We start from the raw sequence: 72,089 nt of genomic DNA on the forward strand, positions 1-72,089 counted from the left end.
GGGAAAATAACTTACAACCAGGAACACTCTACCTGGCAAGATTATCACTCAGAATTGAAAGAGAGATAAAGAGTTTCTCAGACAAACAAAAATTAAAAGATCATCACCAATAAACTGGCATTACAAGAAATATTAAAGGGACTTCTTTAAGTGGAAAAGATCATAATTAGAAGAAAAACATGAAATGAAAAAATTTTGTGAGTAAAAAAGCAAACATACAATAAGAGTAGTAGATCAATCACTAATATAGCTTGTGTATAGGTTAAAACACAGAAGTAGTAAAATCGATTATATCTAAAAAATTAGTTACAGGAGTCACAAAATAAAAAGATGCAAAATATGACATCATGCACATAAAACATGGAGGAGGTGAGAAAAATGTAATGCTAGAATGGGTTCAAACTTATTAAGGAGCCATCAACTTAATATAGACTGCTATATATTTAGGATGTCATATATGAACCTAATGGTAACCACAAACCAAAAACCTATAACAGACAATAAATAAATAAACAAATAGGAAAGAATCAAAGCATAGCAATAAAGAAAGTCATCAATCACAAGGGAAAAGAGCAAAGGAATAAAAAATGGAACTACAAAAACAACCAGAAAGCAATGAACAAAACAGCAATAAGTACATGCTTATCAATAATCAACTTTAAATGTAAATTATATAATTGCTTCAATCAAAAGACATGGGGTGACTAGATTAAAAAAACAAGACCCATCTATTGCTGCCTACCCTGAGGCTCACTTCATACCTAAAGACATATACGGACTGAAAAGTGAAGGGACAGAAAAAGTTATTTCATTCAAATGGAAGTGAAAAAGAAAGCTGGGAGAAGTACTTATAACAAACAAAATAGACTTTAAAACAAAGACTATAAGGAGAGACAAAGAAGGGCATTACATAATGACAAAGGGATCCATGCAACAAGAGAATATAACAATTGTAAATATCTATGTACCCTAAACAGGAGCATCTAAATACATTAAGCAAATTACCAATGGACATAAAGGGGGATACCAACGGTAATACAATAATAGTAGGATGACCACTTATAGTAGCACCCCACTTACATCAATGGATAGATCACCCAGACCCCCCCCCCAAATCAATAAGGAAACAGTGGTTTTAAATGACACATTAGAATAAATGGGCTTAACAGGTAGATACAGAACAATCCATTCAAAAACAACAGACTATACATTCTTTTCAAGTGCCCAAGGAACATTCTCCAGGATAGATCATATGCTAGACCATGAAACAAGCCTCAATAAACTTAAGAACACCAAAATCATATCAAGCATCTTTTCTAACCATGACGGTATGAAACTAGAAATCGATTAAAAAAAAAACTGGAAAAAGTACAAACACATGGAGGCTAAACCACATGTTACTTAAATAACCAATGGGCCAATGAAGAAATAAAAAATACCTGCAGGAAAATGGAAACAGAATGGTCTAAAATCTTTGGGACACAGCAAAAGCAGTTCTAAGAGAGAGGTTTATAGCACTACAGGCCTACCTCAAGAAACAAGAAAAATCTCAAATAACCCAACCTTCCACCTGAAGGATCCAGAAAAAGAACAAACAAAGCCCAAAGTTAGGAGGAGGAAGAGCAGAAATAAATGAGCACTGGGTCTTATATGCAAACAATGAATCATGGAACACTACATCAAAAACTAATGAAGTACTGTATGGTGACTAACATAATAAAAGAAAAAAAAAGGAAAAAAATAAATAAAAGCTATGACCATCAAAAAAAATGAAATAGAGATTTAAATTAATAGAATATATCAATGAAACCAGGTGCTGGTTCTTTTGAAAGATAAAACTTTTGTTAAACTACGCTCATCAAGAAAAAAGATAGAAGACTCAAATAAATCAGAAATGAAAGAAGAGAAATAACAACTGACAACTGTAGAAATAACAACTGTAGAAATACAAAGCATTCTAAGAGACTACTAAAAAAAAATTATATGCCAACAAGTTGGACAACTTAAAAGAAATGGATAAATTCCTAGAAACATATAATCTTCCAAGATTGAATCAGAAAGAAACAGAAAATTTGAATAGACTGGTTACTAGTAACAAAGTTCAATCAGTAATCAAAACCACCCAACAAATAAAAGCCCAGGACCAGATGGCTTCACAGGTGAATTTTACCAAACATTTAAAGAAGAGTTAATACCTATTCTTTTCAATTTATTCCAAAAAACAGAAGAGGAAGGAGAATTTGTAAATTCATTCAAAAAGGCCAGTATTACTGATACAGAACCAGACAGACACTACAAAAAAAGAAAACTACAGGCCAATACCCCTAATGAACACAGTTGCAAAGAAAAATCCAGAACAAAACATTAGCAAACCAATTCAACAACACATTAAAAGGATCATTCACCACTATCAAGTGGGATCTACTCCAGGGATGCAAGGAAGGATAAATATCTACAAATCGATCAACATAATACATCCCATTCAAAAATGAAGGATAAAAACCATATGATCACCTCAATAGAGGGACAAAAAGCATTTGTCAAAATACAACATCCATTCATGAAAAAAGCTCTCAACAAAGTGGGCACAGAGAAAACATACCTCAAAATGATAAAGGCCATATATGACAAAGCCAAAGCTAACATTATACTCATTGGTGAAAATTGAAAGCTTTTCCCCTAAGATCAGGAACAAGACAAGGATATCCACTCTCACCCTTTTATTCAACATAGTACTGGAAATTTTAGCCATAGCAATCAGACAAGAAAAAGAAATCAAAGGTATCCAAATTGGTTAAGGAAAAAGTAAAACTGTCACTATTTGCAGATGACATGATACTATATATCCCTAAAGACTCTACCAAAAAACTATTAAACTTAATAAATGAATGCAATAAAGTTTCAGGGTACAAAATTAATACACAGAAATCTGCATTTCTATACAGTAATAATAAAGTAGGGAAAAAAGAAATTAACAAAATAATCCCATTTACAATCGCACTAAAAAGAATAAAATACCTAGGGATAAACTTAACCAAGGAGGTGAAAGACCTATACTCTGAAAACTATAAGACACTAATGAAAGAAACTGAGGAGAACACAACCAAATGGAAAGATATACCATGCTCATAGACTAGATGAATTAATATTGTTAAAATGTCCGTACTACCCAAAGCAATCTACAGATTCAGTACAATTCCTATCAAAATACCAAATACCAATATACCAATAATATTTTCCACACAACTAGAACAAATTTGTATGGAACCATAAAAGACCCCTCAAACAGCCAAAGCAATCTTGAGAAAGGACAAAACTGGAGGTATCACAATCCCAAATTTCAAGCTATCCTACAAAGCTGTAGTAATCAAAACAGTATAGTACTGGCACAAAAACAGATACATAGATCAATATATCAGGATGGGGAGCCCAAATATAAACCCATGATTATATGGCCAATTAATCTATGACAAAGGTGGCAAGAATACACAATGGGGAGAACACAGTCTGATCAATAAAAGATGTTGGGAGAACTGGACAAGTATGTGCAAAAGAGTACAACTGGGGATGGGATGCCTGGGTGACTCAGTTGGTTAAGCGTCTGCCTTTGGCTCAGGTCATGATCCCAGGGTCTTGGGATCAAGTCCCACATCAGGCTCCTTGCTCAGCAGGGAGCCTGCTTCTCCCTCTGCCTGACACTCTCCCCCTGTTTGTGCTCACTTGCTCTCTCTCTCTCTCTCTCTCAACCCAACAAATGAATAAAAAAAAAAAAAAAAGATTACAACTGGGGGTGCCTGGGTGGCTCAGTTGGTTAAGCACTGGAGTCTTGATTTTGGCTCAGGTCATAATCTCAGGGTCATGAGATGGAGCCCCGCAGTCAGGCTCTGTGCTCAGTGTGGAGTCTGCTTAAGACTCTTTCTCCCTCTCTCTCTGTCCCCTCCCCTGCTCTCTCTGTCTCTCTCCTGCTAAAATAAATAAATAAATAAATCTTAAAAAAAAAAAAAAAGACTAAAACTGGACCACTTCCTCAGAACACACATAAAAATCAACTCAAAATGAATTAAAGACCTAAATATGATACCTGGAACCATAAAACTCCTAGGACAAAATAGGCAGTAATCTCCTGGACATCACCCTTGGCAACATATTTATATATTCAGGCAAAAGAAATGAAAAGCAGAGTTAAACTTTTAGGACTACAACAAAATAACAAGCTTTTATAGTAAAGGAAACCATCAACAAAATGAAAGAATGGGAGAAGATATTTGCAAATGACATACCCAGTAAGGGTTTAGTATCTAAAATATATAAAAAACTTATATAATTCAACACCCAAAATACAAAAAAAAATTAAAAAATGAGAAGACCTAAACATTTTTCCAAAGAAGACACAGATGACCAACAGGTACATAAGAAGATGCTCACTATGATTAATCATCAGGGAAATGCAAATCAAACCACAAGATATCACCTCATACCAGTCAGACTGACTAGTAACAAAAAGACTAGCAATAACAAGTGTTGGTGAGGATGTGGAAAACAGAGAACCCTCATGCACTGTTGGTAGGTATATTGGTGCAACTACTGTGGAAACAGTATGGAGATTTGTGAAAATTTTTGAAATATAAATACCATATGATCCAGCAATTCCACTACTGGGTATTTACCCAAAGAAAGCAAAAACACTAATTTGATAAGATATATTCATCCCTATGCTTATTGTAGCATTATTTACAATGGCCAAGATACGGATGAAACCTAAGTGTTCATCAATAAATGAATAAAGAAGATGTGGCATATATATACCCAATGGAATATTAATCAGCCATAAAAAGTGAATGAGATCTTGCCTTTGTGACAACATGGATGGACCTAGAAGGCATTATGATAAATGAAATAAGTCAGACAAAGAAATACCATATGATTTACTTATATGTGGGATATAAAAAACAAAACAAATGGACAAACAAAAACAAAACAGATACTACTCATAAATACAGAGAACAAACTCTTGGTTGCCAGATGAGACAGGGGTTGCAGGAAGGGCAAAATAGGTAAAAGGGATTAAGAGGTACAGACTGCTGGGCGCCTGGGTGGCTCAGTTGGTTAAGTGTCTGTCTTCAGCTCAGGTCATGATCCCAGGGTCCTGGGATGGAGCCCCGCATGGGGCTCCCTGCTCAGCAGGGGGGCGGGTCTGCTTCTCCCTCTCCTTCTGCCCCTCCCCTCTGCTCGTCGTGTTCTCTCTCTCTCACAGTAAATAAATAAAATCTTTTTTTTTAAAAAAAGATAGAAACTTCTGGTTATAAAATAAGTCACTGAGATGAAAGTACAGAATAGGAAATATAGTCAACAATATTCTAATAACGTGATGATGTATGGTAACTACACTCATTGTAGTGAGCATTGCATAATGTATGGAACTGCTGATTTGCTATGTTGTACACCTGAAACTAATAATACTGTATGTCAACTATACTTCAATAATAAAAAAAAATTTTTTTAAAGATTTTATTTACTTATTTGACAGAGACAGCAAGAGAGGGAACACAAGCAGGGGGAGTGGGAGTGGGAGAAGCAGGCTTCCTGCTGAGCAGGGAGCCCAATGCGGGGCTTGATCCCAGGACCCTGGGATCATGACCTGAGCTGAAGGCAGATGCTTAATGACTGAGTCACCCAGGCGCCCCACTAATAAAAAAATTTTAAAAATTGTACTCAGTTGAATTTTTGTTCTCCTTAAGGAGGTAAACGTATGTAAGAAAAAAAAAATTATGTTCCAGGGGAATACAAAGAACTCCTTACAGCATGACTTTCTAAGGCGTCCGATTTTGATTCATTCTCTTTGAGCTATAACTCTGTAAATTGTAGATAAATGATAATGCAAATAATTCTTGCCTATATCCATGAAAACAAACAGTCAGATGGAGGGTTTTTGACTCCTTAGGGGAAAAAAACCCAATTTTGATGCCCTATGCTAATTCACTTCTTTTTTCCTATTTTTTTTTAGTTTTCCTCTGAACTGGTTGTAACATCTTTTCTGTTTCCCTCAATTAATTAATGTGTTAATTAAATTTTTGGCATATTCACTTTTTTCAGCTTTACTGAAGTAAAACAGACAAAACTGTAAGATATTTAAAGTATACAATGTGATAATCACATGTTCATTTTATAGCTACTTTCAAAGCCATGATTTTACTTTTTTCAAAAATTACCTTTCTGATGTATCAGTCAGGGTTGTGGGGCAGGAAATTATAGCACACTCAAAGAGGAAACTGAAGAGTGCTTGAAGGGAGTATTAATAGAGGTGTTGACAGAGTTAAGTAGCCAGGATGCTGAAGCGTCCCAATTAACAACAGAGGGAAACTGGTACCACCTCTCGGGCCCACTGGGCATGGGGAGAGAGCTGTGGCCACACCTAAGACAGACACAAATCACTGCCTGGCAGGAAGGGACAGGAGAATAAATATGATTTTTCTCTCCTTGTCCTCTGAGCTCCATGAAGCAAGAGAGCCCCATGATAGAGTCTAGCTTGTTTCATTGCTATTTCCGCTTTTTTCAGTCAAACCAGCCAACGTGAACCATAAATTCTCAGTGAATTGAGAAGATCTGGTCCAAGTATGTGATACATAAAGACTTTTACAGAACCTTAGAATATAACTATGCTTTATATCTACATAGTTAAATAATATAGCTCTTTGGTAAAGCTCATATAAAAGAGGTACTGTGTTTTGATCACCTTCTCTACATCTCATGGTCTTATGTTCATGCTGTATAGGGGCCCAGGGCAGTCCACCCCAAAATGTGCCACAATGGCATATTCGTTATTTTGAATTGAAGTTACTTGGGAAACAGCCAGGGCAAGAACATTCAGACCCTCTTCACCCCTGCTGAAGGTAGGAAATAAATCTCCCATATGAAAGATAACTTCTCTGTACTAAGAAGTAAAAAGACATCCTTGTCACCAGAGTAGAGACTTTAAAGTTGAGAAAGCTGTAGAAACAAACCTGTTACTTTTTACTAATCTACAACCTCAGCCCAAATTCTGCTTAGAATTCCCTACTAATTAAAGCTCCCAAACATCTGCTTTATCTCTTCAATTCCTCACTAATTTACTGTCTCTTTCTAAAATGCATAAAAACTGCCTGCCTTGGTCATTTCTTTGGGTCTCAATTTCATTATCAGGCCTCCATGCACACATAATAAAACTTTAGTTTTTTTTTTTTTCTTTTTAATCTGTCTCACGTCAATTTAATTCCTAAAGCAGCTGGAAGAATCTTGGAGAGAAAAAAGGAAATTTTTTCCTTCCCTACAGTTGGCGTAGCAAGCAGGATACTCTAACTTGCTGGAGACTGCTCACCTTGCCTCAGCTGAGAGACTGTGGGACATCTGACATATAGCCAGAGGAAAGTAAGATTTCTTACCATGTCAGCCTACTGGAATCTCTATCTGCAGGGTCCAGTGGTGTGAGAGTAGCTTTCTTGCTTGTCAGAGCTGGAGAAATCCCATTCCAGTAGTGCTTGCTTGGTGTCACAGATTAGTGGGCCTGTGACTAGTTATGTCTCACATTTGCGGGAGACCAGAGACATCATACACACCATATCATTCTTACCACCTGTGCAACAAAGTTTTTTCTTTCTTGGATTATTTTTGGGAGTGAACTTTGGATCATGGGGGGTTGCAACATCTAGGCCCTCTCCAGGGTCACCTCTTACATCCATGGTAAAGATTTATTCTAAGCCTGTAAAGTTGCCTCCAGGTTCTTCTATATATTTACTATTGGAATAAATATATTAAGGTGATCCCACATGTCAATGGACAAACGACAGATCTTTTGAACTGGAAAAACTTCTATATTTGAAATTTTTTTCGGAAAGCTCCGATTCCAAGCAGCTGCCTTATTGGTATTTGTGGGAGTATCGAATTGAAAGGAAAACATGAAAAGTATAGCGGATAACCTTAGAGAATCCCTTAATAAAATTAAAGAACCAAAGTTAGATTTAAAACAAGAATTAGAAACCGTATCTGACATAAATCTTCCTTCTTATACCCTTCTTTTATTCCCCAATCCCTATCACTGACCTTCTAGAAGATCTTTTGAATCTCTGGGCCCATGATCTAGACACTTCCCTTTAAAACCCAGTGCCATCTCCTCGACCAATTTCCTTAAATCCTAGAACTCCAACTTCCCCAAGAAGAACCCTTAAACAACCAGCTGCCTACCTTAACTACCCTTTCTTTGCAAGATTTACAGAGAGCATGTTGGCCTTATCTCTAGGCCCTGGGAAAACAGGTTACTTGAGTAAATGCTGAACCTCAGGGAGTAAATCTAGCAGGAACACCTGGGAAGTCCAACAAAGCTCATTTTGCTGTTCCTTATAATTCCTCATATTTCCCAGGGCTTTGTAATCAAGCTCTGCCAGTTTCAAGCATTCCTATGCAATGTCTATGGATATACCCTGGACATTCACTGCAAAGAATTCATGTCCCCTGGACAGTAACAGACCTTTTAAATTGTAAAGCTGCTTTACCTCTATTCTTAGAGAATCCTACCAAATTTAGAGAGGAATTGCAAAGACTAGTAACCTTCCACAACCTCCCCTCACACCCAGAGCCCTTGCCTGGCTACTAAGGGGAGTTCTTCCAGCCTGTGATTATCGGGTGGTTTTCAGACAGGCCAACTTTTCTCCCTGGAGAAAAGTTCCCTGACAAGGGTAATAGATGGACAGAGTCTCACCCCAGCCCTCCTATGAATGACCAGGAGATGGCTCAGCTACAGGCTGGTATTCAAGGGTCAATAGAGTGATACTGGAAGACTTTCCTTCCCAAACAAATTGGTCTAAGGTTGAAATATGGACTCAGAAAGGAGGAGAACACTGAAAAGCCTTTGTTGAACATTTTACACAACCTTTTCAAAGGCACACTGCATTCATTCCAGAAGCCTCAGAACATAGACATCTTCTAATCTCTGCTGTAACGGGAAATTTCCTCCTAATTTGAAAAAACAAATCCACAAGAATGTGGTCAGTTGGGTGGGGAAACTGCAAAGTCTAAGAATGGAGGCACCCACCCAGTTCTTTGAAAATAGTTTGTAGGAAAGCAGGGAAAACAAGGAACCAAAAGCAGTAATTCTTGCCTTGAAACTTCAATCTTTGGAAAGGTGAAGCATGACGCTGAGAATAACTCAGAGCCCACTCAGAAATCTCCCTATTTGCCTCTAAACAATTGCTGATATTGCAAGAAACAAAAGCAGATGTTGGAAAAGAAACTGTCCTGCACTTAAGAAAAAGGAGGGCTTAACAAGCAATTACCCTAAACCCCACAACCCTCAGAAAATTCTTCTCTCTCCTGAGGGACAACTCTCCCTTAAGTGACAGCCGATCCTCAGTAGCACCCCAGATCTACCATGAAACATAAAGTAGAGGCTCAGTCGCACCCCGGATCTACCATAAAACATAAAGTAGAGGCTCAGGACTGGATCCCTGAATTGACACTGGTGTGCCCTTCTCTACCATCTGCTGGGAAGATCTATCTCTATTTATTACCTCTGATTCTCTTCAGGCTCTCAGAGTCTCAGGGCAACCTATTTCATTGCCTGTATCTCAGCCCAGCCCAAGACCCTTAGGCCCTTTTCACACTTATCACGCCTATCTTGTTTCCAGCTGTTCACCAGCAAACCTTCTTGGTAGAGAACTCTGTTAAGTTAATGCCACTATACATCGCAGTGAGAAAGGCATTTTTGTTTCTTTACCATTAGACCAAATCCCAAGTTTCCTACTTTCTTTCGTGGGAACTCATCTTTTTTTTTTTTTTTTTTAATGATTTTTTATTATATTATGTTAGTCACCATACAGTACATCCCCGGTTTCCGATGTAAGGCTCAATGATTCATTAGTTGTGTATAACACCCAGTGCACCATGCAATACGTGCCCTCCTTACTACCCATCACCGGTCTATCCCATTCCCCCACCCCCCTCCCCTCTGAAGTCCTCAGTTTGTTTCTCATAGTCCATAGTCTCTCATGTTTCATTCCCCCTTCTGATTACCCCCCTCCTTTCTTTATCCCTTTCTTCCCCTACTGATCATCCTAGTTCTTATGTTCCATAGATGAGAGAAATCATATGATAGTTGTCTTTCTCTGCTTGACTTATTTCACTTAGCATTATCTCCTCCAGTGCTGTCCATGTTGTAGCAAATGTTGAGAACTCGTTCTTTCTGATAGCTGAGTAATATTCCATTGTATATATGGACCACAACTTCTTAATCCAGTCATCTGTTGAAGGGCATCTCGGCTCCTTCCACGATTTAGCTATTGTGGACATTGCTGCTATGAACATTGGGGTGCATATGGCCCTTCTCTTCACTACGTCTGTATCTTTGGGGTAAATACCCAGTAGTGCAATGGCTGGATCATAGGGTAGCTCAATATTTAACTTTTTAAGGGACCTCCACACTGTTTTCCAGAGTGGCTGTACCAACTTGCATTCCCACCAACAATGTAGGAGGGATCCCCTTTCTCCACATCCTCTCCAACAATTGTTGTTTCTTGCCTTGTCTATTTTTGCCATTCTAACTGGCGTAAGGTGGTATCTCAGTGTGGTTTTGATTTGAATTTCCTTGATGGCTAATGATTTTGAACATTTTTTCATGTGTCTGTTAGCCATTTGTATGTCTTCATTGGAAAAGTGTCTGTTCATATCTTCTGCCCATTTTTTGATTTGTTTATTTGTTTCTCGTGTATTGAGTTTGAGAAGTTCTTTGTAGATCTTGGATACCAGTCCTTTATCTGTAGTGTCATTTGCAAATATATTCTCCCATTCCGTGGGCTGCCTCTTAGTTTTTCTGACTGTTTCCTTGGCTGTGCAGAAACTTTTAATCTTGATGAAGTCCCATAAATTCATTTTATCTTTTGTTTCTCTTGCCTTTGGGGATGTGTCATGAAAAAGGTTGCTTTGGCCGATGTCGTAGAGGTTGTTGCCTATGTTCTCCTCTAGAATTTTGATAGATTCCTGTCTCACATTGAGGTCTTTCATCCATTTGGAGTTTATTTTTGTGTATGGTGTGAGATAGTGGTCAAGTTTCATTCTTTTGCATGTAGCTGTCCAATTTTCTCAGCACCATTTATTGAAGAGACTGTCTTTTTCCCACCGGATGTTTTTTCCTGCTTTATCAAATACTAGTTGCGTGGGAACTCATCTTAATCTAAATTCCTCAGAAGAGGATCAGTCTTTAAAAGGTGTCCAATTTGCCTTTGGGCTACACATGCAAATGAAGTTGAACTGTCTTGAACGAGCCCGGGTTTATTTCTTGGAAAAGGAATAAACCATTTCAATCAGTAGCTCAAAACCCTCTCTCCAGAAACCACAGCAAGGAATTAACCCTATGATAGGCCCTCCTTTTTTTTTTTTTTTTTAAGATTTTATTTACATGACAGAGAGCACAAGCAGGGGGAACGGCAGGCAGAGGCAGTGGGAGAAGCAGACTCCCTGCTGAGCAGAGAGCCCAACACGGGGCTCGATCCCAGCACTCTGGGATCAAGACCTGAGCCGAAGGCAGGCGCTTAACTGACTGAGCCACCCAGGTGCCCCAGGCCCTCTTTTTTTTAAGATTTATTTATTAGAGAAAGAGAGAGAGAGAGAGTGAGCATGCTTGCAAACGCAGGAGCATGAGGTGGGGGGTGCAGAGGGAGAGAGAATCTCAGAGTCAGTGCTGAGCATGGAGCCTGACGTGCAGTTTGATCCCACAACCCTGAAATCATGACCTGAGTTGAAATCAAGAGCCACGCAGGCGTAACAGGTGCTCTCTTAAAACGGGACGTCCTTGTCTTTATTACCTCACCTGTACACTTCAATCTTGCCAGTGGAGAAAGAAGGCAAAGGTTGACTCAGAGGGAAACCAAATTTATTGATTTGTAAAGGACCTAAGGGACATAAACAAACTTTTTTGTGATTCCTTGGCACCTTCCTCAGCTTTCTTTTCAATCCCACCCAGACTCACAATTTCTTTTTCTATTTCCATTTAACGGGAGACAGCTGCCACGGACTCACAGTCCACATGGCTACCAATGAGTCTCTCTCAATATTTCCCCAAGTCCTTCAAGCCAAACTGGACTCTATAACCCTTACCCAAGCTTCCACCCTAGTGCAATATGTTGATGACCTTTTGCTCTGTAATCAAACCGAGTAGGGAGCTTTTATAACTCTCTAATTCACTTAAAGGCAGTAGCTGAACAAAGCCATAAAACCTCCAAATCTAAACATCAGTGAGTACATGCAACTGTTATCTATTTAGAGCATGAGGTATCTCAGGGCATTCAAAAGCTCACTCCAAGATGCCTTAAGTCTCTTTTGTCTAGCCCTCTCCCCAAAATAGTTAAGTCAATTTTTAGGGGCAGCTGGCTACTGCCACCAATGGATTTCTAACTCTGCAGTTTTTGTTAAACCTTTGTATGCTCTTTTCTCAGATATATCACCCCATAGCCTATTTTCTGGTCTTCAGAGGCATTAACCTCTTTTGAAGTCTTAAAATGACCTCTGTCCATACTCCTTGCTTACCTAATTTTGACAAGCCCTTCCATTCATACTGCCATGAAAATAACAGCTTTGCGGCAGGCATTCCAGGACATTTGCCTCTCTTGTGTGCATATTTCTTATGCCAATTAGACTGTGTGGCATCAGGTGTGCCCCCATACTTACATGCAGCCACCACCTTGATGGACACAGCCGGTACTCTTACATTAGGCTCCTCTGTTCACTCGTGTGTTCCCATGCTGTGCCCGTGCCCTTACAGCATCTCTCTACACAATGCCAGACCACTTACGAATAAGCTCTTGTAACTAACCCGTCATCTTACATCGTTGAAAAACTTTAAATCCAGCTACCTGACTCCCCCTCTGATAATGGAGAGCCCCACCGTTCCCCACAATTGCCTTACAACTGTAAGTATGATTTCAAAACCATGAGAGGATCTCTTAGACATCCCTCCAGACAATCCAGACTTACTTCTATTTTGTGATGGCTCCTGTAAACAAAATTTCCAGGGAAACATAATCACTGATTGTGCCATAATTTCCCCACACAAAACAATGGAGGCATATTCTTTGCTCACTGTAAACAAGCCCAAATGGAAATCTCATGGATTCTTACCTTTGGCAGATACTCCCATTGCTAATGGGCTCATAATCGCTGACCTATTAAAAGTTATTCACCTCCTTTCTAAAATTACCATTATTCACTACAGTTCATACTAAGGAAATTGATATATCTTTAGGAAACCATAGGGCTAACAGAGCTGCTAAACAGGCAGCCCAAAACAGACCACCCCCCCTTGTCCTCAGTCCACCCAATTTTTAACCCTACCTTTATCCCAGTCTGATATTATTAATTATCAGACAAATGCCCTCCAACCTGAAAAAGATAACTGGATACAAAAGGGTGCACGTGATTACCAGATGGATTCTACTGTAGCCCCTTTTCTTTTAACCTTTTGGCTAGCACTTATCTCCCACCAAATGGGACAGGTGTGTGAAAATTAATGAAGGGAAAGCTCACTAGAATGGAGTTGGGAGGTTCAGCAGGGGGAGCTCTCCGACTCTCCCACTCATTTTCAATTGCAGACCCAACCAGAAGAGACTACCTTGCAAGTAAAAACTACTTTACTATCCCAGGAGCTCAGCTAATGAGAGACAGTCACAAATCAGCCAATGAAAAGCCACTATACTTCAAACACCCCATTTACTCCAATGGACTTTTTGTTTGTAACAGCCATCCCAACTTCCCCTCCCTCTATAAAAGAGCACTGCTTTCCTTTGTTCTGCAGACTTGCCTACAATTTTGCCATAAACTGCTTGTGCCAAACTGCAATTCTCTGCTATTCCCACATAAACCCATTTTTGCTGGTAAAATAAACTGGCAATTTATTTTTTAGGTTAACATGTGCAAAAAACAGAGTAATTAAGGAACTAAAAGACAATTGGTCTGCCCTGGCATCCACAAAATTTCTGACCAAATTATTTCGCAGTGCACTCCTTGTAAATCTTCCCGAATCAGCATACCCCAAGCTGTTCTTCTAAGCCCACGTTGCCCTTTGTGGCACTTCAAATGGATTTTATAGACTTGCCCCCAGCCTTGAGCTCTTCTCCCTGTTTGGCTACTGTCTGCCTGTTTAGTGAATGGACTGAATGCTATTCGACCAGAAGTGCCAATGTCACAACAGCGGTAAAGAAATTAATAACTGAGATTATTCCTCATTTTGACATTCATTTAAGGATTGAGTTAGACCAAGGGACTCATCACAGCAGAGATAAACAACCTGCTTACAAAAACTCGGGCATTCATTAAAATTTCACACCCCATATCAACTTCAATCATCAGGGCAAATGGAACATAAAAATCTAGACTTAAAAAGGACTTTAGAAAAGATTTGTGAAGAAACTGTACTTCAATGGCCAGAAGCACTGCACTTGGCCCATATTCCAAATGGGAGACATGGATTGATCACTTTTTTAAAAACCAGTGTTTGGTAACCCAAGGCCTACTGGCATCTCTGACATCTCTAAACCTTTCATTTGTGGATTAAGTGAAGAAAATTTGATGCTATCACTAACTATATACAAGAACTAACTACTATACTTGAAGCATATTACCAAAGGTAAAAGAGACATGGCCTCCACCAACTGAGGAGCCTTGCCCCCCCTTTCGACCCGGAGGCTGGACGTACATCAAAGTCTTTAGAAGAGAACATGCACTGTTGCCTTGCTGAAAAGGAGCTTACGAGGTGCTGCTGACCACCTACACTGCCATCAAAATAGAAAAGAAATCCTCCTGGGATTCAAGCAAGCCACACTAAAATAGACCCAGATCATCACTCACAAGACAACTGGGAGATGACCCTTACAGGTGACCTGAAAATAAGGATTTGTAGGGCCCAGTCCCAGGCCTCAGAAGCAGATGGCACCATGACACAGACAGCTTTTCCCAAGACCATGGATCAAGAAACTTCTCTTGCACCTACCCCTCCTTTTTAAAAAGACCCCATGATATTAAAACAAAACACCTTTCTAATACTTTTTCCACATTTATAAATCATTTAATAAAAGGCAGACTTCTAGAGAATGGTTGTCTCTATCTGTCCTACTTCCCTGCTCTTAAGTTTCCACCGTGGGCTCTTCTCCAACCCATGTCGTCTTCTTACCAACTCTTTTTCAACAAGTTGGTCGCAGACCAAACAGCCACTTATGCCAGTTTACCAAACATTAATCAGTCTGACTGTTGACTATGTCAACAGCTAGATAATGCAAAAAACACCCCGAACTGGTCTATGTCCCTGCCAAGGGAAACACCTGAGGGACTGAGCATGGGCAAAGGGTAAACAACAAGGTGTGATATCCATGATCAGAAGAAAGTCACTCTGCCTTTTTCCCTGGTGAGTTACGTGGGCCCCAGAAAATCTCTACAGAAGCTCAAGGACTATTCCTTGTCAAGGTTGAAACAATAGCTGAAGGTTCTTCCCTTTACACTGCACACAGACATGCCACTGGACTTCTCCTGGGTGATAAACCAAGCTTGTATTACAACCAAACTCTCTGGTTTGATGCTGAAAATGGCATTTTCAAACTTGGCAAGGAGATTAAAAATAACTAGCATAAAAGTTTGCCAAATCACCCAGTGGTTTACGTATCAGCCTTGTACAAGAGGAGGTAGCTCAGCTGCCTCTCTTGTTAGACTGCCCAATACCACGAACTATATTTGGGTGGACGGAAATTGCAGATTTCCTTGGCTGGGTGACAGAAGTAAGCTTCAAAGCCGCCAGAACCAAACTATAGACCTACATCAGCTACCCGTTCTGCTCTCACAGACTGATAGGAGCACATGAAAAACAGAGATGTATGGAAGTTAACATTATCAACAGCAAAGGTCATGGAATGCTCCAGCCTTTTAAAATTACAGGTTTTGGGGCGCCTGGGTGGCACAGCGGTTGGGCGTCTGCCTTCGGCTCAGGGTGTGATCCCGGCATTGTGGGATCGAGCCCCACATCAGGCTCCTCCGCTATGAGCCTGCTTCTTCCTCTCCCACTCCCCCTGCTTGTGTTCCCTCTCTCGCTGGCTGTCTCTATCTCTGTCAAATAAATAAATAAAATCTTTTAAAAATAAAAAATAAAAATAAAATTACAGGTTTCAACCTAACCTTGTCTGTAAATCATATCCCTCTTTTTATGTGGCAACAAAGTATATAAACGGTTCCCACCTAAATATTCAGGACAATGTAGACTCATACCTGGCTCCTTCTGTCACTAAACACTCCAGCTTAAATGCCAACGTGCAAACTTGGGTCCTTTGTTCGTAAAATTATGCCACATAAATATGATCGTTGAAAAATCATAGAAATTCTGCTTGTACATCACAAGTCCGCCTTCTTTTCAGCATTTAGGGTTTTTATTCCCAAATCTTGGAGATTATGAATTAGAAAAGGCAATCCTAAGTCTCTCTATGTAGTGGAATAAGAGTTCAATACCACTACACAAACTTTGAAACTACTCCAGTCAGAAGTTAACAGCTTAGCCCCTATGATACTCCGAAATCATCATGCCCGATAACACACTGGCAGTGCAGCAAGGGGGAACTTAAGCAGTAACTGGTGAAAAAATGTTCCTTCCGTGTAAACCAAATGGGACAAGTAATACCTAACTTCAATCTGTTACAAGAAAGGATTAATATTTTCAGCAGGTAAATGAAGCACGGACATTTTTTTGGACTGATCTATCTCTAGGGCTGGCGGGCTAGTTTAATGGGGTGTGGGAAATGGGCTCTGACTTGTTCTTCTCTGTTTGCCCATCCTCACTCTAATCTATGTGCCTTTTTCTCTTTGCAGATCCCTTACCACTCATTTACTCAGTTTCTCTCTCCATAGTCACCAGCTCAGCTTTTCCTATGTCAGACTTCCAGGGAAGTTTCAGAGGGAACTGGAGAGGCCCGGGGCAGGCCACCCTAAAATATGCCACAATGGCATATTGATTATTTTGAATTAAAGCTACTTGGGAAACAGCCAGGACAAGGAAAGACCTTCCCCTGTACCCCCTAAAGGCAGGAAGTAAATCTTCCATGTGAAAGGTACCTTCCCTTGCGCCTGGGTGGCACAGCGGTTAAGCGTCTGCCTTCGGCTCAGGCCATGATCCTGGCGTTATGGGATCGAGCCCCACATCAGGCTCCTCCGCTATGAGCCTGCTTCTTCCTCTCTCGCTCCCCCTGCTTGTGTTCCCTCTCTCGCTGGCTGTCTCTATCCTGTCGAATAAATAAATAAAATCTTTAAAAAAAAAAAAAAAAAGAAAGAAAGAAAGAAAGAAAGGTACCTTCCCTGTACTAAGAAGTAAAAAGACATCATATCACCAGAGACTTTAAAGCTGTAGAAACAAACCTTATTCCTTTTTACTAATCTACAGCCTCAGCCCAAATTCTTAGAATTCCTTATTAATTAAACCTCCCAAACATCTGTTTTCTTTATCCTGTCAATTCCTCTTAAATTTATTGTCTCCCTAAAATGTATAAAACCTGCCTGCCTTGGCCATTTATTTCAGTGTCAATTTCACTATTGGGTCTCCATGTGCACATAATAAATCTTGGGTTTTTCTTCTGTTAATCTGTCTCATGTCAATTTAATTCCTAAAACAGCTGGAGAAACCTGACAGGGAAGGGCATTTTTTTCCTTCCCTACAATCGCTTCCTCTAAGGTATTTTTATCATAGTCTTAACAACCATCATGATAACAGATACCTGAAAAAAAAAATCTAATGTTCTCTCCAGCTTCTAGACACTAAGCCTTTGACCAAAAAGCAAAACTTGATACCGTTCAGCTGAGTACCTTGACATGCTCAGGTGGAAAGCAGCAGAGTTGCAAACAAGGTCAAGGGAGCTGAATAATACTGTGCTTACTAGTTAAGATTTTGGAGCTCAGGGAGTGGTCTAAAAGGAAAAGGGGGAAGGCAACCAAACAGGAGGGTGCAGCGGAGTAGCAGAAATGGTTGAGAGACTATTTTAAGGATGACTAATATTTAATTTTAAATTGTTTTATCCCAAACCTTTGGTAAAGTTTTAGGCAAAACATGTGTATGAGTGGTTCTGATAAAATCCTAATAAAGAAATAATAATTTAAAAAAAAAACAGCAACAATGATTTAAAAAAAAAGATGCCATTTACTGAGGGTCTAGTACATCCTGGACATTGTGCTAACATAAACAGCTACACTATGTATATCACAGTCACTGAGGGAGATAGTATTACTCCCCCTTTATAGGTAAGGAGGCTGAAGCTCAGAGAGTTTAAGTAACTCACTCAAGGCTACAGAGCTAGTATATGGCAGAGCCAGGATTTGAAACCAGACGCTACGCTCTTTTCATTATACCATGCTGCTTTCCTATAATTCTCCCTGTAGTGTCATTACAAAACTGCTCTAGACGCTAATGGTAACTGACAAGAACCCCGGGTATGCTAAGGCTGCCAGTTCATAGTCAAATGGCAATAACCATCCAAAGTTTTTCCATGTGTGAGTCAGATCTGTTTCCCTATAGTTTCTACCCCTAAGTCTCCCATCAGCTGTCTCAGCCACTCAGAAAAAATCTAATCCTTCTTTCATGGAGCAGGCGCTCTAGTATTTTGAAGATACGGTATAAAATTCTTCTACCATGTTGGACTCTATAGTATGTGCTTTCTAAGAGCAGGCATACCTGAATATGGGATCCTATCTGAATTGCATGTGGCTTTATTCCCAGCCACCAAGAACATTACCAGGTACCTAGAGTAGGCATTCAAGAAGCATTCAGGGAATGGATGAAGGAAGACCAAATTTGGAGGGTACAGAGTATTCCTGGTGGAACAGCAAACATATAAAAGAGATACCACCCTTACTTTCTCTACATATCTCATGGTCTTATGTTCATACTGCTTCTGCTAAGATATTTTCACCAAAGTTTTAACAACGACCATGTTAACAGATACCTGAAAAAACTGTTAAAAGGCACCATTTTCAGAGACTATGTTCAGGTGCTGTTTCCACCCCATCCTCTCAACTACCGACACCTGTTTCCAGGTGGGCACTGCTCTCCTTCAAGCTAAACTTGTGGGACTAATACACCCTAAAAAGAGATTGCCATCTCATTCTTTATACACATCATATTTTTATACAACCCAAGACCTGACCACCATGGAGAAATGAATTGCTATTCTATACCAGTAACTGCTGGAGATATACATGTATACATGTTTTATTGATAAACTACCCATGAAAAATTGTGTTGCACCTAATGACATATGAAAGCCCTAGGGATGGATATATGGGAAAGTAGCCATGGAAAGGACAACAGTGGTGATTTTCAGCATAGATTGCTGGCTTTGCGGCTCTATGGGGTTAAACCAATATGAGAAACTGTCTAGGCTTGTATTCACTACAGGCAGTTCCCGATTTTCAGTTGAACTTATAATTTTTCTACTTTACAGTGGAGCAAAAGCGATACCCATTCAGTGGAAATCATACCTTGAATTTTGATCTTTCCCCAAGCAAGGTAAAAAGTGGTACAGTATTCTTTTGTGATGCTTGCAGCAGCAGCTGCAACTCCAACTCAGCCCTACAATCACCAGGGTAAACAACCCATGTACAAACATTCCGTTTTTCACTTACGATGCTGGATAAGTGTATTAAATGCATTTTCAACTTACCAGATCCAGAGGTACCCCATCATTAGTCGAGGAAATTGGAGAAGAGGAAGGGATGGAACGGCCAAACTGTGAGGCTGAGAAGACAGTTAAAGAGAAAGTCAGTCAAGGGGAGGGACCCTTTCAGTACGTTGCTGACCGTGCCTAGAAAGCCTGCACGTAAAGCTTCAAGTTGGGCTGCCAGTCATCTTCTGGGTCTGCAGTAGCTGATAATATTTAGGGATACATTCCACCGTGTCCATTCGCATTTTTGTACCACTGCTTGGCAAAGGTCAGATCTTTAAGCAATCTGGGTCTTGGCTTCTTCACCTGTAAAATGTGGGGCTTGCATCACAGTGGAGAGTTTCTGGAACGCACTCGGTCTCGCAGCAGCACACCGTTGTGGGAAGCGGAGCGCGGCCCAGTCCTTGAGCGTTTTGGCTGAGGCTGGGGAGGCACAGAAAGCAGGAAGGTGTGGTTGTCTCCGAAAGAGCGTGGGAAGGGGGTGCGCCACAAGGCGAGCGCGGCTTAGCAGCCCCGGCGCCGCCGCCACCTGCGGGCTTCCCAGCTGCGCCGCGGGGCGGGGCGGGCCCGGGACTGCGGAGACTTGGCGAGCTCCGGCTCCCGCGGCTTCTCGCCGGCGGACCTGCGCACACACTACCCGCCCCCTCGCTCGCCGGCCCCGCCCCCGCGCGCGGAGGCTGGACTTTGGCACAGGGGCGGACCCCGCGCACGCTCCCGCCTCTCTCCCCGCCTCCCTCTCTGGGTCCCGCCCAGCGGCGCAGGGGGCCGGGCTCCGGCGAGGGGGGCGGTGGCCGCGGCGGTGACAGCCGCTCCCCGCCCCTGAGGGTCGCCACGTCCCTCACGTACAGCCGGGCCGAGGCGCGGAGCAGCGACCTGGCGGCCGCGGCTCCGGCTCCTCCGGCGGGGCTCGGCATGAGGCTGGCGCGGCTGCTGCGCGGAGCCGCCTCGGCCGGCCGGGGCTCCCGGCTGCTGACGGCTAGCGCCGGCGCCAGCCGCAGCCTTACCTCCGACTCGGGCTCCGGGCCGGCGCCTGAGAGCGGCGTTCCGGGCCAGGTGGACTTCTACGCGCGCTTCTCGCCGTCCCCGCTTTCCATGAAGCAGTTCCTGGACTTCGGTGAGTGCGGCCCGGGCCTCGGGCCTTTGTGCGCGGCCCTGCGCGGGGAAATGCGGCCCCTGACCCGGGCCGGGCCCGGCTGGCGCTGATCCCCCTCTCACCGCCCGCGCACCCCTTCTCCTTAACGTCTCCTTCCCCAGCGCTTAGGTGCTTCCTTCCTCCCTTGCGGACAGATCCTCTAGCTCAGGTGCTGGCGGGGGCGGGCCGGATGAATAACTGGGGGCGTGTGCCTTTTTACTGTGTATTGTTGAAAAACAAACAGGGAGGGCCGCGGGCGGAATGACCTCCCGCCTTTCAGCGCACGTGTGCAGACCCGCGCTCTCTGCCAGTTCCCTTCCGAAGAGCAGAGCTGCGGCTAGAGACAAGTGTGTGCACACCTCTGGGAGTCGTGTTCGGATTCTTAAGAGTGATGATAAATACTCAAGTTTTGTACATGACGATTGCATAAAATTGACGTGATGATAGGAGAAGCAGGTTATAACTGGCCCAAGTGTTTCAGAGAATGTTTTCCTTGCCGCTTGCTTAATAGTGTTTCCACCAACAGTACCTTCATTTCATCATCAGCAAATAAGTCTTGAGCACGTGTAAAGTGCGTGAACACAAGTGCTGTGGGGATTGCCACATTTCACCCTGCAGAAGGGACTATCCACTTTCCTCTTCCTCTGGTGGACGCTTCCTGATTTTCTCTAGAAAGGATGCAACAGATTGCAGATAAATTGCAAAGTTAGACTTTTAACTTTGACTTCTCGTATGAGGGTGGTGAGGAGGAAAACTAATAAACTAATAAAGTCGTAAAATTTCAGTAGAAAACGTTATCTTCTGCTTTGTGAGTACTGACTGTTAAGTCAGTAATGGCTCTTTAGTGGGCTCAAAAGATATAAGCATGCTGGCAGCTTTATCTTAAAATCGTGGTGTACAATGGCAAATTTTTTTTTGGCACAAAGCCCTCGGTTTTTTGTTTTTACCTTAAGATGACTGCAGTGTGATTAAGGGGTGAATTTGAGCTTGGTCACAGTATCCTATTAAACTTTAGCAAGAAAATGCTCTCCTTTAATTTGATAGTTCCTGCTATGGACAATCTAGTTTTTGCTAAGGGTGCCTCTTGCTAAAACAGCAAGATTAAAAAAATTCGTGAGTTTAAAATGCATTGCTGAAATAACATGACTTTTTAGTTTAACTTTAAATGGCGCTGCTTGCCAAAGGCCATTCTATAACCGTTCTGCTTAGCATCTTGATAGGAGTGGAAGGAGAGCAGGCTGCTTTCCAAGCATCAGACAATTGAATAAAACCAGGGGGTGGGGGTGCAGGGATTCAAACCTTGAAGATGGTTGCTGAACAGGCATTGGTATTTTTTGCTTTCTGTTGCCTGAAAGCCCTCCTCTACATTGAGTATTGCTTATCGTGGTTCCCACGCATATGATAACATTTCTCTGTTTATCTTAGGTATTCATTTCTTATAAACCTGGAGTTAGGAGACAGATTTTTCTAAATAATAGCAGCACCTGGTTATAAAGGATAGGCTTTGGCAGGTCCTCCTGTGAATTAGACTCCACACCTTGCTCAGACTGGCTCAGATTGCCTTGGTTCTAAAATGGTCCCAGTAAGGATGCAAGTGATGGAGACAGGAAAGTATCTTCATCTCTCTACAATTAAAATGTCAGGAATTAGCAGGTTATTTAGAATGTCGCACAACTCTACCGACTGGGTTATCTTGTCCCTTGCCTCCTCTTCCTTTCCCTGTCATTATGGTGATGCTACCACTTTGACGTTGCCCCATCACTCCCTCTGTGTTTCTTCCTGCCTCTTGGCTTCTACTGCCTTGTGGCCTCTACTTATTGCTGTTCCCACTGTGTTTGGTTTTAGGATCTATGAATGCTTGTGAAAAAACCTCATTTATGTTTCTGCGGCAAGAACTGCCTGTTAGATTGGCAAACATAATGAAAGAAATCAGTCTTCTCCCAGATAATCTTCTCAGGACTCCATCAGTTCAATTGGTACAAAGCTGGTAAGATTCCCATCTTGTGTTTGCAATTTCAGTGGATTTGTAGACTCTACTTAAGGTGAAAGCAAGTACCTTTTTTTTTTTTTTTTTTTACTCTTCAGTGGAATCTTCTGGTAGTAAGAGCATTCCTCCTCCTTTTATGGGTATGTCTGGGCTTGTCCCCTGAATCCTGGACTCTACCATTCCTTGGCTTTGAAAAAAAAAACAAACCAATCAGAACTACACAGAAATACACTAAATTTATGATTTGTGTTATTGAATCTGCAGGATGTTATATTATAATAAAAAATATCTACCATGTGTTGATGGCTATATATATATATATATATATATTACCTTTAATCCCTTCAACAACTCTGCCCTTTTGGCATTATTATCGCCATTTTACAGATGAGGAAACTGAGGCGCCTAAGGTCTTTTGTCAAAGGCAGTACCACTCATAGTGGAGCAGGGATTCAAGCCCGGATTTGTTTCTTTCTACTATATCATGCTATAGTCAGAATGACGAAATGTATTAAAGGGTGTATATTTTTTTAATAAACTGAATTTATTTTATTGAAATATATCTTTATCAAACAACAAAGTTAAAATCTTTTTTCTACCATTTAAAAATAATTAGAAATTAGTGGAATCATATAAGAAACTATGATCTCTCTTTCGAAATATGACAGTGGAGGTGCATACATATGTGGCCTTAAATACAGCCTTTCTTGTTAATATTATTAATTTAAAAGTATTATTCTCTTAAGCACTGTACATTTCAGACAGAAGAGTTTACCAGAGTTCAGTCTTAAATGGAAAAAAAATTAGCTGCAAGATTTTCTCCAGTTATGATTCATGGAGATCTTAGCTTTTTTTGTAGGTATCATAGTTTATAGGAGAAACTGATAGTACTTCAATTTTAAAAACCAAGCGAAAGAAGTATGATTGCTATAATATGTGGTAATGAGATGCTATCTAGTTCAAATACAGGACAATTATAAATGTGGTTTAAAGAAGAGGCATTTGTTTAGGAACTATGATGGAATATAAATGAGAATATATAATTTTCTATGGAAGCTTACTCCTGTTTTTAAAAGTCTTCATTAAAAATATAATATGCTGCATTTTGAATTCTGATCTGTGCCTAAAACATTGTCTGTGCTCAACTGTCTCTTGAATAAAGAGCATAGTTTTTCTTGCCAGTGAAAAGTAAGGGTTAAAAGCAAATATCAAAATCACTTGACTTGGAATGCTTTGAACTGCAGAGAGGCACATTGCTTGTCAAGAACAGCTTTCCAAACCAACATATGGATTTACAGATTTTTAAAACACTTTCATTGCCCCTGAATGCCTACTAAAGACAGTTGTAAATAAAGTGCCAACAGAGCAGCCAAAGCAGACGCTATATTACTGAAGGTCATTGAATAGTAGTGAAGTGTTTTCAGCTCTGGCCCTGTACTGCCATTGTGCTTGGCAGCATGACCTTGACAAAGTCATTTGACTTTCCTCATTTTGCTCCATCCTTAACAGGTGATTTGCCACCTTGAATTGTTAGATAAATTTAAAACCGACATTTTCATGACTTGCTTTTGTTCAGCTCTGTTTAAAAGAACTGTGTGGTAAGTTATAGGCTTTTAACAAGTATTTGTTGACTGGACATAAGCTATTAACCTGGAGAGTGCATGCTTCTAAAGGATAACCACCTTCAGCTCCAGCTGATCATTGCCCATGCAGAAACACCATCCAGATCATCTGATTTTTGTGTATTTAAAGAAAAGCCACAGATCTAGATTTTTAACATAAAATCTCCCAATTTTGAAAGATTGCAACTAATTAAAAATTTTTTAAAACACTGAAGGCCTATAAGGCATATAAGGTTTTAAAGCTCAGGTTTTAAGTTAGACTCATAAACTGAAGGAGGCAGGCCTCCACATTTTACTGAGACTAAGACAAGTTAAGTCATTTGCCCCAGATCACATAGTTAATGGTAACAGACTCAGTGTTCATGACAATCAGCATTTATACTGTATAGTGGTAAATTTAAGAAACTGAAAAGCTATCTTAGAGTATAGAACTTAAAAAAAAAGTAGGAAATCCTAAAATTATTATTATAAAAGATTTTATTTATTTGAGAGAGAACGTGCTCAGGTACCTGTGTGCCCCCAAGCAGGGGGTGGGGCAAAAGGAGAGGGAGAAGCCGACTCCCTGCTGAACAGGGAGGCCAGTGGGGGGGGGGGAGTCCGGCTCCCCCCCAGGACCCTGAGATCATGACCTGAGCCAACGGCAGCCGCTTAACCAACTGAGCCACCCAGGCACCCCAAAACGTTGAAATTCTTAAATCAAATTTAACCTGTGTTTAGGAGAAAATGCACCTTCTACTACTTTGTGCCAGGCACTTTGCTTAGATGTGAATGGGTCTAAAAATCCTACTTCAACCATAATTTGTAGCACTATTCTAAATTAAAAATTAAAAGATATTAAAATTAAAAATACCTTTTTAGTATTTTTACAATATTGAGCTTTCAAAACGTAAAAGAACAAATTTACCTTACTGATTTGCATTTTAGGTATATCCAGAGTCTTCAGGAGCTTCTTGAATTTAAAGACAAAAGTGCTGAAGATGCTAAAACTATTTATGAGTAAGTGCACTATTTTGACCCTATTCTGACTATAATTTTTGTACTCTTTGAATGTCATATAAAAAACATAAAGGTATTAAGCTTAAACCTACTATTGGATCACTTTAGGGAAATTAACTTTTAGTTTCTCTCCACTCCAGAACGTATAATAGTGTATGTGTCTATAGCAGCTGATACAGGTACGGCAAATACCGTGAATCAGTAAATATAAGAAAAGACAAAGTTCAAGTGTGATGATCAGTGGAAATCTAAATGTGGGCTCGGTGCCATGTGGGCGATAGGGGACTGGTGAACACTCTTCACCTGGAGAGGGCATGCCACCTTCAGCTCCAGCTGATCATTGCCAATGTAGAAACACTATCCGGATTGTCTTGATTTGTGTGTGTGTGTTTAAAGAAAAGCAGTAAGTTTAGGTTTTTAATGTAAAATCTCACAATTTTGAAGATTGCAACTAATTAAAAAAATTTTTTTAAATACTGAAGGCCTATAAAAACATGTCTGTGGGTCTCACTTTATGACCTGTGGTCTGTAAGATAATGGAAGTAATATAACCAATTTAATAACCAGCATACCAGAATTGATAAGCCCAGGTAGTCCTCTCAGGCAGTTATCTGCTTATTCCCATGAATGTTGCTTAGAGCTTAAAGACCACTTCTTTTGTTGTCCTCAGAATTTATTACACTTTTTTTTTTTTTTTACTGTCTTTAAAGATGATGGCAACATTTCACTTTTTCAACATGTTTTGGTCTGAAAATAATATCTGCCTAGGTATGAAGCACGTTGTGTGTTTAATCTTTAAAACAATGCTATTAAGTTAATGCTGTCTGTGCACAAAGAAGTTAAGAAACTTAAGTTAGCATTAAAATCAAATAGCCAACTAGTGGTGGGATCAGGATTTGAACCCAAGCCCTCTTACTTAAAAATAAATGTTACGCTACAGAACCTTCTGAAAATGGTTAGTCAGAGCTGAATCTAAAAAATAAGGAGAGCAAGCCGAATGGAAGAGGTATAATAAAGAGTGACTAGAAATGATGAGGAGTTTGTTGTTTTGAGTTTTGTTGCTTGTATTTTGGATTAACAGTTTGGTTTTGAAGCAGATTACAAACTAAGCATTCCCAAAATATTTTGAGCCATGAGAGCATCATTGGAATAAGTTAATAGTACTCAAGATGATGACTCTGAGTGGGAAAGCACTCATTCAGAAGTGTAAATTCTGATGGGTATGTTACAAGATGGATTTTGTTATTTCATAATTAAGACTTCTTTTCTCGTTCATTTAGTTCTTTAAATTAACCACGCGCTAATGTCTTCTAAATGACAGTAGTGGGAAGGCTGGATGACTTGAAAATTTTTCTTTTAACACAACAGTCGAATTTTCCTCTCCCATGTTTAAACTTAATAGGATCAATGAAATTAGAATTCCTTTTACTTTTCTGTTCTCAGTGGTTCTTTCTCTCTGGAACCATAGGGAATAGTTCCCAAACAGGCAGGCTTTATTGGCTTATTCATCTTTATTCCTTACAGAGCATGTGTTCCCTAGAAGCAAGCGCTCTGTCTTCTCTTAATGCTGAATGTCCCCGGAATACTGTCCTCACAGGGAGTGCTTAGATGATCTTAGTTGATAATGGTTAAAGAAAACCCTTAACATTTTTAGGATTATGTTTTGTGGCAGCCTTACTCTTAGGAGTGCCAAGAAAATAATTAAGTTTCAAAGGTTTTATATTGGAGGTTTTTGTACTGTCATAGATTCCATATATTTATGATCTGAAATATATTTAAATAAGCATAAGAAAACCTACACCAATGATCTTTTTACTGAATTGGGGATTTCTTGCCTAGTGTAGGTTAGTTAAACTTAGATTTTAGTATTAAATTCACTCTGCAAAACATTTAGCTGTTTTGACAAGTCAGGCTTGTTTAGCTTTACAGATACTGTGATTCGGATCAGGAACCGACACAACGATGTCATTCCCACGATGGCCCAGGGTGTGATTGAATATAAGGAGAGCTTTGGGGTGGACCCTGTCACCAGCCAGAATGTTCAGTACTTTTTGGATCGTTTCTACATGAGTCGCATTTCAATTAGAATGTTACTCAATCAGCACTGTAAGTATCCAGAAGTCAAGAGAAGCAGCAAAATAAAATGAGTATGTTGGTGTATTTTAAATCTATTTAGAAAACTTCCCTTTAGTAAACATTTAATTTTACCTTTTTGTGTATTAAGTAAATTGCCATACAAAGGAGGTATTCTTATTGAATGTAGAATATAGTGTTTATGTTTAAGGAAAATACCTGTTCTAGTGTTTGCTACCATTTAGAGAAACAGTATTCAAATCTGGAAAAGGGCATTAGAGAGTTTAGCTTATTTTGTTCGTTTTTTATTTTTATTTTTTTGATAGCTTTTGATATTTTTTGATAGCTTTATTGTTTGGTGGAAAAGGCAAAGGAAGCCCAGCTCATCGAAAACACATTGGAAGCATAAATCCAAACTGCAATGTAGTTGAAGTTATTAAAGGTAAATATTTATATTTTGCCTTTCAGGAAGGATGCAAAAATCAAAATTGTTGACTGTTATTTCTTGCTATTAAAACAATTATTTATACCTTGAGATAAAATGTTAGGAACAAATGTGTGGATCTGAAAATGATTTTATGATGTTAATTGTACATTATGTATCAGATGAATATTTTGTTGATATAATGCTTTGTTAGGCAAAGTGTGGTGATACCATGAGGGTATCTGTTTCACTTCAAAAAGTATATAATACCCTATACTAGGAGCCATAATTCATAATTTGGTTTGCATCTTTCCATACTTTTTTCTGTTATACCACATATACTCATGTATCATAATTGTTGGTCTTACATTGTTTGTTTTTGGAAAATGGGGTGCTGTATGTATATTTTTCTATAAGTTTATAGTCATCATTCCACATTCAGTACATATGGATATACCTCAGGTTTTTGAATGTCTTAATGAATATATCAGAATATATTAATCCATCCTTCTGTTGCTGCATATTCAGGTTGTTTTCATTTTTTTTTATTACCAACACGCTGCAGTGAACATCTTTAGATAGTGCTGACTTTGCTAGTATTTTAGAAAGCAAGATTCCTAAAATTTAAGACATTTAAAATGCATTTAAAATTTTGATACCTCCAAAAAGGTATCAAACAATGAATGAGAGTGTCTATATCCTAAACTTTCACCAACTCTACGTGTTTGTTATGTGTATTGTGAATAGTTTCTTCACCCTGCTGTATTTACTTTGTTTATGGTGTCTTTTTCTATTTGGATGCTTTTATTTTCTTATAATCTATCTGTCATTTTTACTTTATGGCTATCAGGTTTTGTCATGTCATACTTAAGAAGACCTTCCCAAACTAAGATAATTACAGTATATTTTCTATAGACGGTTTTAAAATTTCATTTATCAATACTATTGCCACCTTAATGCATGATATAGAAATTTATTTTAATGCTTTTTTTTGTTTTGATTCATACTAGATGGCTATGAAAATGCTAGGCGTCTGTGTGATTTGTATTATATTAACTCTCCCGAACTAGAACTTGAAGAACTAAATGGTAAGCCTGATGGTGTCTTTTCTTCAATGATTAGTGTTGTGATTATCTGAGGAGGAATGATAAAAAGAATTTAGATATGTCTGAATATAAACGGACTTTTCATCAACTTCTTTACTGAATATGAAAGCTGAGGGGACCAATCATGTTAAGAATGTGTGTGTGTGTGTGTGTGTGCGTGCGCGCGCGTGTGTGTATAACTTAGTTGGATTCTGTCTGAAAAGCATTTTGGCTTCTTCTTCCCCATTTTGTTTGTATTTAATTGATGATGTTGATTCTTTTCTTATTTTTGTTTCTGTCTTTGGTTGTAGAAAAAAAATGATGCCAAGAAAATTACATTTGACTATTTTATGCACTCCAATAATGTGGAATTTACCCTTTAAGAATTCTATTTCCTGAGTAGTGAATCATTTTTATTGTTGAGAAAGTAAAAAGACCGGAGGTGTAGAGAGGAAAGAAAAATGCTCATCTGTTTGAGAATCTGTTAATCTCTGATGGTCTTTTCACCCTGACTAGTACCTTTTGGACAAAAAAAAATTCAGATGTCTTGGAAGGAGGTTGATAAGTTGCACTGTGTTCCTGTGGGGATGGGTAATTTGGTAGAGGGAAAAACAGGTACTAAATTAAGATGTCACTTTAAGAAAAATAAAATTAAATAGGCTTTTTCTAAGCTGTATTCTGGACCTTATAGTAGGAGAGCAATGGAAGAAGTTCTTCAGTTGAAAATAGAATTGCTTGGTGTTTTTCTAAAGCTATATTAACTGTTTTGTTTCATAATAATACCATTCAGTAAAGAATCACAGTGCACAAATGATAGTTTAGGAACCTGAACTGTGAGCAGTTTCCAGGTGTCCCATCCATGTTTCCACGGGGTGGTTTATTCAGAGGAGAGTCCAATTTATTGGATCAATTAGAATTCTAAGGTATGGTGAGTCTTACTCCTTTGCTCTACTAAAAGTTCTGTTTTACATACTACCTGCCCCCCCTCCTGCCCCTGCCACTGCATCCCCAACTGGGCTTCTAAATTTAATAAAATGTTGAATGTAGAATTCATATCCCTTGATAAATTGATGCTAGCTTAATTTAATTCAGATCTGTATCCATAGAAATGCCTGAAATAAAACAGAAAACATTGCACATGGATGAACAATTTAAAAAATGACTTTAAAAAAATAGTTTATTTATGTGAGTTGGACCATGAAACTTACAGACTTTAACCCTTTTGGAAAGTAAAATTCTGACCTTAAGGCTGAGAGTCCTTTAAAAAGACTCACCATCACAGAGAAAATGGGAAGCTGGGTTGGCTAGGTGGTTATGTGAGGTCACAAGAATGACTGCAAATTCATGTTGTCACCATTAGTTATAAATCTATGTGAACGTGGGGTCAAATACTAATACAGTGAAGAACTGGGGTGACAGTTCTCCCCCAAATAATACTACCCTCCATAGTAAATGTTTTCTTTTCATCACTACACAATATATTCTTAAAAAATGCTTTAAGCACATCTCTCTGTACTTTTATATTTTTCTCTTCTGCTCTGTAGCAAAATCACCAGGACAGCCAATACAAGTGGTTTATGTACCATCCCATCTCTATCACATGGTGTTTGAACTTTTCAAGGTTTGTAAAATAGTATTACATAACCTTTATCAGTCCTTTCCTGAGGTTAGGGATCTGCTCTCAAAGTTAAGTACTCTACCAGGTTTTCCTCAGTTTCATTGAAAGATGTCATTTCATGCTCAGTGTCATGTCATGCTGCTGGAGATCAGCCTTTTGTCCACCCTGATGGGCACTTTGGTGTAGTGCTAAGCTCATACTTGGAAGTCAGAAAAGAATTGGGTCCGAATTCCAGTTCTGCCACTTAATCTGTGTGTGACGATGGGCAAATAAGTCAACCTTTTTGAGCCTGTGTTTCCTTTTCTGTAAAATGAGGATAATACTATCCAGGTTATTATGAAGATTGGGAGTAGCATGCTCCCAATGGCAGCTCAGTGTAAGTGCTCAGTAAAGTTCTCTTTTTACAAAACAGAGTATTTAGAAGAATGATTCTGCATGTTCTACCCTTAGAAGACCAGAGTTCCACTATTACGTGTTTGTGGGGTTTTTTGAGAAAGTCATTTATAAGACATAAAGAGTTTTTGCTATATTTGCTTTTTACAACAAATTTCAAAAACTAAATAAAATTATGCTAGAAATGTTAAGAGTACTTTTTTCCCCAATAACACACCAATGACACTTGCTGATAGAAAAGTGAGTGATGAGGAGTGGTACAGGTTCTTGTGGCTGAAAATGACTATCCTAAATCAAGCCTATATAGTCAGTCTCTCTTACTTTAGTTACCGTGTCTTCAGCCAGCAGCCAATTAGTAGAGAGCAGAGGTGGCCTTCAGTCTGATCATGAAAAAGAAAAATACGCCGAAACACAGAAAATCTGACTGAATTCTTAGGACAGCAAGAGTTCGAGAATGCTCTTTTGTTCCTAGGACAGCATACAAAAATCTTTCTATCAAAGTGGTTAAATATATAAGCGATTGGCACTTTAAGGATTAAAATTAATTTTTTTCCTTGAACTTTCAGTTACTAAAGATCTTATTCCCCATGATGCTTAATAAAAGAAATATGATTGTATTATAGAATAGATTTTACATAGTGTCATTAATAATGGCTTTCATCTGGAACTTATCTTAAATAGCCTTTGGTAGAGACGATAGCATCTTTGCCTCAGGGATACCCAACCCTGATGGGTGTGCAGGACCGCACTTATTTCCAAATTCAGTCCCATCTTTTGCCTTTTTAACTGTATCTAGTTTTATCAATTTCTACTCCAGTGCTACATGTCATGTTATCTTTTAGTGCTTATACTATGTTGGCCTTGTGGACCACGTATCCTTTAGGAATTGATCAAAACAAGTTTACAGTGTAAATATCCTTAGTTTTATACTGGTGGTGAATTGGATTAGTTTCTACATCATAATGAGACCACTGCTGTGAATGCTATATGAAAAATTTTTTTTTTTCCTTCAAAGTAATTTATGGCAATTAAAAGGATTCTTAAAAATAGAGACAAAACTCTTTTCAAAAGTAAGGTTTGCTTGTTATCTACTAAATTATAAAAGTATTTGGACAGAATTTTCGGCTTCAATGTAAACTAGTCAAAGAGTTGGGATGCCTGGTTTTGGGAAATGTGCAGAATTTAGTTGAAATCTTTAAATCAAAGTATCTCACAAGTCCTCCAAAATGGACAATAGTTTTTAAAAATTCTTTAAATATAATTATAAGAATTATGATACTTTGGCATATTTCCAAAAACTTAAAAAAATTAAATTTCAAATTGTGCATATATATTTGAAAATTATAATTAGTTTCTCTTTTTTTAGCTGTATTTTGAATGGAACCCTAATGTATTTCAGAATGCAATGAGAGCAACGATGGAACACCATGCAGACAAAGGTGTTTACCCTCCTATTCAAGTCCACATCACACTGGGTAATGAGGATTTGACTGTGAAGGTAAATGCTTTCTGGCCTGTTTGTTTGTTTTTAATTGGTGTACAGGCATGTACATAATTTCCTGAAGACAACTTATTCTTGGGAGAAAGAAATCCTATCTCTACTATCTCATCAGCACATTGCTTCATATACCTGGCAGATTCTGGAAATTATCCCGAGTCTCTTTCTATTCCAGTCCATAATCCAGATGATTCAAGTAAAAGTAAATCCTGAAGACAGACCGTTTAGCAGTAATCATGAATATCCACTTGGATAAATAAAAGTTTCTAAAATATTTGAGTGTTTACAGTGTTATGTAGATCGTATATAATGTTTCATTTTTAAACAATGTTTTTCAATCTACTTTTATGTTGTTTCATTTGCTTCTCATAAAAGCTCCTTACTTAGGAGCACAGGTAATCTTATTGTTGATTTTACAGATGAAGAAACTAAGACACAGTGAGTAGCTCATAATTACACAGCAAATAAATGCCACAGAACATGAAATCAGGCTCTCTGACCCCAGGCTTTTTCCACTGCATTGTTCAGATAGTTCAGTTTCTTACAGTATAATAATTCTCTTTTTTAAATAATAATTTTAAATTTTGTTTTAAAGTAATAAATGGAAAGAGTATAAAAATCAAACACATTTGTTCATGGCCATTTGTGGGTCACTACTGAGTCTTTTATTTTTTCTGGAATCTATTGGTGTATTTTTAAGTAGTATTCTGATATCACTATTTCTGAAATATAAAAATTTTCAACAGCAAATATTAATTTTCTGTTAAGGTAGGTGAGGAGTTAGCTCTCTTAGAGCACCTCCCCTCCCCAACCCAGCCTCAAATGCTATTTTCCCAGTATTTAAGTTCATACATGAAATTCTAGATTAAAAATAATCATCTTGTAGAATTTTGAAGGCATCTATTGTTCCTTATTTTAAAAGCATATAATTCAGTTACTCAGCCATCAAAAAAGAATGAAATCTTCCCATTTGCAACGATGTGCATAATACATAGAATGTATTATGTTAAGTGAAATAAGTCAGAGAAAGACAAATACCTTATGATTTCACTCATTTGTGGAATTTAAGAAACAAAACAGATGAATATATGTGAGGGGGTAAAAGAGAGAGAGGAAAACAAACCATAACAGACTCAACGATAGAGAACAAACTGAGGGTTGCTGGAGGGGTGTGGGTGGGGGGTGGGCTAGATGGGGGTGAGTATTAGGGAGGCACCTGTTTATGACGAGCACTGGGTACTGTGTGTCAGTGATGAACCACCGAATTCCACTCCTGAAACCAGTATTGCACTGTATGTTCACTAACTAGAATTTAAATAAAAATTTGACAAAAGAAAAGTGTATGATTCAGTGGTTTTTAAGAATATTCACAAGGTTGTGCTACCATACCACTGTCTGATTTCAGAACATTTTTATCACTCCCCAAAAAACCTCCACACCCATTAGCAGTCACTCCCCAAATTCTCCTTCTCCCCAGTCCTTGGCAACCACTAATCTGTCTGTGTATGGCTTTCCCTATTTTGTAGAGTTCATAAAAATGAAATTCTACAATATGTGGTCTTTTGTGACTGACTTCTGCCACTTAATGTAACGTTATAGCAGGTATCGGTACTTCACTCCTTTTGTGGTTGAATGATACTCTGTAATATGGATATGACACATCTTGTTTATCCATTCATCAAGCTGATTAACATCTGGGTTGTTTCCATTTTTTGGTTATTATGAATAATGCTGCCATTCATGTAGAAGTCTTTGTGTGAACATAGGTTTTCAGTTCTCTTCTGTTCATACATAGGAGTCGAACTGCTTATAGGTAACTTTAAGTTTTGAGGAACTGCTGAACTGTTTTCCAAAGTGACCTTACCGTTTTACATTCCTGCCAGCACTGTATGAAAGTTCCAGTTTTTCCACATTATTGTCAATGTTTGTTAGAATCAGTCTTTTTGATTATAGCCATTCTAATAGCTATGAGTGATATCTCACTGGTTTTGATTTGTGTGATAATGGTGAGCATCTTTTCATGTGCTAATTGGCCATGTGTCAATCTTTGAAGAAATGTCAGTTAAGATCCTTTGCTCAGTTTTTAAATGGATTGTCTTTTCATTGTTGCATTGTAAGAATTCTCTTTCTGTATATATTTTTTATATAGATACTAGTTCCTGATAAGATATATGATTTGAAAATGTTTGATTCTGTGGCTTATCTTTTCACTTTTTCTTTTTAAGATTTTTATTTATTTATTTGAAAGGAAGAGAGAGAGTGCACAGAACGAGAGGGAGAGAGAGACAGAGCACAAGAGCAGGGGGAGGAGCAGAGGGAGAGGGAGAAGCAGAGTCCCCATTGAGCAGAGAGCCTGATGCGGGGCTCCATCCCAGCACTCTGAGATTGTGACCTGAGCCAAAGGCAGCTGCTTAGCCAACTGAGCCACCCAGGCACCCCAGTTTTATTCTTCTTTAAATGCTTGGTAGAATCCACCAGTGAAGCCATTCGGGCCTCAGTTTGTGGTGTGAGAAGATTTTGATAACTAGTTTGATCCCTTCATTTATTATCACTCTGTTCAGATTTTCTTTTTTCTTTTCTTTTCTTTCTTTCTTTTAAAGATTTTATTTATTTACTTTAGAGAGAGAGGAATATGTGGGCGGGAAGAAGGGTAGAGGGAGAAGGAGAGAAACTCAAGCAGACTCCACGGTCCCTGAGCAGAGCCTGATGCAGGGCTTGATCTCATGACCCTGAGATCATGACCTGAGCTGAAATCAAGAGTCGAACACTTAACTGACTAAGCCACCCAAGTGCCCCAGATTTTCTCTTTCTTCCTGAGGTAGTTTCTGTAGTTTGTGTCTTTCTAAGAATTTGTACATTTCAACTGGATTGTCTTAATTTTTTGGTATAGAATTGTTCATAGTATTCCCTTATAGTCCTTACTTTGTAGGATTGCTAGTAATATCCTCACTTTCATTCTTGACTTTATCAATTTGAGTCTTCTCTCTTTTTTCTTGGTCAATCTGGCTAAAAGCGTGTCAATTTTGTCAGTCTTTTCAAAAAACTAACTTTTGTTGAGTTTTTGCCATTGTTTTCTAGTCTTTATTTCATTAATTTCGCCTCTAATGTTTGTTCTTTCTTTCTTTTGCTTGCTTTGGATTTAGTTTGATATTTTTTAGTTTCTTTTTTTTCTGTTTCTTAAGGTGGAAATTTAGGTTACTGATTTAAGACCTTTTATAGGTATAAATTTCCCTCTAAGTACTGCTTTCTCTCTATCCCATAAGGTTTTTTTTGTGGTGCATTTTCATTTATCTCAAAGTATTTTCTAATTTCTCTTGTGATTTCTTCTTTGACCCATTGGTTCTTTAGGAGTATGTTGTTTAATTTGTATGTATTCGTTAATTCCCACATTTTGTTCTGTTATTGATTTCTAATTTTGGTTCTATTATGGTCAGTTTGTATGATTTCAGTCCTTTTACATTATTGAGACTTGTTTTATGGCTAACACATGGTCTATGGGGAATGTTACATATCCTGGAGAATGTTTCATGTGTACCTGAGAAAGATATGTATTCTGCTATTGTTGGATAGATTGTTCTATAGATAGTACTTAGGCCTAGTTGGTTTATAATGTTGTTCAAATCCTCTGCTTTCCTGTTGATCTTCTATCTAGTTGTCATATCCATTTTTGAAAGTGGGGTATTAAAGTCTCCAACTATTATTGTGAGTTGTCTATTTCTCCCTTCAATTCTGTCAGTTTTTGCTTCATGTATTTTGGAGCTCTGTTGTTAAAGTGTATATATGTTTATGATTTTATGTCTTTGATATATTGGCCTTTTATCATTGTAAAATGTCCTTCTTTGTCTCTGATAATAATTTTTGTCTTAAAGTGTATTTTTATCTGATATTTGTATAACCATCCCAGCTTTCTTTTGGTTTCTGTTTCCACAGTGTATCTTTTTCCAAGATTTTACTTCCTTTTTTTTTTTTAAGATTTTATTATTTTTTAAGTAATCTCTATACCCATTGTGGGGTTTGAACTCATAACCGCGAGATCAAGAGTCACGTGTTCTTCCACCTAAGCCAGTCAGGTGCTCCCCTAGATTTTACTTTCAACTTACTTGTGTCTTTGAATCTAAAGTGTGTCTCTTATAGACAACATATGGTTAGATTATGTTCCTTTTTTTCTAATCCAGCTGGCCAGTGTCCGTCTTTTAATCGGGGTGTTCAGGTCAGTTACGTTTAACATAATTAGCGTTAATGTAGAATTTATGTTTGCCATTTTGTTATTTGTTGCGTATGTATTTATGTCTCTTCTGATTATTTATTCTCTATTTCTAATGCCTTTTTTGTTAAAATGATATTTCTGGTGTACCATTTTCATTTCCTTCTTGTTTCTTTTATTATATTTCTTTGAGTTATTTTCTTAGAGGTTGTCCCAGGGTTACAATTAACATTAATTTATTTATAACAACCTAGTTCAGATTAATACCAGCTTAATTTCAATAGTATACACAGGTTTTGTTCCTATATAGGTCCATTCCCTCCCCCTTCCCATCCTTTGTACTGTTATTGTCATGAAACATACATTTTTATACATTATGTGTTCATCTACACAGACTTATAATTATTGTTCTCTGAAATTGTCTTTTAAATAAGATAGGAGAAAAAATTTACAGAAAATACACCTATATCATCCTTTATATCTACCTATGTAATTACTTTCCTGGTGCTCTTTATTTCTTCATGTGGATTTGATATACTGTCTAGTGTTCTTTCATTTCAGGCTGAAGGATTCCCTTTAGTATTTCTTTATAAGGCAGGTCTACCAGCAATGAACTCTTTCAGGTTTTGCTTGTTTGAGAATGTCCTAATTTCTCTTTCATTTTTGAAGGACAGTTTAGCTAGATATAGAATTCTTGGTTGATAGCCCTTCTTTAAGCACTTTGAAAATGTTAATCCTACTGCCTCTGGTCTCCATGGTTTCTGAAGAGAAATCAGCTGTTAATCTTACTAAGGTCTTTTGTATGTAATGAATCACTTCTCTTGCTGCTTTCAAGATTCTTCTTGGCCTTTGACAGTTTGATTATGACTTGTCCAGATGTGGATCTCTTTGAGTTTATTATACCTGGAGTTTGATCAACATCATCTTTTTAATTAAAACTGGGAAAATTTTAGCCTTCATTTCTTCAGATATTCTTTCTGCCATTTTTTCTCCTCTTCTTCTGGGATTCCTAAGTATGTACATGTAGGTATACTTGATGGAGTCCCACAGGTCGCTGACACTTTTTTCCTTCATTTTTTCCCCCATTTTCCTTCATTCTTTTTCTTTCTGTTCCACAGACTGGATAATTTCAATTACTTGTCTTCACTATCACTGTTTCTTTCTTCCACATGTTCAAATGTGCTATTGAGCCCTTCTGAATTTTTCATTTCAGTTATACTTACCAACTCTAGAATTTCAGTTTGGTTCTCTTATACAATTTCTATATAATTATATATTTCTATATAATTATCTGTATAATTAATAAAATATATTTTTATTGCTCTTCTCTATTTGGGAAAACATCAACCTTGTACTTTAGTTCTTAAAAAATGGTTTCCTTTAGTTCTTTCAAAATATTTAAAATAGCTGACTTAAAGTCTTTGTTTAGTAAATCTAAGTTTCCTCAGATATAGTGTCTATCAATTCCGTTTTTTCCCCTGTGCATAGGCCATACTTCTTGTTTTTTTTGCATCTTTTATAGTTTCTGTTGAAAATTAGACATTTAAAATAATGTGACAACTCTAAAGTATCTAAAGATACTTCCCCTCTCTCCAAGATTAGTTGTTGTTATTTGTTTAGTGACTCTAAACTATTTCTGTAAAGTCTTTATTCTTTAATGTGTATGGCCGCTGATTTTTACTTGGTTAGCTTAATGGTCAACTAATGATTGGACTGAGAGTTCCTTAAATGCTTGCCATCTCCCAGTCTTTGTAAAGGGACTCCATGTGCATATTGGGGCACACCTTCAACACTCAGTCAGGCAGTTGACAACTCTGACTTAACCCTTAGGTCCTGCGTGTACAGAACCTCAGTCAGTCATCCTGATCATGAACATAGCCCTGGGCATACACATGAGATTCTAGATTCCTTCTAGATTCCCAGGATATCCTTGAGCTTTTCTAAGCCCCTAAGGACATCTCATTCCATAGTTTTTCCTGTTAAGCTATTTGGTTAGTCTATTGTTTGCCTTAACTCTTGTACATGGCCCTAGACAGCTTTCAAATTAATCATCTCCAGTTGTTTTTGACAAATGTTTCTGAGGATGGGAAGTGGGTGCATACAAGACTTCTTGCACTGGGGAGTGCAGAATCAGGCCAAAAAATGATAGCCTTCCCAGTGGCTGCTGGGCTGCCAGTTTCACTCTGATACCATGTTATTGATGGGAGTGGAGATGGGGGTGGGAATAAGCCAAGTTAGAACACCACAGAGTCCATCGTTTTTCTTGACTAAATGCTCCCCAGATTGCTGCTAATCTTTGGTTAATTTCTAGAGTTCTGAACAAAGTTGATTCTGACAGTATTTGCCTTTTTCTTGGTGCTTTGATGGATGAGACACTTCCTTTTTCCACTCTTTTTGCTGACGTAACTCCTGCTATTCCTTTTGAGAAGACTTTTGCTTATTCCAATTCCTGTGCCTTTGTACACGACCAGTTTTAAGTGTCAGGTTTCTTGATTTGTCTCTTTTAACTAAAGCTTTTAAGATCTTTTCTTTAGCTCTGTTCTGAAATTTCATAATGATGTGACTTGGTGTGGGTCTTTTCTTACTCATCAAGCTGGACCCTTTAGAATTTCCACTGTGTCCTTGGTACTCTCTTCCCTACTGCTTCATTTTCTGATAGTCCTATTTGGACGATGTTGGACTTCATGAATTGATCCTCTGATTTTTCTTATCTTTTTTCTCCTGCTTTTTATCTCTTTAAACTTTTCATTCTACTCTGTGAGATACCCTCAACTTTGAATTCCCAACTCTTCTATTGAATTTTTGTTTCTATTATCTTATAAATTTCCAGGAACTTTTTATTTTTTATTGTTCCTTTTTTATAGTATTCTGTTTAGTTTTATCTTCTTTTATCACTCTGAGGATAATAATAGCTTTTTTTTTTTTTAAATGAATATGCCTTAACTCTCTACACTGTTTCCTCTGAGTTTCTTTTTCTGTTTGTCTCTCTTGGCTGTTCATTTAAGAAGAGTGATGCACAAATAAATATATGGCAAATACCATCTGTTTCCTAAAAAAGTAATGTGAATACGTCACTTTTTTTCAGCCCAGATGCTAATGTATGTCTATTTTTTGGCTGGTTATGTGTCAGCTACGTGCTCGTTAAGGTTTTCTTGATTCAGAATAAATCCCCCATGTCTTCTGCTTGGGACCTCAGTTGTGCTACAGCATGGTCTTTCTCATAACCTTTTGCTGTTTTGTCTTTCATGTGCTTTTACACGTTGGTCTGTAGCTGTTTTCTTTTACTTGTGGTCATCCATCACAGCATGGATCAAGCAAGATTCACTGAATTCTTAGACACTTAGCAGAGACTTGGCCTGTGCTGGTAGACAGGATTTGTTTGGGGAATCTGTCTCTTTAGTGTCAAGAAAGTTTCATAATGACCCAGCAGTTCCATTCTTAGGTATATACCCCAAAGGAATGAGAACAGATATTCAAGCAAAAATTTATACATGAAGGTTCATAGCAGCATTATTCATAATAGCCGAAACCTGGAAATGGCCCAAATGTCCATCAGCTGATGAAGAGATCAATAAAATGTGGTATAGCCATCCAATGGAATATTGTTGGGCCATAAAAGGAAATGAAGTATGGGTACCTCCTAAGACATGGCTGCTACAATGCTGAAAAGATTACACTAAGTGAAAGAAACCGATCACAAAAAGCTGCATATCATATAATTCTATTTATGTGAAATGTCCAGAACTGGCAAATGTGTAAGGACAAGAAACAGATTAGTGTTTGCTTAGGAGTCTGACCAATAAAGAGTCCAGGGTTTCTTTTTGAAGTAATAAAACTATTCTAAAATTTGTGGTGAGGATTGTATATATCTACGAATATATTAAAAACCATCGAGTTTCATACTTTATATAGATGAATTTTATGGTATGTGAATTACTTCAATAAAGCTGTTTAAAAAATAAAAAAGGCTCATAAGGGTCTTGAACAGACTGTTCTAAAAGCTTACCCTGTAAAAGCCCTACCTATATTAGGCTCTGTCTCCATATATTGTTCTTCCTCTACACATCCAAGGTCACATGACTGAATCTCCTCCTGTTATCTCTGCTCCTGTTAAATGCTTGCTTTAATTTTCTTCAGTAGAGTTTTCATCGCCATCACTAGTACTAGATTTTCAGGATCAACGTCTGCTTTCAGCCTATGTCTATAGATACATAGAAAACTAATGCTGAATGATAGGTATTAAAAAAGTCAACAGGATGGCTTATAGTTGAGTTTTTAAGTAGTCTTTGTAGTCTTTCTTCCCATTCTTTATCTTACTCAGATTTTTGACATTTTTCACCTTTTTTCCCTCTGCTAAGACTCCTGTGAGAGAGTTGGTTTTTTCTGGCCAATGACTCTAGCTGCTCTTTTAGATTTGGTGTTTGTGCTATATTCAGTAAATAACATAAGTGTTAGGGCCACATGTCTTTTAAATTAAAATGTAAATGTCTTGGTTCATTCCCTGTTGGTGATTTTACAAACTTGACATTGAGAAAGCTGTTGAGTAAGAGACTTAAGGAGCTCTGGGTGAATAGAGGGTTAGTAAATCTCCTGCCTTTAGAGCTGTTGTCAAGTTAGTAGTGGTTCATTTCCCTTGGACCTGAAATTCACACAGATTAGCCCAGGGAGGCCAGTGTTATGGGGAACAGGAAGTTAGGGATGGCGACTCTTGGGTCGATGACATTGAGAAGTGGTGATTTCATACACTAAGAGAAAACTTTAAGAATAATTGGCAAACTTCTCTTTCCCAGCCTTTCTGTTGACATTACTCCACACTACCCATCTCTTTCATAATTTCTTCACATTTCCTTGGCATAGGCTGCTTCTGATGATTCTAGATTTTTTCTTCAAATTATCTTAATCAGAAATTTTTTGTTTAATTTTCACATATCTTTTTCAACATATTTGTCATCAGACTGCCATTCTTCTTAAATAGGTATAGACCAACTGTCTGTCCCTCTCTCTCCCATTAATCCCACCTCCCCTTTTTCTAAAGAACTCAAATCCTCTGGCATAATATCATATGTTACAATTCCCTTGGAAATTGTTTTGACCACTTTAAAAATCTACTGGCTCCAGTTTATTGTGTTTTTGGCTGCAAAGCAAAGGAGGTTACTTTTATCAGTTTTTAACTACATTCTTAATGGCTTAGTTTACCCCCTTCACCACTAATAAGAGGACCCTTCTCAAAGTCACCTCTGTCCTTTCTGCTCAGCTCTCTGCTTTCCTACTACTGGCCTTTAGCTAGAAATTACTTCTTGTTTCATACAAGATTGTTATCGTCTTTCTGGCCAAAGGTTAAGGAAAACCAGGAAATATTTATTGAAGACTACCTTTTTATCTTAATATGTATTCTAACATATTGTTTACTTACATAATATTTACAGAACACCCACACTTCTTACTCATGTTACCAGTAAATGTGCAGCAGAATATTAAATTAAAGAATGAATAATTAACAAATCGATGGATCTCAGAAAATACCCAAAGCTCTTTATTAATCTTATGAAAATAAATCTCTTCACTGGACTTTGAATTCATAGCCAAGAACAATTTCAAGCATGCTTACATACAAGTTCTGATTAAAGTCTTTGTATATTTTTATACTGTGATTTCCTAATTGTAGATGTATCAGAGGCAGGACTTCAAGTGGTATTTCAAAGCAGATTTTTATTTTAAAAATTAAAATATCTATGTCATTTTCATTATGAAAGTAATATATATGCATACTATAAAGATACTTAAAGATCATTTAAAAGCTCAGCTATAAGCCATCCAGCCTTGACCTTTTTTTAAATAATGCTCTTTTAAACTTATTTGTGATCAAGTCTTTGATTTTTTATTTTTTTTTAAGTAGTCTCTACACCCAACGTGGGGCTCAAATTCATGACCTCAAGATCAAGCTCTACCAGTTAAGCCAGCCAGGCACACCCAGCCTATTGACCTTTTAATCATTCAACACTATCCATCTGCCTATTTATTCATTCATTCACATATATGTATACAACACACACACACACACACACACATGTTAAAGCAGATTTATTTGTATATTAATGTTATAGATAGTGGAATCAATTTAGATTTTGTGACAAAGGGAAATGACTGTAGTAGATGGGAATGTGAACTGTACAATAATTAGGAAAATAAGGCCACATTAACTGTAAAGGAAGACAGAATGAAATTAGTCTGTAAATAAATCACTAAATTCAACCTACCATATGATTTGAGTTGACAAATGACATTAGAACAATACAAAGACCAGTGTACTCTGTAAACTCAGCAGAAAGTGGTCTGGGGGTCTGTGCTGCTGCACAGTATTGTGAGGACCTCTCGCAGGCCGGTACATACAGCTCTACATAATATTTAATGGCTCAATAGTTTTCTATTTTAGAATGTGCATTAGTTTACTTAAATAGTTCCTTATTTAGGTTATAATCCAGTTTTAGCTACTCTACATAGTGCTGTGATGGGTATTCTCATACATACTTTGCATACTTCTTTGATTATTTTTTTAGGATAGACACTGTTGGGTCAAAAGGTTCATGCATTTTTAATCTGATTTCCAAACCGCCCACCAGAAAGGAATAACAAATTTATTGTTACATCCAAGATAGACTTAGTTGATGCCCCACTCTGTGCTCCCTGCACTGTTTGTGGGCGACCAGTGGCTATACAGAGCCACGGCACTGACCCCGTATCATGACGGAGCTCATTATGTTATTAGAACTGTGCAGATTGGAGGAGTTTTATGAAGTCTACCAGTGAGGAAAATGTTTACACTCACAACTTGAATTGCATGGTACTTGTTTCGAAAAGCAGTACTTTCCTTGGGCACCTGCGTGGCTCAGTCGGTTAAGTGGCTGACTTTGGCTCAGGTCATGATCTCGGAGTCATGGGATCGAGTCCCGTGTGGGACTCTGCTCAGTGGGAAGTCTGCTTGTCTCTCCCTCTGCTTCTGCCCCTGCTCTTTCTTGCATGTTTCTCTCCCTTGCAAATAAATAAAACATCTTAAAAAGAAAGAAAGAAAGAAAGAGAGAGAGAGAGAGAGAGAAAGGGAGGGAGGAAGGGAGGGAGGGAGGGAAAGAAAGAAAGAAAGAAAGAAAGAAAAGAAAGGAGAAAGAAAGAAAGAAAAAGAAAAGAAAGAAAGAAAGAAAGAGAGAAAGAAAGAAAGAAAAGGAAAGAAAAGAAAAGAAAGGAGTACTTTCCAGTCAGCAGTTAAACTGTGACACTGTGAGTGTGTGTTGGTGTTTTGCTGTTTATGGGACTTGGTCATAAGGCATGATCCTTTCTCACCTTAGATGAGTGACCGAGGAGGTGGGGTTCCTTTGAGGAAAATTGACAGACTCTTCAACTACATGTACTCAACTGCACCCCGGCCTCGTGTTGAGACGTCCCGAGCAGTGCCCCTGGTATGTGATCAAGAAATAACGGAATATAAGAAAAGAAGAAAGAAAGAATTGAGTGTGTTTCTGTGAATTGCCCCCCCCCAAATCAAATGAATACCAAATAAATTACCAAATAAATCAGTTAAGCAATTGTGTAGGGTACCCATGAGGGAGAAAGGAAGCTATTAGAAAAAACACTTTCCTCTGAATTTAAACAGCTTTTGGCTCATTTCTTCTCTGATTGAAAAGAGCACAAGACAGAGAGTATTGTTTTACAGTTCTTACTGCCAAGCTGGGTAGTGATATGTCAGTAGTTTCATGTGGTTAACCACATTTTGATGTTACTATGTCTAATATGAAGACTAAGTTACTGGTTTTGCTAGCACTTGGTCAGCACTGATTTAATCTTCATTGTTGATTGTTTTTCCTCAGGTACTTAGAAAAATCTCATAATCTAAGTCAAGCAGAGAAAGACAATTATCATATGGTTTCACTCATTTATGGAACATAAGAAGTAGGAAGATCGGTAGGAGAAGAAAGGGAAGAAGAAAGGGGGGGTAAACAGAAGGGGGAATGAACCATGAGAGACTATGAACTCTGGGAAACAAACTGAGGGCTTCAGAGGGGAGGGGAGTGGGGGAATGGGATAGGCTGGTGATTGGTATTAGGGAGGGCATGTATTGCATGGTGCACTGGGTGTTATACGCAAGTAATGAATCATGGAACTTTACATCAAAATCTAAGGATGTATTGTATGGTGACTAACATAATATAATAAAAAATTATTATTAAAAAAAATCTCATAATCTAGACTCAGAAAAAAAAGACTAGAGTTCTGATCGCTTAATTGCCAACCTGGAAAAGGCTAAAATTATAATTGTTGTGGTGGTATTTTTTATTGATCTCAGTCACCTGTTTTCAGGTTTCGTGTGATCAGTTTTTGAAATGACTCCATCCTTGCCCTCTAACCCCTAGAAAAGCACTTTGCTGAATCTCTGACCTGTAACTTGGGGAGAACTGGTCTTCCGGGCTTTGACACTTCTCTGGCGTATGTACTGGAGTTACACTGTAACAGGATGAAATGCAGTATAGATAAGTATAAATAAGTATAAATGCAGTATAAATAAGAATATAAAATAAATGGATCTATTTTAGATTCTTTCTAAGAAGTTACTAGAAGGACTTAGAATTGCACCTGTTACACAGCACAGATTCTATAACTGCAACTGTGATCTGTACTTACCATACTTTTAAAATGATTACACCAGTACTGTGCCTCTCAAGTTGAGGTACATGTGCATCCATGCGCCAACAGGCAGACACAGTCAAATAATAAACATGAGTGCCTTCTTAGATTCTGATTTTACTCTAAGAAGTAAGGGAGGGATGGGATGTACAAATTCCAGAGCTGTGGGCAGGGATAGTACAGGGATCCAGGGCTGGCAGCAGGAGAGCTGTCACCACCCTGAATCAAAGGGAGAAGGAGAAGTTAGCAGAACCCAGAAGAAGGGACGGTGACAGAGTAGCTGCTTACGCCCAAGTGGTCTAATCCCAAGGGAAGCAAACCTCAGTGGGAAGGAAACAGGAGTGAATACCCTTGACTTGACTCCCTCTAAAGTCCTACTTGGGTTCCCCATTGGCTGGACCCACTGGAAACAGAGGGCAGGGGAATCGGTTGATAGCATCCTCCCAGGGCAAGGAGTCATGCGGAGAATGGATAGTTGATTTGGAGGGGTAAACAGAAACTCTGGTTGGAAAAGCCAGGTAATAAACAGGAGAAGTAGGTGAAGCCAGAGCCTGCATTTGTTAATAGTACTCCGATTCCTGAATCCACATAAGCTCTTAACTAAAGTGTTCTATGGAATATCATTGAACGTCTGGCTTGGTGATAAAAACTGTTTTTACATTTGTCCAGATGTTTTGCTTTGTATTAAAGAATTTGTAGGATTTATTCAGGTAAAGAAGGCCATTCCAGGTATTGGAAACAGGATGAACAAAGACACAGAAATGAAAAAGAACATTTGTTTGAGAAACTTAAGAGCTGGAGATTTGGTCCAGCTGGACTAGAAAGTGGGAGGCAGAGACCTGATCTGATGAGGTCTTGAAAGTTCTTTTTAGAAGCTTGAATTTTTATCTCAGGGCAGTGGGTTGGGGATGGTAGGTGGGTAGGGCACGGTGTTAGTGGTGATGTGCTTTGTAGGTTTTTAAACAGGGGTAGTGATTTGTCAGTGAGTAACAAAGTGGACTTATTACTGGTCTATCCAGGTTGAGAATGCAGGCTGGAAATTCATGGCATGAAATCAAGAGATGTATCTCTGAGACTGCCAACAAAGCTTTTTCTACCCTTGCTCCTAAAAGAGAGAACGTGTTTCATATGATATTGCCAAAAGTAGTATTGGGATACCCTAGAGCAAGGCAGCAAAGAAAAGCAACGTGCTGTTCTAGATCTACATGAGTCATTTTATAGAAAAAAGAAAAATGAGTTTTAAATGACCAGAGGGGAGTCCTCTAATGTAGTACCCCAAATAGGCTTCAGCTTGATCTGTATTAGTGGTTAGGTATTAACGATCTCTTAGATGCAGGCCCCGATAGCCTCAGGATACTCAGAAACATTTCTTTTAACTAGAAAAGTATTTCACTATGTGACTTTCTGAATAGAATTTCACTTTTCTCATTGAACAGGCTGGTTTTGGTTATGGATTGCCCATATCACGTCTTTATGCCCAATATTTCCAAGGAGACCTAAAGCTATATTCTCTAGAAGGTTATGGGACAGATGCGGTCATCTACATTAAGGTAATAACTATAGTCCTTTTTTATTTAATGATACTTCTTTTGGTTATAAGAAAAGATGCCAATATTTAGCTGTAATCAAATTTTCTTCTACCTCATCACTTAAAATATAAGTCTTCTGACTCAGATTTGAGTCAGTCTTTATGTGGCTTTCCTTCATGAGTCTTTCCAAACATTCATCTTAGTTTTCAAAGAACCTCCCCCCACCCCCGCCTTTTTTTTTTCATTTTGTTTATGCAATATTTGATTAAATTATGTAATTAAAATGAAAGATGTAAGTGCATGAACAGATTTGGGAACAAGCGCAGGGGACTCTTGGCAAGCATATAGCTCACCTGGTGGGAGCAGAAGCACTTAGCCTGCTGACCTGTGATGTTGCATGTGTTTATCAGAGTTCAGCATATTTTAAAGGGTTGGAGAGCAACCCAACCCTGATGAGCCCATCAGACCACTGGGTTGGTTAAGCAGTGGGCTTTGGTACCTAATTTAGTGACTCAAGTTTCTTGTTCTGGCCACTAGATGGCACCCATTGTATAGGAAATGGTGAAGACTGTAAAATGGAAAAAATAAGTTTAACGGAAAAGGTTAAAATTTTCAAGATAATAATTCTTTTTCTTTTCTTTTAAACCATCTCAATTGTGAGTAACTTGAAAAGGGCAACATGAAGGTAACATTTTTATCACTAAACGTAACATTTTTGATCTAGCACATAGATCAAGCCCGTAGATCAACGGGTTCTGGCAGTTCTGGCATATTTAAAGAGGATACATAGGTGAAAGGTTTTTAATTCCACTTTGGACAAAATAGAAGACAGGTCTCTTATAAAATCATTAAAATCGGGGGCACCTGGGTGGCTCAGTTGGTTAAGCATCTGACTCTTGATATCAGCTCAGGTCTTGATCTTCGGGTCGAGTTCAAGCCCCCATTGGGCTCCATGCTGGGTGTGGAGCCTACTTTAAAAAAAAAAAAATCATTAAAGTCAATGTCGAAGACTTTCCTTATCATTATTAGAGTGAAATTGCCTGTTCAATATTTTCTACATCTTGGGGAATACCTGTGGCTAAAGGTTGAAATCCTACTGAAATATCTTAACTTTGAAGAAGATAGGAACATGGTTTATCTCGGGTCCCAGTGACTTGCAGGATGCTGAAATAGAACAGTGAATTAATGGTAATGATATGTTGGAAACATGAAACAATGCACAATGCAGATATCATGTCCATTATACATGAAATTGGTGGCTTTAATGGCAGGAGGAGAAGACACAGGATCAAACACAAGACCAAGAATTTTTCAGTCAAAAGCCTTAGACATAGTTTTGTATTTATTGATAATGTTGTTATGATGACTTTTTTTAAGTCCATGACTGCTGAAAAAATAGTATTTCTTCTAACAAATAATTAAAATAGATTTCATTAAATGATTTTACAATTATGTATATTAAGATGCATATGTCAGTTTTTATGCTTTTACACTTAAATGACTTTTTCAATTAACCAACTTCTGTTCTGGGTCATGTTTTTATAAGAGGCATCTCCTACACCTGTGTAAAATTTCAATCCAGCAGCTTCCAGGCTGGTTGGACAGTTACTGCAAACAAAAAAATCAATGTGTACACCAAGCAGTGCCATAGACTTAGTAAATAATGCATTGCAAATATGTACACATCTGTTTCAAAATGTATGTAGATGGTGTGAATGATTAGTAAAATACAAATCCAATAAAGCACTGTTTAATTTGGCGTAACCTTTTGCCACTGTATATTTTCTCAAATAGTGGATTCTAAAAAAAAATGCCAGACTTAGATCCCACTTTTTTCTTTCAGGCTCTGTCAACGGAATCGATAGAGAGACTCCCAGTGTATAACAAAGCTGCCTGGAAGCATTACAACACCAACCATGAGGCTGATGACTGGTGTGTCCCCAGCAGGGAACCAAAAGACATGACAACATTTCGCAGTGCCTAGATACACTTGGGACACCTGGAAAACCCAAATGTGGCTTTTGTTAAATTTGGAAGCGATGAGGTTCAGAACTTCATTATACCAAATACTTCATGTGTTATTTTCAAAATTAACTATTTGGGTAGAATAAATGGAAAGTGAATTCCATTTATGTCTGTTAAACCTCCTAAAGGATGAAATTGTACCTATTTTGCACTTATATTTTCACAGTTAATTGAACATATTTTTAAACAACTGTAGTTTTGGTCAACTTGCCTCTTTATGGTAGACTTCAGAAGCATGGAAGTCTTTGGGTTTCTATAGAAAGCTGTGTGGTTTTTAAAGAACTTCTCATTTATGTGTATTAGAAACCTTTTCTTAATGATCCTGATTAGCTAGTTAGCCATCCACCTGTTTTTTGGAATTCTGCCATCCTTTATTAATGTGTAATGACAACTGTAATAAGATGGTCTTCAGATGTACCAGTGACTAAGTAGAAGCAAAAAATAGTTGCCCTGTAAATGTAGCACCAGCCACCTTTCAGCATCTACATACATAATCTTTCCTCTGAAGTTGATTTATCATCTTTTAATTTCACTGCAAAGAATTAGAATACGTTCCCTATGGAGCTAAGCCAAGATCGTAGGTAATATACTCTTAATGTGCTTGTGATTAATGCAGGGGGAAATTCTTATACTAAAAACAAGCTAGTAGCTGCTAAAATTCTAGAGAAGAAATTGACACAGCAGTGAGTCCCCAAAATTGAACTATCAATTATTGAGATTACCTGGGGGGGGGGGGACTTTTGAGAGAGAGTTTTTCTGGGTCCTACTCCAGACAAACAGAATCAGACTCTTGACAGTTGGAGCCCAGAAATCTCAGTTTTTCACCTAGTTAGAAAACCACTCTTTTAAAGTGTGTAATGATACCACATTTGTTAAAGTAACAGAGATCTTTAGGTTTTGATTTTCACTTATTGCAAGGTCAGGCTTCTAGACTCCAGAAGAGACCAACACTCGCAGGCCTGGTGCAATTAAAAGCAGGAGACAAATTGACTACATGAGAACAGTCAGGAACCAAAAAGTAAGAACCATAAATGTTCACGTATTGATGAAGATCATATATTTTATAAGAAATATCTAGACTTTTGTTATCAGGAAAAATTCAGCTAGGGCTTATCAACAATTCTTTGCATTCTTATGGTAATTTGTAGTTTACAAAACTTTGGTATACTACGATAACTCTGTTGGGCTTTACAACAGATCTAGAGCAGGTGGTATCATCCTTGTTTTGAGACTCAGAGTGTGGCCCAAAGTTGCACAGAATTGGAGTCAGGGCCTGAGCTGTCTTGCTGATCACTGTCAGCCGCCAAGTCTGGGAGACCATAAAGTTAGGAGACTATGTTGTTAGTCATACCTCGACTTTTAAGGTGACAGGGAAATATATTGAAAATAAATTTTAAAGTAAGATTTTAAATATTTAAAGAACAGCTTTACTACTTAAATGCAGGAAATTTATCTGGAAAATACATTGGGTTGAAACACCTCATTCTCAAAAGGATTACATAAGTTTAACAATTCTATAAAAATTTATAAATTGGAAGGGATGGAATAGGGCAGTAAGTCCAGGATTCTCATGTGAGAGGTGATAGTCCTGAGACTCAGGGTGTGTGGTTTGCCCAGGGCTTCTTAGCCAATTTGACCGAATGTTGGAAAAAGAGATCTTTTACCCAATCTATTATTCCTTAATTATGGATTTTGTGAAAAATAATAGGATATGCTAGTGGATGATTTATATTAGTTCAAGGTGTTACAGTTTTTTAGCTTTAAATTACACTTTTTTTGTAATGATGAAATATTTTAGAATCAAAATAGTTTCTTTCCTAAATGAGACATTTGTACAACTGACATAAACTTGATGTTTTACTTATGAAACACTTTCCCTACACCCCAAAATTAAAGTTTTTCTCTATTTATGAGCTAAGAAATGATGTTTTTAAAGCAAAAGTGAAATGTTTTCCTTTCGCTTCTTTTTAAGGTATCACAGCTTTTTTACTTTGTTATGTGGTTATGGACAGAAAGTTACATACAAAAATCTTTGGGGGGTAGCATTCTCCTCAATGGTTTCAAATCATTGTGCTACCTGTAAAGTTTTTAGATTCTTAACACTATTTTGTCCACCAGCATTTAGTGTGATGCCATGTAGACATAGAAGTATACAGAAGGATAAGAAGTGGATACTAAGTGACGTTTTAATAACCTGGGCATTTAATAAATGTGCCAACATTTTTTAGGAAGATTCGCAAAAATATTCTGCCCTATCCTTAAAATACTGGCTGGCTTTAGATGTCTTCATACTTAATAGTGATCACTTTCTTGCACTGTGAAGTTTTTACATGAAGATGTTGAAGTGGAAGTCTACCATATTATTTTATAAAATGTGTTGTGTGTGGCAATAAACTGAAAACATGAATCAATCTTATTTTGAAAATTCATTGGGTCAATTTAAGGGTTTTTTAATATAATTATATTTTTTAAATTAAAATCTCTTCCATCATCGGGGATCAGTGTTCTATAAACATTCAAATAGTTGTACCTAGATGACTCGCATTAAGTTCTCACTGTCTTCAGTAAGACAGTAACTTAGATTTCCAATGTGTATATTCTTATGAAGAAGGCAAGAGGTAGAATTTGCATGGTTTGAATTATCCCAGATTTTCATTATCCAAAACCCACTGATGACTAACTCATTGCATAAGTGAAGATCTTCTGTTGTGTGATTTTTGAAAAGTTATGTTAATCTACTCTTTGAATAACTTTTCACAATATAAGTAATTATAGGAAAGATCTTAATTTAACTAGCATTACCCTCTGTACCGGTTGAAGTCAGAACTAACTCTAGTCAAAGATAGATTCCTATCTTTATTCCTGAATAGTGGGATGTGACTCAACTTCCCATCATTGTTAAATCCAACAAGCTCTGTAACAAACTCCAATAGGTGAAAAATTGGGGAAACAAACTACTAGTGTTCCTGTCCCTTTGTGGTCTGTGAATGGCTAATCAGAGAGGAAGCCAAAAATCAGTCAACCAATTTGTTTGTATCTTCAATTGCTTTGTCATAAATGTAAAGTTTTAATAGATGGGTAATCAGGATTGAGCTAGCTGGTTTGCAAACAGGGCTTTTCCTGGAGGAACTTTTCATCATATGTGATTAGCTTCTGACCCCAATGATTAATCTTTTTACAGCCAAGCCCAATGCTTGGAAAAAATACTATAATGAGGTGTGAAGGATTTTATATATGTCAAAAAAGAGCACACGCTGGTTTGCTTAGTTCAGGCATTCTAAAACGACTGCCCTTTCGTTCTGTTTACATGTTTGTAAAGAATTAGACATACTGTGCACTTTTTTCTAGAGTCTTCGCATTTCTTTAGCGATTGCTAACCATAGGATTTTAACAGGAAAAGACAAGATTGCCTGTTTTGTTTCTTTAATTTACAACTTGAAACTTAATCTGTTTATACATGTAAGAACAGTGCTTGTCACTTAGTAAACACAATATTGGTGTATATTATTATCGTTCATAATAATACCCTTTCCTCACCCGGGCCAATATTGTACATAGTTATACATAGTCCAACTGTAATTTTAAAAAGTGTTCCAGCAATGAGGTTACACTTTAGTGGAGTTTGCAATGTGTTTCTAGGTCCCTTCATTCCGATGTAAGATTGCCCGTTTTTCCTGCAAAACTTTAGGCCTTTCTTCTTATCTTGCAAAAGCTGTTATTTTTATTAGGGAATGGTGGACAGCTATATTTTACTCTATTAAATTACAGATTTTTGAGCTAAAATATACAATTTTCATTCTAGGAAGGTAAACCAGAGAAACTTCCATTTGAATGTTACATTCATTTGGGAGTTATTTTCTGAAAGTCTAGAAGTGCACTTCCTGCAGTTGTCACATAGAATATTGTCAGGAATTCTGTAGTTTTGAATGGAAATGTTGACATCTGTTTATAATAAATTTTAAATGGTGAAAATTCCCTTTCGGAAACAGCTTATGAGGCCAGGACATTTTAAAAGTTTAACTCAAATATAAAAGGCCACAGTATTCTTGCCATGATGTCTTCCATTATAGAATTCAAAATATAACAGTTAATAGAATTATAATACTGTATGAAAATATCTATTTGTCCAAAAACTTTAAAAAGTCCATCATTACATAACTGGAATAGAGAAACTGAATGTCATTTATTTTACTCTATTACAGTATAAAAATACTGTAATTTGATCTTATTTGATGTGAATTTCTTTTCATCATTTACTCTCAGTATTTCCCATAATGCCCAGTACATAGAAGGCACTTACAACTGTATTCTATGAATGCGTAATGAATCATGAATTCAACAGGCGCCCTAATTCAAAATGATAGCTCACACAAAAATGAATCAGTACAAGAAAGAAAACTATAGGTAGTAACCAGCACTTGAAACCTACCAAAAGGAGGAAATACAGAAGAAAAAAAGTTGAAGGAGTAGCAAAACTGCACTACTAAAGCTGTGGGTTTATTTTAAAATATAAGGAAGTAATTGAGCAAACACTGTTAGGATAGGTGTGGCATCAAAAAGCTGGAGGTGGTACCTCCAGGGAGCCTTGTAAGCTGCATCCAGAGGGATTCTGCCAGAGAAACCAGTAGCACGGCCTAATCAGGAAAAAAAGGCCCAAATGAACAGTGTTTAGATAAAAGCAAGAAAATATAACTACAAATAGAGATTGAAAATAATTGTAAGAATACCATTAACTTCATTATGATCAAATTTTGAAAACGTAAAAGAAATGGATTCATCTAAGAGATTTTGGCAATTTAAATCAACCAATAACTACTAAGGAAATGGAATTAGTAATCATAATGACACCTCACCAAAAGACAATTTAAAGGTGAATTTTATCAAAATATCAAGAAGCTGATAATTCCTATCTTAAAGAAACTTTCAGAGAATAGAAAAGAAAGCAAGCGACCTAATCCATTTCATAAAGTTTATAAAATCTCGAAGCTAAACCTGACCACGTACAGTATGGAAAATTAATTTATAAACTAATCTTATGAACAGAGAGGAAAAATTTTCCAGTAAAATAGGAGCAAACTGACATAATGGTGTATAAAAAATAATATATCAGGAACTAAGTGGGGCACTTACCAGGAATCCAAAGATATTTCAATGCCTGAAAAATTTCTGCAATTTATCACACTACAAGTTAAAATTCAATATTCGGACAGAAAATTCAATACTCATGTTATTTTGAAGAGAATTTAGTCATAATTATGATTGCTTAACTCGCCATACAGGCCACTGTTGGACATTACAATAAACTGTGGATAGTGGTTGTCTGATCTAAGACATAACCTGGAATCATCTGTTGGGCTGAGTCCATGTTAGCCCTGCCATGGAAAATGTAATTAGTTCTATGTCCAGAGCTTCACCATTTGCCAGGTAGAAGCTCTGGCCTGGAGAGACCTCCTCCCAACTCTGGTCCAATACTTGCAACATGGAAGAAAGAAACATCCAATGTCTTTGTGTTTGGGCAAACAAAGTATAAAAGGGCTTAGTGGGGCACCTGGGTGGCACAGTCGTTAAGCGTCTGCCTTCAGTTCAGGGCGTGATCCCGGCGTTATGGGATCGAGCCCCACATCATCAAGCCCCACATCAGGCTCCCCCGCTATGAGCCTGCTTCTTCCTCTCCCACTCCCCCTGCTTGTGTTCCCTCTCTCACTGGCTGTCTCTCTGTCAAATAAATAAAATCTTAAAATAAATAAATAAATAAAAGGGCTTAGTGGTTTTGGCAAGCACATTTGTTTGATAAAGCCTAGACTTTCTCAGTCTGGAGTAGCAAATCTTCATTTTGGAGAAAAATGTCCCTTTAATCTCAAAATCAACCTTCAGTGACCAAGAAAAGCAACCAATAGGAATGATCACCAATTAGGAACCGTCAGACAATTGCTCTTTTTCTGTGGTGCACAGCTGACCTTGATTTTCACTATTGGGTCGATATGTTTGCACACAGACTCAGTTAACAAATGGAAGGTACAGTTACATCCTTGTAAGCAATGCTTCTCAAACAATGTGCACAAGAATCACCCAGGGAATCTTATAAAGCACAGATTCTGATTCAGCGAGTCTAAAGTGGGGTTTGAGATTCTGAGTTTCAGACAAGTCTCCAGGTGATACTGCTGCTGCTGCTGCATGGACCACACTTTGAATAGCAAGGGTTTAGAGACTATGGGATAAACTCCCATCAGTATCCCAAAAGACTAACTGAAGAGATGAAACCAGTTGCAGTTTGAGTGGGGAGCCAGATAGATCTGGTAATCTGATTCTAAGAGTACTAAAAAGGGCTAGGATGGATCCATTCCTGATACTCAGAGTACTTAGCAGGTGTACCCATGACCTTGAGATCTAATCTCTTTAGTTAACTCTGGTAAAATCTGGGTTATAAGGATCTTACCCACTGGAGCATTTAAGTAGTGGAAGTCCTTGTTTATGCAAAGAAGTGATGCCCATATGTAAAAATTCATCTTCAAATTCATTTCGTGGGAGGTTATGGGTGATGACGGCAAATTTTCGTGGATAATGATAGTTTCATTAACCTCCTTATTGTCTGCTTCAGGCAATAAGCAAAGTCTTCTGGTGGTGGGAAGCACGGGCCCAAGACCGAAAGTGCTGGCACTGACAGAAGTGTGAGATAGATTGGACTTGGTATGGCCCCTTATAGCAAGGTCCAAGTGACTGTTTCCCTGATGAACTTGCATGTGGACCCAGTCTCCAGGGTGTAGATCTTGACAGGGCATATCAAAGATAGCTGATAAGACCTCTTATACCTGTGAAGGTAATGTTTTGCAATAATTTAGCCGATGATGCAGTAATCAAGCATAATCTAATACATGACTGTTCTGTGAGAGGGTGACTGCTGAGGGTATAGTGAAGGAGAGTTAGTTTATGACCTGGCTGGAAAAGTGAATGTCCTTGTCACTATTAATAGGCAAAAACATTCAAATCAATATGTGGAAAAAGCCTGCTGAGATTTTGACTGTGGTATGTTAAATCTGCAGATCAGTTTGAGAACTTACATCTTGATATCACTGAGTCTTTCAATCTATATGTCTCAATTTATTTAGATTGTCTTTGATTCCTTTCATCAGTGTTTTGTAGCCTTGAGCATACAGATCCTGCATATACTTTATTAGATTTAAATCCACATATTTCATTTTTCAGAGCTAATATAAATATTCTTTAAGAATCTTTTTGTTCTCTAATTGTTCATTGCTAGTACATGTCACCCTTAAAATCTCCAGCACATCACCTCAGAATAAACCATGGCTTCTGAAGTTTTACTGTGGACTATAGATAGCTGAATAAGATAGCTCCGCATATATTCATTTGGTGCTTGATGTGGTCTTCATTATTGAGTAAATGGCTGCATGTCCAATTAATGTCATGCTGCCATGAACTTGACCATGCCTGCCTTTCTAGTCCCCTCCATCTACAGTATCATTTGTTCGACTTCAGTTGGGAGGGTCAGCAGTATAATTTCACTGTCCTGACTTGGGGCAGTTGAAATTTTCTTGTCTTGTGCCACAATATGGGGTGGCCAGACCATTTCTCTAGTTCTGTCTTTAACTGGGATTATCTTGGAGCTTTATATTGATTATGTCCTTATCCAAGCATCATCAGGGGCATTGATCTCTGATGCCCTTCTGTCATTCATCTCCATAATGACAGACAGGAGATGGCTTATTAAGCAAATATAAGGTTCAAGGTCTCAGCCTCACAGCTATTTGTAGGTGTCATGCTTGACATTCTTGAGGCTTTTAGAGAAAATTTTTGTCTCTATGTACTCCCCTCTTTAAGAAGAAAACATGGGCTGGGGTGCCTGGGTGGCTCAGTGGGTTAAGCATCCGACTCTTGATTGTGGCTCAGGTTGTGGTCTTAGGATTGTGAGATCAAGCCCTGCATTGAGCTCCGTGCTGGGCGTGAAGCCTCTTAAGTTTCTCTCTCCCTCACCCTTTCCCTCTGCCCCTTTCTCCCCCCCACCCCAAAATTAGGAAACATGGGATTGGTTGGCCCATTTAGTTACTAGAACACCTTTATTACTCTCTCCAGCATCTTACTCCAATCCATCCTTTCAGTTATGTGCCAGTCTTCTACCTATAAGTGAGGATCCAGTCAACAGGAGGCACAAGATGGAAGTGAATACCATAATGCATCCCTCTATTCTACTCTGAACAGTCAAGGACACTGAAGGCCCTTGTGTAGGATACACATGCCTACAGGAGCCTCTGAGCTTAAAGATATGCATATGGACCTATGTAGACTGTTCGCTGGTCCACCCTCTCCATCTGAGTCAGTGTACTGGGCTCATTAAAGCTGTGCCTAATAGGTTTCCTTAGATTTTAATATTCATCGCTATCCCATTAATGCCAATATTAATTGTCACAAAATAAAACCACCCACTTTGCTTCTCTCTGGTCAACACAGGGGTGGGATCTGTGGAATGATATTTTACTACCTGTTTGAAAAGAAGTAGGTGAATATCAGCATGTAGATACTCACTAACAACCCATTCCCCTCAAGAACATGGTAGATGCCATAACTTGTACAGTCCAGTTCACCATCCTCCCCAAACCCTATGTGCCACATTACACACACACACACACACACACACACACACACACACACACACACAGTTTATGTGACCATAAAACTCTTTACTATTACAGAAATAAATCATTGACTTCTGTGGATACCCCAAAGGTGGCATCTCTGGTGCCCCTGCTTAGTCCTATGTCTAAAGGGGTCAATGGTCAGTCATACTTCATGGGAGTGTGAAGCCTGGGAGATGAATGCAGGCCAGTTTAACAACAAATGACATATTTGAGTATATAGTCTAATTTGGAGTACATACTCCAAATATTGATTTGCCCCAAGCAGAAATTGGGTACTGTAGCAAAACCAAGCTTTTGCCTGCATCATCTGGGAAGTAAAAGGTACAAGATGTCCTTTCTCTTAGAACTTAATCCAATTCTCAATCAGTATCCACAGCATCCACATAGCAAGGATGATGTAATAAATAGTTGCTATTTTTGTGGTAGCCCACCATCTTTTGAATGGTCTTTCTGTATCTTAGTAAGCCCCCATGTTATGAGTATTGCTCCCTCAAGTCTCCTTGGCTGCCTGAATACAGACAGTACCTTGGGTGCTGACAATTAGAAACATCTGCAACATGAAGAACAAGCTCTGGGCAGTTTCCCATATTGCTGGCATAAGCTGCGGCACATCTTAACTTGCTTTCAGAAAGAGGGTATCATGGTTGAGTTCCTGAATCAGAAATGGCGATGGTACTGGTGTTGGTAGATGCTGCGGTAAAGTCAAGTTCCCAGGTTACTCAGTGGTGACAGAGAGAATAGTCATGATTTTTTTTTCTCCCCTCTCCTCTTTTGTTTTTTTTAACTTTTTTTTTTTCTCATTGAGATGAAATTCACACAACCTAAAACTAACCATTTTCAGTGCGGTTCAGTGGCACTCAGGACATTTACAAGGTTGTACAATGCCACCTCTAGTTCCAAAACATTTTCATCACCCCAAAAGGAAACCTTGCATCCATTAAGCAATGGTAGTTTCTTTCTCATGTTAGTTTTGTAGCATGGTTTGGGATATTATTCTTGGGAACTTACCCAGGAGTTCTTTTCTACAGCAGTATAATTATGCAAGAGCAAAAATACACAAGGGTAAGTCTATAGAAACAGTTTGTGCCTAAATTAGCTCTTGGACATATTGTCTTCAAAGGAATGTTTCAAAACAACCAAAGACTAACATCAACATGCTTACATTTTGAGTCTATTTTAAATTAAAAATCCAAAATAGTAAGTGCATTGGTTTTTTATGAGTTTGGAAATGGAATCAAACAATTGTGAAAATATAATTGGGTAAGTCGTGTCTACGCTTCTGTCCAAAACCACCGAGGGTCACACTTCTCTCTAAGCACAGTTTGAACCGGTTGAGGATTATAACTTCGACATGCCTCCAGTTGTCTTGCACCCCTCAGTCTGCCTCACACCAAAATGAGATGCATTGTTGCCCCAGAGCAAGCCAGCTCTCACTGCCTGGGTAATGCCATCATTGCAGCCGCAGGCTGTCAGCCAACGCCGAGTTCCCTGTTCCTTCTGACTATGGAGATGGAATGAGATGGAAAGGGCAGGCATATGATAGCAAATCTGAAACTATGGCACTAGGAAGTTGGTCATACTCCAAACAGAGATTGGTCCTGTGTCTGGCATAGCAGGGCCAGCCCTAGGGGAAGCAGTTTTGGCAATAGCCAACCTCAAGGACCCGCAGGCAGCAGGGAAAGAAGCAGTGGGTGCAAGAGAAGCAGTGAATGAGGGAAATCTCAGGAGGGGAATAATAATTGGCAACTGACATTTGGAATCTGTAGCTTCCATTTCAGGACAGTCCACCATATCCAGTGGATATTCACCCTCCAACAAGTTTCTTGGGCAATTATCTAGAAAGAAATATTTTTTAAAAGAGCTGTGTTCAGTGTTAGACTACAGTTGTTCAAGCAGTATCATATGGTTTGCAATTTTTGCAGTATAAAGCAAAAGTCTGAATTAAGGATCATTAATAGTAGCCTACTTACTACGTGACTCAGCTGAGGGTGAGACACCTTAATGTAAAATGGTAAAATAAAATGTAAATTTAAAAGTCCCATCATGCTAAATTGTACAAGTGCTTATGATTCTTTGTGGTTTTAGTCTGTTCATGTGAAACCAAATCCATAGATTTACCAATGGCTGTTTTACCACCCCCCAACTTATTTATTCTTTTGAGTTTTATCTTTTCACTTAAATTTTCTTCTGTTTGATTAAAATCTCTACTATTTTTCTCTATTATATGTTATTCATTTTTGTATGAGGCACTTAAACTCTTTGAAAAACCTTTGAAAAAAATTTTTTTAATTAAAGACTTTAATTTTTTTTTAAATTATGATTGTTTATCTATTGAAATATATTTTTGAGTGCCTACTGTATACCAGGCATTATGAAAGGCACTGGGACAAAAGGATGGCTTTTCCATGTCATGGAATTAAATTTCTCTTTCTCCAAATCATTTAATAAGCCACTCAGTTGATTGGGTTTCATTTTTAGTTAGAAAACCTGGGTGGCTCAGTCGGTTAAGCATCTCTTGATTTCAGCTCAGGTCATGACCTCCAAGTCCTGGGAGATCTAGCCCCATGATGGGCACTGCGATCAGTGTGGAGTTTGCTTGTCCTTCTCCCTTTGCTCCTTCCCCTGCATGTTCTCTCTCTCTTTCAAATAAATTAATTAATTAATTAATTAATTAATAAAATCTTTAAAAATAAATAAATGAAAGAAAGAAAAAAGAAAAATTGGAGGCTCATAGATAATTGGATATTTTCTCTTTTTAAAAAAAGATTTCACTTATTTATTATTTGTTTATTTATTTTTAAAGATTTATTTATTGGGGGCGGAGGGGCAGAGGGAGAGAGAATCTCCAGCAGACTCCCTGCTGAATGAGGAGCCCCACAACGATGATTGATTCCACAACAGCTGGATATTTTCATAAATTACATTCAATTGTGTAATTTTGAATTTCTATAATGAAAAATCACATAAGTCCCAAATCATGGAAGGTTATTGTGACTAAAAGGCTATTGCAAAACTAAAAATATCCTTGCCTTAGAATCTATGTTTTCTACAGGGGTAGAGTTAGTAATGGGTGTTTTTGAGATACACTAAATGTACTTTTCATTTCAAATCAGCAGATAGCAGCACTTGATTTCAATTCGAGAGAAAGTTACAGAGGTATTCTGTGTAATGTTATGACAAGTACACTCAAAGCCTCCAGAAAATGATTCTTAAAGTGAAAACTTATCACATTCAAATAGAAGATACTCTGTTTTGTTTTAGAAGGGGTAGTTCGGTCAAGTACCTTTAATTTAACAAGGTAAAAGATACCTTTTACTACTCTTCAATGTAAACAAATGGACTTTCTCCCGTTAAGGAGCATATAAAGCCCAATCTGAAATTTTACTATAATGGAAAGAAAGTTTTATGTTTTTCTCTGATTAACTTTTCTCAGGAGCATTCTAAGTGACATGAATTTGATTTACTGCAATTTGCGCTATTACTGCTGCAGGCACCAAATTATCCACTGCACTCTTTAAAATAAAGACCACACAGAAGAGGTTCTTCCAAACAACCCAAAGAAGTGAAAGGAAACATTCCTGTGTACTAGGTTTATAAAATGAGTATATGCATTTTCTTAAATGCTCATCATCATTGGAAGGCATGGCTACCCTGCTGTTCATGTTTGTGGTATTGTCCCCAAAGGAAACTGAACTATTCATCCCACAAACGTGGTAGGCCCTGTGCTAAATACACACCTTCCTGATATTGAGTACAAGTTGCCATGGACATTCACTTTCAATTTCCAGATGAATGATTTCTTGTCCAGCTATACTTTTACTATGATTTCTGTAATATACTATTTCAGGCTTAGGTCCCTTCAATAGTGGCTCCTTTTTTTTTTAATCGCGTATTATTTATTTAAAAAAATTTTTTTCCATTTTTTAAATTCAAGTTCAATTAATTAACATATAATGTATTACTGGTTTCAGAGGTAAAGGTCAGTGATTCATCAGTCTTGTATAATACCCAGTGCTCATTACATCGCACACCCTCCTTAATGTCTATATTTATTTATTTTTAAAGTAAGCTCCACGGTAAGTGCAGAGCCCAGTGCGGGGTTCGATCTCATGACCCTGAGATCAAGACCTGAGCTGAGATCAGGAGTTGGCGCTTAACCCACAGAGCTACCCGGGCACCCCAACAGTGGCTTTTCTTGATTGGTCTTCCCTGAAATGGATCTACTATGTCACTGATTAGTTGCCCTGCTTGTTCTACAGTTATCACTTGACAGACAAATAGGCATCCAGTGTGTTCAGGCATCCAGTCCCCAGCCCCGTGAGGCCCCCCCTCAGAGCCCTGAGCACCAGGCACACAACACCTCCATGGGGGTCCCAGCACCAGCCACATGTGCTCCTCGTCACACCAAAGATTTTGTAGCCTCACATCTTCCCTTTTGTTCTCCAGCCCTGGATAGGACTGAAAACTTACTTTCTTATAGGTATTAATCTTTGGGCTACCTCACAATGGCCTTGTTCTTTCAGTCTTCTATCATCTGTGCAATCAATTCCCCACATTAAATCTCCTCTATTTGAAATATGTAATTTCTGTCCTCATTATTCTCCCTGACCAATACAGCTATAAAAACAGCAAACATGTATCTGAAGCATTATTTCAACAGCAGAGGAAGGTTTTTATTTCCTAGGCTCCATGTATGATTTTGAGTGAAATACTCGATAGGATCTTGGGGTTTTGGTGGCAAAAACGGAATCATTTACTTTCAATAATTTAAAAATAAGGCCAATGAAATCAGAGATTTAGGGTAGAAGAAGAAAAAGCAAATATACCCCTCAACATTGCATTCAGCAGTCGTTTGGATTCATGATTAACAAGTCCATTTAACAAGTTAAATTCTGAGTATCAAATACTTTACATTCTATAAATGTAAATGTAAAATCAAATTACTACTCAGATCTTCACATTATATGTGGCCCTCTCCTTGAGTTTTCCTCTCTCCTTTCAAAATAGCCAAAAAGAGGGGAGTGGGAGATACAAACTTCCAGTTATGGAATGAATAAGTCACGAGAATAGAAGGCACAGCATAAGGAATACAGTCAGTGATACTGTAATAGCAATGTAACGGGACAGATGGTAACTACACTTGTGAATATAGCATAATCTATAAACTTGTCAAATCACTAAGTTGTATACCTGAAACTAATGTAACATTGTGTGTCAACTACACGAAGAAAAAATAGTGAAAAGGTGAATCACAAAATACCAAAACTCAACCAGGATGAACTAGGTAATTAATCTGCATTGTCTTTTAACTGTTGCAGAAATGGTTTATGTAATTTTAAAGTTTACAAAAAAGAATCTCCAGGTCCAGATGGTTTTGCTAGAGAATTCTACCAAACATCAATAAAGTCAACATCAGTTTTACACAATCTCTTCCAAAAAAAAAAAATAGAAGAGCAAGGAACACTTCCCAACTCATTTTATAAGGCTAGGATTACTCTGATACCCAAACCAGACAAACACAGTACAAAAAAAGGAAACTAAAGACCAATACCTCTCATGAACTCAGATACAAAAGTTCAACACAATTGTAACAAATTTAATCCAACAATGTATATAAAGAAGTACATAACATGAAGCATATACCATATCAAGTGGGATTTATTCCAATATGTAAGACTGGTTCGACATTTAAAAAAATCAACATGATCCACCGTATAAGCAGGCTAAAGAAGAAAAATGATATGATAATATCAGCTGACACAGAAAAAGCATTTGATGAAATCCATTCACATTCAAAATAGCCATGGTCCCTACTTGGGATCTGATAGTGTTGACTCCACACTTAGGCAACTTTACCCATCCCTGATACCCCGCTATGTAAAAACAATGCTTTCATATATTATTTTGTGAAAGGTTGGATTTTGAAAGAAATACATGGATGAAAATGGTATAAACCAAACACAAATTTACTGCTTCATAATTTTCCAAGCCTCAATTTAAAAACATCTTGAGAAAATTGTACTTTTCTAAATAAAACATGTGGTTGGAAAGTTCATAATTACTCTTATGGTATACACTTTGTTGGATTAAGCTAATAAGTACCATAATATTTCTGTTTCCAAGATCCACCATTATACATTAACATTTGAATGAATACGTTCATTATATAACCAGGATAGCAATTTCCAGTTCCAGTGCTAATGTACTTTCTGGCTAAAGTTGAAACTCTTAAGAGCAATTAACTAATTCATGAATTAATATTGTTTAGACATCAGCCTCTAGAACTAAGTGAGATGATGTATGTAAAATGCTTAGCACATTTCCTGCCATATAGTAAGTACGTAATAAATGACAGCCATTAGTATCAGTACTGTAAACTAATGATGTCATGAGGTTTTCTACATTGATTATGGCCACAGGTAAATTTTTTCTTCAAAAAATGTAAAACATTTTCAAGCTACGGATAAGTTTCTCAAATGCAAGGTCCCATATGCTGGGAACACTTTTATGCTTTTGTAAATCCAATGAACTCTGTCAATCAAAAGTTTGATTAGAAAGTTTACCAGTAGATTTTCTCCACAGTGGATGGACTTCAGCCATATACAGGCTGCGTGTGCATGTCAGTAAAAACAAATACTGCCGGCTAGTGCTTTAATTAAAGCCTTTGCTACAGAGAAGCTGTGTCATTTGGGTACTGTGCAACACAGATGCTGAGATAGAGTTAGGAAGGCAAAGGTCTACTGAGGGTTACCTAGAACAAAATTTAGAGATGAACTGGGGAGGAAACAATATGGGGCAGGAAGAGCCTCAGACCATGATGCAGGTCTGACAGTCTTGACTAAAATAACACGATGGCCAGGAGAAAAGATTGACCATGAGGACCCCCATTCAGGGCAGAAATGGCTGGTACCCTCTCCACACTCATTCATTCACTGTGGGGGGTAGGGGGGCTTTCCTGGACAGGAGGCCTTAACTTAAAAAGTGAAGCGGAGCCAGAAAGTACCAACAGAGGGAGCATGTTGGCTAACTGCATCCTTTACAGCTAGCCAGGAAGTCGTTCGGTGGGGGATCTGAGCAGCACACTTCCATGACTTCCTCAGAACACACGCTGGAGAAACATATAGAAGTAAAATTCCTATTTGACCTTTTCTTGCTGCCTTTCTAGTACTCATTACTTTCTGTGTTAAGCCTCCATGTTAGCATGACCTTCAGCAGTTCCACACTGCTCTCAGGCCCAGGAGAAATCATTCTGCCCTTCCCCAAGTTGCTCTGGGGAGAGTTGGGATATGTGCGGTTGTTCTGGGTTGCCTGAACACATCACTTAGACATTTCACTCATTCTTCTTCCAGGCATAAGAAAACTCTCACGCCTTGCCTCTTTCCCAGGGGTGTCCACATACCTTCTCCTCTGTTCTTGGATTTCCAAACTTACTGAGTGTTTCTCCTCTCTTTCTGCAGTCTGAACAAATTTATGTAGTTCAATAAATCACAGGTGAAGAGGAAGGGAAGCAGGGTGTGTGACAGGATCAACAAAAGCAGACCCTGACTGCGGATAACAATTTTTTCCCCATCTAATTTTTATGGCCTGAGTTCCCTCTGGGCTTAAAATATTTTTATGTCCAAAGGCACAAGCTTTAGAAATGTAAAAAGGCTTTTCTTTGCTTTTCTGCTGTAATAACCTTTCCCTGAGGCAATGAATGCATTGACTAAATGCATTAAGAGCAAAGAGTAAAAGAAACTCAGAAAGGAAAATCTTACATAACATCTCAAAATATTATCCTGCAACAATTAACATCCAAGGATCCTAACAGGACCTGTGAATGAGGTCAGTGAAACTTTGTTATAGTCTTTGATGGTTTAGGGAGAAGGGGAAAAGACCAGATGATCAAAGTCAGGAAAAAAAAAAAACCAACTCCATTTTTTTTTTTTTTTTAAGTCAGAAGAAAGAGGATGCTGCAAGTCATAGATTGGTAACCAAATGTTCCTCTTTGCCTGGGAAAATTCCAGATAAAACTCTTCTCATTTCCATCTTTTTTTTTTTTTTTGGTAGTTTGTCTTATTCAGGCAAACACCTTAAAATAAAATATCTGGACTGCAGGAAATAATTGGACAGTCTCGGAGATGTCTCTATGAATAAGATGCAAAAATGAGGACCGGAAAACAGAGGGGGTGCTAGATTTGTAATCTGATGAACCACTATTCCCAGTGAGAACTGGAACATGGACAAAATCAAGTGGTCAAGATAGAGGTGGCTATGGAAACTATGGCACATAAAGAAAGTTGGACAGAACTGAGGATATGAAGCCTGAAGAAGCCCCAGGGAACCGGTGATAACCTAAAGATGAGATATTAGGCACCTGTCATGTGTAGGCTAGTTCTGTGGGCCTGAAAAGAAAAACAAACAAACTGGGAAAATTTCTGATAATTAGAATTTGTCTCAAAAGCAAACAAAAAACCAAACAACAAAAATAACCCCTAGGACATTGTGAGGTAGTATGTTTATCAGCAGCATGACATTATGAAAGAGATTCATTCATTCTACTCAATGTACAGATTGCCTACATTCCAGTCATACAGAAATACAGAATGAGATTAGATGACTTCCAGGAGCTCCCACAATTCTGAGCAGCTATGATTCTATTCTTAAAAAAAGGAGAGTGCTAAACCACGACCAAGATAATTGCCAGATTTTTTTAAAAAATGCTTTATATGATTTACAGAAAAACTAGTGATTCAGAAAGAGTTTTTTAAAAGTTCATGGATACACCCAGAGTCGATTTTATGGCTCATGACTGGCAATATTAATGGAAGCGCTAATAAAAGTTGTGATATATAGTAATAAAACACCTAAGCATGGACTCATAAATCATATTCTAACAGGATAAGGAAGGTCGTTTTTCCTTTGTGATTTAATACAGTTTTCCACAGGAGACCTATAAACCCGCAGTATAGGCTAAAGACTGAGGTTAAGCCGTGCCGTTTCAAAGATAAAATAGCAATGAATATGTAGATATGAAAAAAAGTGAACTCAAGACTTACAATGTGGAAATTGTTTAGTCACCCCACTTGGTAGCAGAAGAGCGCAGGAGGTTGCTTATTGGGTTATCCTAATTTTAAGATTTAATAAGTTGACTTTCTCCCATTCAACTCTACCAAAATTCTAGACTGATGTTTGAGGAGGCATTAAAACATACTAGTTTTGCTCACAGCCGTTATTTTTGCATCTCAACCACTTACCCCTGCCTTCTGGTATGACAGCTATCTTATTCACTTAGGAGCTACTCCTCTGATACCCGATAGGGCTGTCAATCATAAGACCTCCCCACCCGTGTGTCTTGGGTATGACTCTGGCTGGCCAAATTTTCCCATCCACCTCATGGTGGTTAATTTTATGTGCCAATTTCACTGGACTAAGGGATGTCCAGAGAGCTGGTAAAACATTATTTCTGGGTATGTCTGTGAGGGTTTCTGGAAGAGATTTTAACATTTAAATTGGAAAACCAAGTAAAGATCATCCTCACCAATTTGGGTGGGCATCATCCAATCCATCAAGGGGCCAAATCAAAGAGGCAAAGAAGGGAAAATTCTTTCTTTCTCTGCTGGAGTTGAGATATCCATCTTCTCCTGCCCATGGACATCAGTGCTCCTGGTTCTTGGGTTTTTGGACTCAGACAGGAACTTACATCATCAGCCCCCCCATTTCACAGGTCTTTGGACTTAAGACTGAATTACAGCACCAAGTTTCCTGGTTCTCCAACTTCCCATGATATAGTACATGGGACTTCTTGGCCTCCATACCTCTTGGTTCTGTTTCTCTGGAGAACCCTGACTAAAGCACACCAGGACAGAGACTTGTCCAGAGGGTACCCCCATCTGACCCTAACCCTAATCCGTTTTCAGGGTTTATTAGGGATGCTAAGAGGAGGCTTAGGGGAAGCTTATCTCTTGTTATCACAAGCACTAGAGACTGTGTTAGTCTGGAGATATTGGAAACCTGTCTTTGTCACCACAAGAAAAGAGATTCCCTGGGAGTAAACCAGAGCAGAGCAAAGAAGAGTCAAGAAATGGGAAGAAACAGAGGCCTGATAACATCCTTTGAGTTCCTGAATCCAGCTATGATTGAATCCATATGAAGGCCTGGACTTTTCAGATTCATGAGACAATGAATTCTCAGTCTACTTAAACTAGTTTGAGTTCATTTCTGTCACTTGCAACCCAAAGAGTCCTAATTAATTAGCTATGACAGTTACTTTTATGTTACTGGTTTATTTCTATTAAGTTTTCTGGTAATTACCTTCAAAGAACCAGTAACCTTGAGGAAAAGATCTTTTCATTGACAACTTAGAGAAGACTCATTTCATTTACTTATTTTTGAAGAGTGACCCATGCAGGCACACTAGGAAGGAGCACTAATGTTGAGCACCAATGCCATCCCAGGATTTGAGCTTCTTTTCCAAGTTAAAATGAGTTGGTCATTGTGATGTGATAATGAAATATATTTATTCCATCTCCCATGTTCTTTGAGAGATGTAGCTAACACCCCCTCCCCACAAGAGATGGAATCTAGATACTCTTTCCTTGAGTTCAGATGGGACTTGAACAGCCTTGATCAGTGGGGAATGATGGGAGAGATGCCATGTGGCTTCTGAAGCTGGGCCATAAAAAGGATGCAGCTTTGGCCTGGCTCTCAGGACACTTGCCCTTGGAACTCAGCTTCTATGCTATGTGGAAACTCAAACCAGCCCACATGGAGAGGCTCGTGAAAGGGGAACTAAGCGTTTCAGGTGACAGCCAACATTAACTTCCAGACATGTAAGCAAACAAGCCTTTAGATGACTCCACTCCCAAGACTTGGAGTCTTACAGCTGAGGCCCCAGATACAGCCATCATGCTTCCCACTATGACCTGTCTGAAATCCTGACTCTTTCAAACCATGAGAGACAACAAAAGATTATTTTTATTTTAAGCTACTAAGTTTTGGAGCAATTGTTAAATAGTATTAGGTAACTAATATGGTCATCTTAGTTGAGATGATAGATAACCAGAGGCATACTTACTTTGCAGAAAAGGAAAGCTTTATAAGGATTGAAATGCAGTAACTGCTTTTCTGGCTATAGTCTGGAAATTCATATAGACATTAATTTCCATCATTTTAACGGTATACTTTTGAAATTGAAGTGTCAGGTGTTATTTGGGGGGAGATCATTAATTTACTTAAGAAATCAGTTAAATAAAAACAAGAAGGTAAACTAATTTACAAAGAGGTCATGATAATACCTTGGGGAAGGTGTAGTAAAATACAATAGTATCCGATTATTTTCTTTTGCAATTCTGAACACCTTTTAATTTGTGAAAGATTTATAAGATCAGCTTCTACATAAAGAACCCCCCCTCCACAAATCCATTCCTGAAAAATTCTAAAAGAGAGAGGAAATGAGAGAAAGGAAAGAGACAGAATCTGAAAAAGCTTCAAAGTTGCCATAGGAATTCAAATCCCAGGCCCAACCTCATGATTATGCAAATCATTTCAGGTTTAGAGGATTAACTAATACACTCGGCTGGGAACCTTGTCTGAAAGAATAGTATCTAAACCTGCACCCAGAGCAGCTGACGCGAGCACCTGTGAATTGTCACCTGCTCTGTTCTTCTGGACCCTTTCACTCTTCAGTTCTTATAGTTTCAATGCAGTATTCACATATTTTCTGCAATAGAGGTTTCACAAAGCATTATGTTCTTTAGGGAAATACTGGAGTGGAACATAAAATATTCTGTTGTACAAAAGCAATAGCAGCTGGTGGAGTTCAAAGAAACCAGTACAGCCCAATATAATGAATTATAAGCATGCTTGTGTTTAAAGCAAACACTGACATAAAAGAAGCAACAGAACACAAAATATGCTTCTATTTAGCTCATAAAAAATATGCACAGTATCAAGAAAACCATAGATAATGATTAGATGATCCAAGGAATTCAGGTACCAGGTCATATTTTGCTCCCCCCGGCTTTGAAGATCAGGTGCAAAGAAGCTAGATTAATCATATTCTTTCATCTATGCCATACTATAGTCAGTCTTTTTGCAGCAGTCCTCTCTCTTTTTACTCCTTCATTCCTGCTCCCTGTTATCCCTCCACCCTCCGCCTTTGTAGCTACCAAGAGTAATATGCTTGGTATTTGTCCTTGGGTACCTAAGTATCTTGAAAAATGTAATACTGTTTCTGTGTCACTTGATGTTGAAAACATACATTAGTAGGATTATGCTACACATCTCAATCTGTTTCTTGCCTTTTCCACCAAACACTGGGTTTTTAAGCTCTGTTTCTGTTGCTGTTGTAGTTCTGGTTCATTATTTCTGACTGTAGCAAAGTATTCCATAGTATACCACCTCTGCACTGTAATTCTTCATTTCCACTGTGATGAACTTATATAGCCTCCAAATCTCTACCATCATAAACAACATCATGATGGACGTCTTTGATCATGCACCTTCTTCATGACACATGTGTGAGCTGTTCTACAGAAAGTGAGGTGGATTGCTTGGTTATTTGATATGCGCATCCATAATTTCACCAGACTGTTTTTCAAGATGGCCATCGTCTACCCCAACCTTCAACAGTTAAGTGAGGTTTGCTTTTCCCCACATCCTCACCAACACTTGGTATTGACTTTCTACCTTTTTAGCAATACAGTGTTATGATATTAATTTGCATTTTTCCAGTTACTTGTGATTTTGGGTCTTTCTATGTGATTGTTGGCAGTTTGGGCTTCCCATATTATCAACTTATTTATATTTTTCTATCGTACAATCTTATATTTCTTTTATTGATTTGCTAGAGTTCTTTGAATATTCTAGACTTAGCACTGTCCAATAAGGTAGCCATTAGCCACATGTGGCTATTTAAATTAAAATTAATTAAAATTTAAAAATTAAAAACTCAGTTCTCAGTTACATTATCCCCATTTCGAATATCCAGTAGCCTGATGTGGGTAGTGGCAACCATACTGGAGTGCACAGACACAGAGTATTTCCTTAATCACAGAAAGTTCTAAGGAACAGCACTGTTAAATATTAGTCCCTTGTCAATTTTTAACATTGCAAATATATTGTCTCAAATGATCAACCAACTATAAATCTTATATATTGTGTTCTTCATTGAATAAAAATCCATAATATTCATATAGTCATATCTATTTTTTTTAAAGATTTTATTTATTTGAGAGAGAGAGAGAGTATGCACTAGTGGGGGGAGGAGCAGACAGGGAGGGAGAGGAGGAGGAAGAGAGAATCGAGCAGACTCCACGCTGAGTGCTGAGCCTATAGCAGGGCTCTACCTCATGACCCTGAGATCATGACCTGAGCCACGCAGGCACCCCTCATTAAAGACTTTTAACTAGTTTTAATAAGTTTTTCCAATAAAAGTCCCATGCATTCTTTATTAGGTTAATTTGAAACGGAAGATCTAGAACATCAGCTTATTGCATTTTACCAATTCTAAAATGTACTTTGTTTTGTTTTGCTTCATATTTGAACATGTTTGGAAGCCATATTGGCAATATTAACCTCCACCCTGACCCCTTAGTGGTATATAAAATAACGGTATATTGAACCATAGATGGTTTCCTATTCAAAAAAAATAAAATACATATTTTTATTTAATATTTTTTACTTGCTGCTTTTCTTTCCCTTTGGGTTCTTGTTTGTTTGTTTACTGCCTTGAAATCTCCAACTGATCAAAATCAAAACTGACCACTGTTTAGAAATACTCATTCACTTTACAAATTATTACATGTGTTACCTATTCTAATAATAGATAATACTAAGCGGGCATTTCTACATATTTTATAGATAGAGCAAATATATTTTCTTGTTTTGCTTGTAGTTTTTCTAATAAAAAGTTTTTGAAAAGTATAATAGATAATATAACAAATTCTCATAAGCCAACCTCCCAAATGAACAAATGCTGACATTTTATATTTGCTTCAATTATATTTCTTCTTTTCTTTTTAATAATAAAAAAATAAATAATAAAACTTCTATTTTATTTATCAGTTTATTTTTATTTAATAACAAATTATTATTACAAACAAAGTTCCCTGTTTTTCCCCTTCTATGTTCAAATCTCAACCTCCTCTGAGGCAACTACTCTCTTGAATTTGGAGTGTCCCTAATCCATATTTTGCCTACTTTTATTACATACATGGATTCATAAGTAACATGGAGTATTGTGTTGTGGATTTTAAAATTTTAACTGTATGACAGTGCTGCAATGAACTTTGAACATACTTCCTTGTTCATGTTCAGGTGTAAAAATTCCTTAACCACATCTATTTCTTCAATAAAAGCACTCTGTCCTTTAAAAGAAACAAATAGATAGAGTTCTCTTATTCTTTTCAAAAAGAAAATATAATTGACAAAAGCTCTAAGAACATCTTTTCTCCCTTTTGTATGAAATAACTATAGTGTGCTAGTGCATTTTAAT

The 72,089-nt window shown here is 38.0% G+C and overlaps 1 protein-coding gene and 1 long non-coding RNA gene across 3 annotated transcripts; one reads left to right on the forward strand and one right to left on the reverse strand.

Moving 5' to 3' along the window:
• Positions 1-17,342: 17,342 nt before the first annotated feature.
• LOC113250773 (uncharacterized) lies at positions 17,343-21,190 on the reverse strand. Its single transcript, XR_006408795.3, has 3 exons — positions 20,705-21,190; positions 20,007-20,123; positions 17,343-19,774 (listed from the first exon to the last, which is right to left on the reverse strand). It is a non-coding gene; the product is annotated as an uncharacterized LOC113250773 (long non-coding RNA).
• On the forward strand, positions 20,483-51,370 carry PDK1 (pyruvate dehydrogenase kinase 1). 2 transcript variants are annotated; one of them, XM_026492555.4, is made up of 11 exons: positions 20,485-20,814; positions 22,678-22,819; positions 25,366-25,437; positions 27,359-27,543; positions 27,857-27,952; positions 28,945-29,022; positions 30,564-30,640; positions 32,430-32,528; positions 44,073-44,183; positions 46,842-46,955; positions 48,778-51,370. In XM_026492555.4, exons 1-11 carry the CDS (start codon positions 20,613-20,615, stop codon positions 48,916-48,918), a joined length of 1,317 nt encoding a protein of 438 aa, XP_026348340.1. In that variant the 5' UTR covers positions 20,485-20,612; the 3' UTR covers positions 48,919-51,370. The 2 variants fall into 2 exon arrangements, with proteins under 2 accessions (XP_044237415.1, XP_026348340.1); XM_044381480.3 differs by lacking the exon at positions 27,857-27,952 and having other exon boundaries at positions 20,483-20,814.
• The last annotated feature ends 20,719 nt before the right edge of the window (positions 51,371-72,089 follow it).

This window comes from Ursus arctos, unplaced genomic scaffold (assembly GCF_023065955.2).
Source record: "Ursus arctos isolate Adak ecotype North America unplaced genomic scaffold, UrsArc2.0 scaffold_1, whole genome shotgun sequence".
NCBI classification, from domain to species: Eukaryota; Metazoa; Chordata; class Mammalia; order Carnivora; family Ursidae; genus Ursus; species Ursus arctos.

What these genes read in the sequence shown, in the direction of transcription:
- PDK1 (XM_026492555.4), top strand. Translation starts at nt 20,613, where the DNA reads ATGAGGCTGGCGCGGCTGCTGCGCGGAGCCGCCTCGGCCGGCCGGGGC. An exon ending in AGAACTTGAAGAACTAAATG is followed by an intron (nt 29,023 to 30,563) that starts GTAAGCCTGATG and finishes TCTGCTCTGTAG; the next exon opens with CAAAATCACCAGGACAGCCA. An exon ending in TGGTGTTTGAACTTTTCAAG is followed by an intron (nt 30,641 to 32,429) that starts GTTTGTAAAATA and finishes AATGTATTTCAG; the next exon opens with AATGCAATGAGAGCAACGAT.